Source organism: Amphiprion ocellaris, chromosome 18 (genome assembly GCF_022539595.1).
Source record: "Amphiprion ocellaris isolate individual 3 ecotype Okinawa chromosome 18, ASM2253959v1, whole genome shotgun sequence".
Taxonomy (NCBI): domain Eukaryota; kingdom Metazoa; phylum Chordata; class Actinopteri; family Pomacentridae; genus Amphiprion; species Amphiprion ocellaris.
Window position 1 is genome coordinate 13,488,438 of NC_072783.1, and position 72,089 is coordinate 13,560,526.

The following is a 72,089-nucleotide window of genomic DNA, read 5'->3' on the forward strand; positions in this document are numbered from 1 at the left end:
TTGCAGCGCACATCTCCCGCATGTCTTCTTGGGGTTGTTACAGCTGTCTGTCTTTGTGCTTTTCGGCTGCGTGTGCCTCCTCTTTGAGAAAATGGTGTGTGCTGCCAGCGGTGCTTGGGGACTTGGACGTGGGGCTACCATTGTCTTTAGCTGGTCTTGTGCTATTTCGTAAGAGTGAGCAATGTCAATGGCTTTATCCAATGTAAGATCTGAGCCTTGATTTAACAGCTTCTCTCTCACATGGGGCGAGTTAGTGGCAAATACGATCCTATCACGCACCATCTCATCACTGTTAGCATAGCCGCATTGCTTCACGAGTAGCTTTAGCTCAGTAACGAAATGCTCAAAAGGCTCCCTTTCGCCTTGCAGTCTCTCATTAAACTTGTACCTTGCAAAAATCGTGTTAGTTTTAGGCATGAGGTACTCTTCAAAGCATCCGTAATAAGTGTCTAGCTTCTTAGCTTCATCTGCGGTCAATGTCCAAGTGTTAAAAATATTGCGGCCTCTTTCTCCTACCCACAAAAGCAAGTAGCTGCATTGGGTCACTTCCTCCTTTCCCTTTAGCGATCCAGAAAACATGAGCTTTACGTGTTGCACGAATCTCAGCCATGCATCGGGAAGGTTTGCCGAATCCCAATCCATCTGCGGTGTAGGCACTCCCAATGGATCCATCATTAGCTCTTTTTTAGAAGCGTCCGGTCCGATGAGTCTCTGACACCATGTAATGTTCTGGTTTGCCAGAAATAAGACAACTTGTTGAAGATTTTATCGGAGCTTTATTTGCTGATCTGCCGCTCACATTGACATCCATTATTAACTGATGTAAACAACATATCCCAGCATGCATTGCTGCTCCCACTTGGAATACGGTGAGTGATAAGGGACAAAGTACTAGTTTGCATTGGTAATACAACAACAGAAACCTGGACATGGATACAGGTATAGATTTTTACTAGGGCTGGGACTTCAATGCGTTAATTTCAATTAATTAATTACAGTGAAAATAATGCGTTTAAAAATAATAACGCAATTAATTGCACCCTCCTCAGTTCCTTCATTTCTGGCACACCAGTAACTCTGATGAACACTCCAGCCCAGTAGGTGGCGGTAATGAACCTAAAGTCTGTTTGTAGCCATGAAGAAGCACAGGAAGCACGAGTGAAGTCAGGCACTGGTGAACAGTGAAAGAAGACGAGATTGAGCTTGTTGGGCAGAAAGTTCCTTTTAAAAATCTTCCTGATGGCAGCTTGGATAAAAGCCTGGTTGTGTGCAAATTGTACAACAAAGATTTTTCTGATCACTGCAGCACTTCAAGCAGACGTTATCACCTAAAACATGTTGCTGTTAGCACCAGAGCTAATGTTAGCGACGACAGTCATGCTAACGGCTAATGGTGTAGCCATCCCATAATAGACCACTTTTCTAGACAGTGCTTGAGTTTGCAGAAAGTCTTAAAAGGTTGAATAAAATCGCATTGCACTTAGATTTTGCAGTAATCTGTGAATGTAGCAGACAGATGAAAATGCAGATAAATAGAAATGAAACAAACATTTTTGTGGTTTAAGTTTTTACTCCATCGAGGCTCTGCCTCCTTGGAGGAGGAATAACCTAAACAACAAAAATATCTGTCTTTTAATAACTTAATTATAAACTTTTTGTTTATAAAAAAATTACATAAATAAAAATTGATATTCCTATAAAAAGAACCATCAAAATTACACCATTTATCAGACCCAGAAAAGATGAAAACAGAATGAATCTCTGGATTTTCAACTTTCTGAAGCTCCTTGAACTACTTATGCTGATTTTATGTGCCATACAGTGGAAAAAACAACTAAATCCAGGCTTTAAATCATCAAAATCACTTTTTTCTATATGTCCCATTTTCCCTTTTTTAAAATAAATTTTAAATTATAAACATGTATATATCTATTCATTGATTCAACTGTCAACAACAATTTTATTTGAATTGAAAAACTTCACTTATTGTGTCAGATATTGCTATTTGAGAAAACTGCAATTAATTGCGATTAATTAATTACAGAGCCTGTAATTAATTAGATTAATTCTTTTTGATCACGTCCCACCACTAATTTTTACACAAAAAGCATTTTAAAGTTTAGTAGTTGTTGAAGTTGAGGTGATTGCTTTTTTTGTACTCAAGTATATACATAAGTTCAAAATGGGCAATCAAAAACAGTTTGTGGAACTTTCCTGTTATAATTATCAGTGGAAGATATTGCCTCCACATAAGAAACATAAATATTTGATGAAAAAATCCAGAGTTCTTATTGCTGTGAAGCTCCTTCATTACTCCACACCATGGTGGTATGGCTATACCCAGCACTACTGAGCCTTTAACAGTGCCACAATGTGAAATTAATGATATCAACTACAGAGGCAGGAAAATGGAGCTCATAAAAACTGAAAAATGTTGGGGCAGATCTCATGCTTTATAATTCAGAGTCCCTGTGCTAAATCTTATGAAGCAAATACATCAATGAATGATGCAATATTAAGAGGAGTTTCAGAAGTAGTAATAGCTTGGGGAATGCCATTTCTAATCCACATTACATTTTATAATCTCCTATTCAAAGAGTACAGATGACATGAAGAATTTCCTCATGTCAGGTATCTCTAATCATGTGGTGGTTTTCTGTGTTGAATGTCAAGAGCAGATGCAGTCAGAAACACAGTTCAGTGTCTTATTCATAAACTTAGCAATATCAGTTAAACAGTTGGGAAAATGAAGAATGATTGCAGATAGTTGTGGTTTTGTATATGAGAAAGCTGAATGACAGATTCATGAATGACCCATTTTTCAGTTTAACATCGGTGAGTCAGACTTCCCTGACTGTCTCTCTGCCTCTGGCACAAATGCAGTCTGATTTACCTCACTCCCCCCATTCTCTCATTGTGCATGATGACTGAAAGGATAATGAAGAAGAAGAAACCTATAATCAGGAACAGGAAATGAATTTGTGACGAGATTTATTCCTCTCATCTGTGTTTTGTGTTACTAGAGAATTCAGGGCTCTTACCTCAGATCAACTATTGTCATGTGCTGATGTCACTGATGTTTTTTAAGGATATTTAAATGTATTCTTTTACATTCATTTTACATGGATGGATGGATGGGTCCATCCATCCATCCATCCAACCATCCATCCATGCACAGGGAGAACATGGAAACTCCATGGAGAAAGCCTATCTATATGCATCTGTGGATGGTATTTTATACATATATGAATTTTTATTTCTGACATTGTTATGAGTATATCTGACAGTATAAGTATGGCTTTTTTAAATTTGAGCTTTCGACCATCAGTAAATGACAGATGTATTGCTTTCCAGTTCCATTATGAGCCAATTCCATTCAACGATAAACATTGTTAGATGAAAGCAAACCTCGAGTGAACCTTGAGCTGGGATTATTTTGTAACACATCTTTGGTTTAAAAACTTTCTATAGAAAGCCAACACAAAATCCAAGGGATTGTGTATTAACCTCAGTTCACTGTGCAGGTCAGACACCATAAATATTATTTTAGTATCACATATTTTTCTGAAAATATACAACTATAGATTTAAAATGTTTTTGTTACGATTTCAAGAGGCTCAGGCGCAGTAAATAAGTGGTCAGACAATGCTAATATAAAGAAAGGTTTTTATTTACAAAATTTCAAACAAAGGACTACAAATACTAACCGGAAGACTACAACCGGAAACACTACTAAATGGGAATTCAAATCTAAATAACTCAAGGAGCCTCCTGGACACAATGAGGAGTAATTACATAAACACAAATAGTCTACTCATGGAGGGTAACACCCAGGCAAGAAGAGCTACAAAAATATCAAAATAAGGAATTAACTTGGAGCTCAGGATTACTCTAATCCAAAAACTAATGCTAGTATGAACAAGCCGACTAGGCATACTCTGAAGTCAGAACTACTCAAACATTTAACAGGCTCAAAGCAAACTATTATAATACATCTGTCATGTCACCCTCTCCTTCCTCCTGCCTGTTAAGACAGCCCAGCAGTGCAGAGGAGGCAACAGGTGTTCCTCATCAGCCAGAATCAGCCAGCTCAGCGGGTGCAACTAATCAGCCTTCTCCAGTCCACTATTTAACCGGACACAACCCAGCTCTCAGTGTGGGAGCGTAAAAAGAAGACAGAAGAGGAAACCAAAAAGAAGAAAAGGAGAAAACAAAAGGAAAAAGACTGAACGACATGTTCTTTCTGGACCCACCCATTCCTGCCGTGGTGCCGTCAGCACTGGACCCTGGACCCTCTGAGGAAGGGAACACTCACTAGAGCCGATTCCCTTCATCTGGTATCCTTCCCCACTCACCTGTCGCTGCTCCAAACCCTGGCTGTGAGCCGGTTCTGAGCATCCCTAGTGTACTCATGAGTTTGTTGTTCCATTAAAGTTATTGCTCTCATTAAGAGCCCGCATTTTGGAGAAACACTGTGTGTGTAAAGACTTCGTTTGTAGTTACCTCTCGCTATCCTTGTGAAGATAGCCTTAGGTTTAGTTTAGAGTATTTGTGAGATTTGTCCTTTTCTCGCCAGGGTGTTACCTACCGCGAGTAGAGATACAGTTTTGTTCCGGTTATAGTTCCGCCCGGCCCTTAGGTGCCGCTATAGAATTCAGAGCCTAGTGCACTCTATTTTTAGTACCCTGTATGTCTTGACTTCTGTTGTTGTCCCAGAGGACAGTGTAAATAAACCTGAGTTACACCCTATTCCCGACTGTTCATTTCCTGCACCTGAGCTCTCACCGAACCCCGTGACAGTACGCTCCCACCAGTCATGAGCTCAGCAGGTAAATGGAAAAGTTGGAGCCAGCCTGAATTGAACCCTGCAGGCTCAAAGGCTGGCTCTGCCCCCTCACCGAATCCCTTGGACATTTTTTTCTCTTGTGAGGAGAACCTTTAATATTATACCCACCTATTTGAGTTATGGTGTGAGTGGAAGAAGGCTCGGGATCGGGATCACCGAGATAGGACAGTGTCTCGGGGTCGCAGGGCAGCCTCCCAGATGCCCTGGTTAATGGGCCACCTACCAGCCCACATCCTGAAGTTTTTGAACTCTCCCTTGCGGTTTGTTACCCTTCCTGCCTCAGCCACCCAGACGGCACTCAGCCTGCTAGTTCACCTGCTAGCCCCCAGCCCACTAGTTTCCCCTCCAACTCCGAATCCGCCCCACGTTGCGTTAGGACTGGAGTTCTGAGTCTCCAGTCAAGGAGTAACCATGGACATACCCCATTACCCGATTACCCCGCATATGCTGTTTTCCCTAGCCCCCTGGACGATGTTTGTAGCAAGTCTTCGTTCGATGGGACCCGTCTCGCTTTTAAGCCCAGCCCTGGTCGAAAGCGGGGTCCCCGACAACGGAGTTCCCAGTCACCTCCCATCTCCTCTAGCGACCTGTGCTCTTTCCTGCTCGATAGAGCCCTGGGACTAGACAATTTCCACCCCAGTCAGACCAGTTCCCCACCTGAACCCGGACCCCAGTACCCTGACGAGCCACCCTCCAGAAGGTCTTCCAGAAGGAAGAGAGGTTCCTGGAGACCCCAGACCTCGCCACCGATGAGCGCCGCAGAGGTCCTGCCGCCGCCGCCGAGTGCCGCAGCGGTCCTACCGCTGCCGCCGAGCGCCGCAGAGGTCCTGCCGCCGCCGCCGAGCGCCGCAGAGGTCCTGCCGCCTCCGCCGAGCGCCGCAGAGGTCCTGCCGCCGCCGCCACCGAGCGCCGCAGAGGTCCTGCCGCCGCCGCCGAGCACCGCAGAGGTCCTGCCACCGAGCGCTGCAGAGGTTCCGCTGCCGCCGCCGAGCGCTGCAGAGGCCTCGCCGCTCCCCAGCGCCCAGACCTCGCCACTCCGCAGCAGCCACCGAGGTTCCACTGCCGCGCCCCATCTCCTGACCATCACCGAGGGGGTCGACGACGCCGCCTCACCCGTCTCCGAGGGGGTCGACGACGCCGCCTCACCCGTTCCTGAGGGGGTCGACGACGCCGCCTCACCCGTCTTCGAGGGGGTCGACGACGCCGCCTCACCCATTCCTGAGGGGGTCGACGACGCCGCCTCACCAGTCTCCGAGGGGGTCGACGACGCGGCCTCACCCGTTCCTGAGGGGGTCGACGACGCCGCCTCACCCGTTCCTGAGGGGGTTGTCGACGCCGCCTCACCCGTTTCCGAGGGGGTCGACGACGCTGTCGACTCCGCCTCACCTGTCTCCGAGGGGGTCGACGACGCCCCCTCACCCGTCTCCGAGGGGGTCGACGACACCACCTCACCCATCTCCGAGGGGGTCGACGACGCCGCCTCACCCGTTCCTGAGGGGGTCGACGACGCCGCCTCACCCGTCTTCGAGGGGGTCGACGACGCTGCCTCACCCATTCCTGAGGGGGTCGACGACGCCGCCTCACCAGTCTCCGAGGGGGTCGACGACGCGGCCTCACCCGTTCCTGAGGGGGTCGACGACGCCGCCTCACCCGTTCCTGAGGGGGTTGTCGACGCCGCCTCACCCGTTTCCGAGGGGGTCGACGACGCTGTCGACTCCGCCTCACCCGTCTCCGAGGGGATCGACGCTGTCGACACCGCCTCACCCATCTCCGAGCGGGTCGACGCTGTCGACGCCGCCTCCGCCTCGAACCAGCCTGAGTCAGCTGACCAACCCCCTGGCCGAGAGACTGTAGAGCCTTGGTCAGCTGACCAGCCCCCTGGCCGAGAGACTGTAGAGCCCGGGTCAGCTGACCAACCCCCTGGCCGAGAGACTGTAGAGCCCGGGTCAGCTGACCAGCCCCCTGGCCGAGAGACTGTAGAGCCCGGGTCAGCTGACCAGCCCCCTGGCCGAGAGACTATTGAGCCCGGGTCAGCGGTCAGCCTCTCCGGCCCAGAGACTATTGAGCCCGGGTCAGCGGTCAGCCTCTCCGGCCCAGAGACTGTTGGGCCCATATCAGCTGAAAAAACCCCTGCCCCTGGGTCTCCAGAGGGGTCCCGCCTTCACCTGATCCGGTTCCCAGACCGGCCTCCAGCCCGGCCTCCAGAGGGGTTCAGTCGCCTTCGTCGCCGGCCTCCCGAGGGGTTCCGCCTCCTTTGCCGCCAGCCTCCAGAGGGGTCCCGCCTTCGTCGGTCCCCAGCCCGGCCTCCCGAGGGGTTCCGCCTCCTTCGCCGCCGGCCTCCAGAGGGGTTCCGCCTCCTTCGCCGCCGGCCTCCAGAGGGGTCCCGCCTTCGTCGGTCCCCAGCCCGGCCTCCCGAGGGGTTCCGCCTCCTTCGCCGCCGCCGGCCTCCAGAGGGGTCCCACCTTCGTCAGTCCCCAGCCCGGCCTCCCAAGGGGTTCCGCCTCCTTCGTCGCCGCCGGCCTCCCGAGGGGTCCTGCCTCCTTCACCGCCGCCAGCCTCCAGAGGGGTTCCGCCTCCTTCGCCGCCGCCGGCCTCCAGAGGGGTTCCGCCTCCTTCGCCGCCACCAGCCTCCAGAGGGGTTCCACCTCCTTCGCCACCGGCCTCCAGAGGGGTCCCGCCTTCGTTGGTCCCCAGCCCGGCCTCCCGAGGGGTTCCACCGCCTCCGTCGCCGGCCTCCCAAGGGGTTCCGCCGCCTCCGTCGCCGGCCTCCAGAGGGGTTCCGCCGCCTGAGCTCTCACCGAACCCCGTGACATGAAGGTTATGAATACTTGCTTAGTCAATGGGATATTGTAGTTCTTTATTTTCATTACAGTTTTTCTCTGTCACTTTGGTACATTTCTCAGATCAGAATTGAAATTCTCAAAACTACTTGTTCAATCTTCACATCATTGCATTACTTGTGCACATCAAAAAAATCAGTTTTTCATTTTAATTTAATTAGACTCAATTCAATTTTATTTATATAGCACCAATTACAGGTCAAATTGTCTCAAGATGCTTTATAGAACCCATATGCCTGAACCCCCAGAGCAAGCCCTAAGGTGACAATGACAAGAAAAATACCCTTTTAACAGGGAAAAAAGCCTTGAGAAGAGCCCATCTCTTTATGTCGGTGGGCCCATCTGCCTGCTGGCTGGCGGGTTGAGAGGGACAGAAGAGGTAGAGGGGTAGAGAGGTAGAGGGGTAGAGAGGTAGAGAGGTAGAAGGGTAAATGTAGAGGGGTGGAGAGGGGGAGGGATGGGAGAAGAGGGGGTGGGGAACAAAGAACATATAACACACAATTGGATGATAAGCTAGATGATACGTACAAAGTACAAGTTAACATTGAAATTGATTCATAGTTTGCTGCTATGGTGTACGGCGCTGGCATTAAATATACTACATATATAGCTGGTAGTAAAATTCAAGCAGTATGTATATGAGCATATCAAGTATAGTGAGGGTGATGCAGAGTCATCTGGTGGAAATGGGCAGGTTCATTTCTTTGAACAAGTTGCAAATGCTTTGGTACATCCATGCAAATGATTATGTACAATTCTCTGCTGTTTCCTACTTTATCAACTGCTTATGTCATGTTGATCAAAATGTATTGTAATGGCTCTCTGCTGAATAGTCTCACAGCCCACAACATTTAGGCATTAGTTTATCGCATAAGTCTTTACATGCAAAATGGTTGAACAAGTTGTCATAATATGCCAAGGATATTCTATACATTTCCATGAGACTTTTTCTAAATTTGTCCTGAACTGGTAAATTGCTCCCAGGTGAATCTTGACTTTCTCTAATAAAGGAAAATGTGTGAAGTTTTCTGAAATGGCTCAAAGACGCAAGAGAAGAAATTCATTAGGATGTGGACGAGAATTTGTGGCCCAACAGACAGGGATGTCAGGAGTTGTAGAAAGACTGCACTGTAATTCCTACAGCACTGCATGTACAGTTTTCCCTGAGGAGACTGTCCTATGTTTACATTTCTATTTTTGTTTTTTTCTTTGTGCTATGCAGCACTGTTTTCCTTTCTGTATCGCAATGATGTGGTCTGTCAACAAATTACAATACAAACAGTAAAAGTGTAAATGTGAATCTTGTCCAGTCTCTTTGCAATCAATCTTCCACATACGCTATAGTGTAACGTACAACGTACAATAATTGTCATCAGAACTTTAGCCATAGTCTACATCAGAACATCCCTCCAGAGTACACTGTTATAATGACAACATAACTAAGCAATTTGATTGTCTTATCCATGCACAATGACACAAGGACTTGTCATTCTGTGGCACTGATATGTTCATTGACACAGATATTTACATTTGAGAGATGAACTAAGGATTTTGAGCAAGAAACTGGCTTTTGCAGGTAATCCATGGTGTTTTGCTATTTGTATGAATTGTTTTGAGAATTGAACTTAGTGTTTGGCAAATGTCAAGGATGATTAGAGAAATGTACCAAAGCGACTGAGAAAAACTGTAAAACAAACACCTGTTTTTACTTTGTCATTGCTGAATATTGTGTTTAGACTGATGACAGTGAAAGAAATGATTCCATTTTCTGATTAGTCTCAAACATAAAAAAATGTGTAAAACCTGAAAGGGCCTTGTGGTATTGTTTTCACCTGAGCAAAATGTCTTAGAAGAAAAGTCACTATTACATTCATACAAATCACAAATTGACTAATATATGGATGAAAAGAGGACTTTTACACCAGCTTAACAAATTTGGCTTTTTGGCCCACAGACACCGGACCTCTGAAGGTGTCCTGTGGTGTTGGCACCAAGACATTGACATCAGATTCTTTGGGTCCTGTGGGTTACAGAGTGGAGCCTCTGTGGTCCAGACTTCTGATGGAGTCTGCTGATGCTCAATTGGAGTGGGATCTGGGGAGTATAGTCCTGTTCTTTGAGCTGTTACTTAGGCTGATGGCATGAATGCCCAAGGTTTTCCAGCAGATCTGTACATTGTAACATTGTGTCGTCTCCAGTTCCTTTCTTTTCTATACATTGTCCTGTATCATCCATTATCGGTTGTTAGCTCACATGCATATCTGCGTCCTCACCTGGTTATTTTCATTTTGTCTTACCTTGGTTACCTTTTGGATTTTCCCTTACTTGAACTTGAACTATTTTTCAACTTTTGTCTTTCTTGGAGGGTTACCTGAGTTTCCCAGGACTGCTTTCCCTCAGCTGCTTTTTATTGCCATTTGTTTCTCTGGAGATTTTAGTCATCACCTCCTGGAAGTCACATTAAAGTTCATTTTTTTGAAGCTCACCTGCCTGCACTTTCTGTTTTAGGTAATTTTTTCTGAATTGCTTTTGCTGTCATAACAGTTTATTACATTCTTTGTTGTTTTTGCGATAAGATTTATTGACCAGATTTATTGATCAGGTGGCCTGTACTTATGTTTATATATTTTTTTCTTAAATACTGACCGTAGCCAGACTACTACTTCTACACAGCAATTGTTTTGGGTTTTCTGTTACGGGTTCAGTGAGGCTCAGGTGCAGGGAATGAGGAAGGAGACCCAATGAGTCTTCAAAACAAGCTTTATTCACAAATTCAGGAAGCGCCAAAAACTGCAAACATGTCCGGTGGACCAAACCGGAAGTGATGCCAAAAAGAGCGTGAACAGAACAGCCACAGTGAGGGTTCCCCCTAGTGGGCTGGCGGAGTATAACTAAAACAAAAGAGCTGACCCATGTTAGGTAACACCTAAATAGGAAAGCTAAACAGAACTAAACACGAAAATCAAAAGGACCAGATTCAAGAGTAACAAGAGCCAGGCTATAACTGGCAAACAATAATCTACGCTGGTACTAACAGCGGACGCAACAAAAATTCAAAACTCAATAGGAATCCAAAAGGCTATTAACCGAGCAGGAGTTATAATATACACAGACACGCAAGGACTAACACTAGATAATTCAGATTCACCAGTATGGAATGCTCGTGCTCAGGGACAGCATGAGTGGATGGGGAAAATGAGGGGAGGACTGGTGTTCGGCTGGTAAAGGGAGTAGAACACGGCTGGCAGGTGTACTGGAGGCTGCGGTGACAGGCACGTGGTGGTATGGTGGCTGGAAGTGGCAGAGACTGACCAAGTGAGTTCCAGACAGGAGTGGTTGGAGTGGTTTGCGGCCTGGTTTCTTGATCCGAGTGCTACAGGAACAGGTGACACGAACTGGCGGAATCCAAACTAGGAAAAGCAACAGAAGAATTACCAAGGGATTATCGACTTTAGGAGACAGAATATTCTGAGTGAAGACTAACTGTCGATCCTTTACGGTCCCACACGGAATGATGAGTTGAGTCAGGCTTTATTGTAGAGACAAAGGCTTCTGATTGGCTCTGCTCCACCTGTTCCCGCTCTGCTGCCGCTGATTACATTCACACCTGCCACCGCAGCCCTCATGCCAGCACACCTGTAGAACACAGAGAGGGAGGGGAAAATGGAGAAAACCACATTGATTTCTGTACAACGATGGAGTGTGTGATGGATTCTCTTCCAGATTCAGAATCAGGGGCAATTAGCTGAGTGCTATTTCATGCTGATAAAGTGGAGAATACCTTTGTTACACTTGTTCTTCTTTCATTATCCCTGCAGTCACCCAGAGATCAAGCAATTATACCTCCAGAGGAGCATGTAACACCATTCCACACGCATCACACCTCAGCCTCCCTTTATTCATCAAGTGTCATCTGTTAACCCTGCATTAGACACATGACTCAATCAAATCCAGCATTCTCACATAAGAGATATCATTTTACTTCACATATACCTATTTTCTGTTTTTCACTCTAGCTCTTGTGTTGACTTTACTGTCTACTGTATGTATGTTTACTGAGTCACCACTTCTATTTTGAGGAGTGCCTAAGATGCTCACTTTGCTTCTAATTGTAATTACTACAATTAAAGCAGAGGGGAATGGCTTCAGTAAACTCACAGTGTGTGTGTCACTGATGACACTGCCTTTGATAACTTTCTGAATCAGTGTATAATTACTCATTAAGCTGGCTAATTAGGACATAAACAAGTGCTGGCAATTTTAATGTCAGAAATGAAGGGCAGAGGAAGAAATGATGATTTTGTTTTTATAAGTTCGAAGAAGTGACAGTTGCACATAGTGACGAATCTCAAATTTAACCTCACGGATGTTACAGTTATACATTCCGGTCTCCCAGTCCAGACTCAGGCAGCTGGAACAACACTGCCCCCTTCAGGTCACATCTCTGTCAGTCATGCAGACAGAGAAAGAGCTCCCAAACACAAAGTTCATTCGACTGGATTGGTTTGGCAGCATTCGTGTTTCTTTTTTCTTTGTTTCTGTCACAATGATTTGTTTGTCGTGCATTTTAAATTTGAAACATGAAAAGAGGGAAATCATAAACAGAGGAACAGACTATCAATTCAGTTTCCAAGCAGGTTCTGCAACACAAAATGTGCTGCATTCACTGCATCCACCAGTTTGCTATAGTTTTTTGCACAGGGTACTGATGAGCTGGTGGAGTGGTGAAAATGCAGATGTGTGCAGGACTGTCCTTTTGTTAATTACATTTTTCATTTTCTGTCTAATTTATATAGCATTACCAATATCCAATACCAATAGAATACACTCAAAATATGTTAGATAAAAGGGGAAAATATATTTAATATATAATGTACCTATACAACTTAGCAGCCAACACATTCAAACCTCCAACACATGAAATGAATAATATTGACGACCTTGCTACAATGGCACCTGCAAAGGGGTTATATATGTGAGGCAGCAAGTGAGCAGTCAGTTTCTGAAGATGGTGTGTTGGCAGCAGGAAAAATGGGCAACATAAGGGTTTGAGTGTCTTTGACCAAACTGTGATGGCTAGACAGGTCTTGTGGGATGTTCCCAGTATGCAGTGGTTAGTATCCACCAAAAAAGGCCCAAGATAGGACAATTTGGTGGACCAGAGACAGGTTCAATGGTACCCAAGACTCATTGATGTGTATGGGAAGCAAAGGCTGGCTTGTGTGGCTCCATCATACAGTAGGCCAGCGGTTGTATAAACTGTTGAAAACCTTTATGCTGCTATAACAGACAGATGTCAGAGCACATAGTGCAGGTTGCTACATTTGAGGCTGTGCCACCACAGACTGATTGAAGTATCAGTGGTGACACCTGTCCACCTCTGAAGTTGCCTTCATAAGAAACATGAGCATCAGAACTACACCACAGAGCGATGGAAGAAGGTGGCCTGGTCTGATGAATCATGTTTTGTTTTCAGGCGTAGGTAATAAGATGCTCTTCACATTGTTCTGCTGGCCAACCTTGGGTCCTGCATTCATGTGAATGTTACCACAGGCACCTACCTTAACATTGTTGCAGAGCACGTACACCCCTTCATGGCAGCAGTATTCCCTGAGGGCTTCTTTCAGTAGCATAATTTCCTCTGCCACACTGACAAAATGTTCAGGAATGGTTTGAGAAACATGACAAAGAGTTCAAGGTGTTGACCTCGTCTTCAAATTCCCCAGATATTAGTCTGATTGAAAATCTGTGAGATGTGCATGAAAAACAAATTCAGTGGGTGGACTTACAAGCTCCACATCAGAGCTTCCATGACTTAAAGGATCTACTGATACCGTCTTGGTGTCTGATACCACAGAACACCTTCATAGGGCAGAGCTGTTTTGGGTAACACACAATATCACACAAGTGGTTTTAAAGCTCTGGCTGATTTGTATAATTAAGATATATAAGAATATGAAATAGGACAGAAAAAAAAGCTTTTACCTGTATGTATGCCTGACACACCTGCTAGCTGATAATGTCTGCTAATGTGAAATTAGTGCCTTTTATGTTCCCAGGAAAACATCTGCTGTGGCATTTCTTTATGAAAAAATGAATAAATAAAATCACTTTTATGCAAAAGATCGTTTTATAGTCTATAGCTTTTAGGAACAAGTGCTTCTGTGTTTGGCTCATAGACTCAATGTACAAGATGGCCGTACCATAAACCGGCATTCTTTTTAACTGTCAGTCTAAGGTTGGAGCACATTTTTCTTAATCAAGGACATTGAGAAACATATGTACAACTCAAGACACTGAAAAAAATGTATGTTGTATGGGGAAATCATCTCTCATAATATTATAACTTGATGAATTTTTTGTCTCCATGTCATAAATGAGGCATTGTTTGGAGACTCCATGCTCTGTAAACAGAGGTTGTAGGTGGCACTACAATCTCTGATAAAACTAAGAGAAACTTCATCACATAGAGTTAAAGAGCAGTATGAAGCAAACAAGACTAGTCTGGGTGACCCTTAATTGATGCCATGGGAGAATCCCCTCAGCTGATATGAGGCCTTCACAGCTTTTCTTGAAGTTTTTGTTTAAAATTTTCTACTTGGGCAGTAAGGTGTGAAAAACAACAACATGTAAGGCAAACAGGCAGACCTACCACACTGCTCATAGCTAAATTTGTACAGACAGGAAAGCTGGCTGATGCAGTACAGCAGCAAGAGACTGTCTGGGAGGGTTAAACACTGACATCTGACACCATTACAGGTCTGCACATCGTCTCTGTGAGCACTGCTGTTGGCGTGGGATCTTATCTTCTACCATTATGTAATGGGAAAGAGCTCTTCACTGGATCTGTAGTCCTTTTAGAAAAAGAATGTAGAGCTTAGCCCAACCTTCCAACCCAAATGGCGGTGTTCCTGCAAATAGACACGTCCTTAGTCATGGCTGCAGCTGGGGTCATGTTCTGGAATAAACTGGAGTTAGACAGAGGGGTGGAGAGAAAGAAAAAAGGCAGTTTTCCTGTTTTCAAGTGGGGGACACTTGTGGCCAAATCGGGGCAGGATGGGAGAAACAACACAAACAGATCTGGAACGCAAGGTCTGGACCCAGGCCGAGAACAGGGAGAAAATTGATAGTGTTTATGTTGGTGAATTCACTGCATTGGAATTCTGGAGGGACGCAGGACGTGTGTTGATGTCTATTAGCACTGATCATTAAGCATTTTTCACAGGATGTTGAATACACCTCCAGCCACTGTGTAAGGGAACAAATCAAAGGAGAGGGAAAGGAAGGTGACACTCACAAATATTATATCCTGAGGTGGTCTTACAAGTTTAAAAAAGACATATTTAAATAAACCTGTATCTGCTAAAATAAAGTCAATGACAGGTACATTCAATTTTACTTCCACTCTGCTCAGTTCATGGCTGTAGTACGTTTTGACAAGTATTGCAAAGATGCTTTTCTTTTATGACGACTGCCCTTGGAGGGTGTGGTAAACAGACACTACTTGAGATGTATAACATCAGGAGAGCGTCTGTAGTTTACAACTACATTAAGATTGATCTGGATCAGGTTAATCTGTAATGCTGGGATTTCACAGGGGGAAATGTAAATGCTGCTTTCAACAACAGAACCATTATGGTGAAACACCTCATAAGAAAACAAAATAGAAAGTGAAAGATGTTTAATGGTAATAATGACAAAGCAAAAATGTAAAAAAAACATTCATTTATTGTCATAGTACCCTGTAGCATAGAAACTGTGTCCCTAAACAGCTTAACTGCAATAGCATACGTTTAGAAAGACATTATAATGCAACTAGATTACCTTTTATGGTAACAATGTGGTCATCTGCCTTAACTGGGGGACATGACCATCTTTTACCAACCTTAACCAAACTGCTTTAGTTGCCTGAACAGATAGAAGTCTGGATGCAAACCATCTCTGGTATGAGAGTTGCACAATTTGTAGGCCCGTCATCCACCCCAACCTCCTCTTGCCAACTGCAGTTCATCAGTGCGCTACATGATTCATTCAAAGAAAATGTACCTCAAATTATGATTTGAGGTTCAGTGAGCAATTTCTTTGAGTATTACATAATAAAAACCATTTTAGTTGTTGTAGGAAGATGTTTTTAAGAGGCAGGATGCATTGTACTGTCTGTTCATGACTGTGGGTGAAAATGTTAACTTTTGCTGTAATCAGGAGAGCTACATATTGATAAATATTCTGAAACAGGGGTCAAAAGTTCACTATTGCTTGGTACATTATGTACTAAAGCAGATATGTAAGATTAAAGTCTCCACCCCATTACACTCAAGGTGTATGTCATTTTGTTTCTGGATCTAACGGCACTAAAAAATTGCAGTTTCCAAACTTAACTTCTATTTGTCCTTCCAGAAAAATATCCTTGTTCCTCTGGATGTTCCACAGACCTTTTTTTACTGGAACTACTTTTCATTAAAGAAATAGTCCCTATCAAAACTGTTGACAGCTCAGTACAGTCTTCTGGTTAGAAGACTGTCTCTGACAAGGGAACGCTGTGTTGTCAGGTGTCATTTTCAACACTTTCAGTAGCATTAACAAAATTCCACCAGAGGTGGATATCCCAAAACTGCTACATAAATTCTTTCTGGTGTCTGTCGCAAGTGATGTATTTCTATTTTATGCTTAAGTTGGCTTTTCAATTTATAAATAAAACATCGAAGTAGAACCAGTTGAAATATTGCAAAAATATTCCTAAGGTTTCAGTATCACGTGTTTGTTTTCAGTGCATGAAACCAATATAAATGTAAGCAAGTAAATAAGTAAAATTTATTTATATAGCACCTTTCACAGATATAAAATCACAAGGTGCTTAACAAAAATGAAACAAGGATAAAAACAAAAATACTAAAGGCCTGTTAAAACAGGGGAGCAGCAGCTAAAATAAAGTGCATCAAAACAATAATAAGAAAACTGTTACGGCAGATACAAAAGGCTCAGAAGCAGGAAATGAAGATGGACACCGAGGATAACGTCTAACAATGCTTTTATTTACAACAATACATAAAGAACTACAAATGACAACCGGAACTACACACCGGAACCAGAAGAACTACAAAATCTCAAAAGACAAAACTTATCTATGAAATCTCTAGCAGTACGGAAGACTAACTACAACCTAGATAACTAAATACATGGTTAACCCACGCTTGGTATAACCAAGGCAGGAAAACAAGTCAGAAACATGAATAAACAAAGAACTAAACTACAGTAACCATGAAACCAGAAAACCCCAAGACTAATATTTTTCCTAGTAATGCATAAACTTCTAAGAGTTGTCTACACAGGAAACAGATCTAATTAGTTCAACAAGTAAACTACAGAAAAACAGATTGTCTAGCTGTTACTAGGGTTCAAGAACTTAGCTGACTCTGACTCCAGATCTGCTGATTGCAATGATCCACACCTGCCGCCAGCTGCAATGCCATACACACCTAGGAGAGAGAGAGAGAGAGCAGGGCCGGAGGAGGAGAGAGCACTCCCACAGCCCACAGCCTTAAGCTGTGGGCTGTGACAAAAACAGTTACAGGTCAACAAAAGGCCTGTCGGAATAAAAAGGTTTTCAGCTGCCTATTGCTCCACAGGAGTCGACCGATCTCAGCTGTAGAGGAAGAGCATTCCACAGCTTTGGTGCAAGAGCTTGGAAACGCAGCCACCACAGGTGACTACTTGGAACAAGGGACAGCAACTCATTTTTCTTGGCCTGACCTGAGAGCTCTATTCGGGGCGTATGGCTGAATGAGGTCGGAGATATACCATGGCAATTGGCCACGTACAGCCTTAAAAGTAATCACCAGTATTTTAAAATGTATGCAAAAATTGATGGGGAGCCAGTGAAGAGAGGACAGGACTGGGGTGATATGGGATATAGTTAAAGATGTGTAGAAATGGTTTCCCATCAGCTCTATGTACCTTTTCTATTGTTTCCATAGCCATCTTCTTGTTCAATCCTCTTATTCTGCTATGGTTTACTTGACTAGAGAATTAGTGAAACCAACTGCTGATCACAATGCCCCCATCATTTAGAAAATGGGAAGAAAATGTGACTTTAATATGTTACAGTCTTCCATATCTTTCACAAGAAAAGCACTCAGAAGGCGCAGTTCTCCGCCAAGGCTGCTCAGTCATATAATTTTCAACGGATGAAATCTTTGAAAAATTTGTGGTCCGCAGCAGTCGATTTGTAGTATGCTAAACCATAGCAGGCAGCTGACGTAGTGTTCATTTGTTGTCATAGTTACAGTGGCCTATGCCAAAATCTCACCAGGATACAGAAATCTTCAACAAATCCGTGGCTCCAGACTATAAGCCACATCACTGCCAAGATCTAATCACTTGATCCTTGTGTCATTTCTGACCTTCCCTGAAAATTTCATCCAAATCCGTTTGTCTGTTTTTCAGTAAAGTTGCTAACAGACAGACAGTCGGACAAACCAATGCCGATCAACACATAACTCTGCTGTGTTCTTTGGCGGACCAAATATATTCACTACTTCTAAAAACAAACCCAATGTCATGATTTGTTTTAATACATATCTGTGTTTTGATTTTAATTAAAGCTACACTAATTGATATTTTTATAATAACAGTAGCTAAATAATCATGTGTAACATGAAAAACGCTGCTCATAGTAACGAGCCAAGAAATGATTCCCCGACCGGCCACCTGAAAGAAACCCAGTAGTTTCCAGTGCCTATAATTGATCACTCTGCAGTGAGTCTTTCAGGACCAAGTACCAGCGGCTACTTTCTCTTGCCATTTGGCATTGTCACTGTGAGACATTATCTTTCGGCTTTAATATCTGAGCCTCTGTAAACTGCCAAGGTAATAAAATAAAGCCAAACTCAGTAAACTTGGCTGCCACTTTGTCCTTACAATAGCATCCAAAGCTCGGATGTGTTCCTGTTGACGTTGTGGTTACTCTTCTCTGATCCCTGTGTTTGACACAGTCTCTGGTCTTACTCAGTGCTGAACAGGACACTCCACCATCACTCTCCCCTCTAAAGCCACTGCAGTTGTCACACTCCTCATTCTCCATAGTTCATTGGCCGTTCAGTTGAAGAAGCCTGGAATGGTTATAATAAGTAACGTGCCCATAACGTGATCAGGATGGGATCTTTCTGCATGGAGTTTGCATGTTCTTCCTGTGCGTGCGTGGGTTTTCTCTGGGTCCTCCAGCTTCCTCCCAAAGTCCAAAAGACATGCTGAGGTTACTTGATAATTCTAAATTGTCTGTAGGTGTGAATGTGAGTGGGATTGTTTGTTTCTCTGGGTAGCCCTGTGATAGACTGACGACCTGTCCAGGGTGTCTCCTGTCAGCTGGGATAGACTACAACCCCTCTGCTCCTCCACGCTAAGGATTAAGCGGTGTATAAGCGGTGTATAGACAATGGATGGCTGGATGTGCACAAATAGTTTTGTAGGAAGTTAAATCCTGGAACTGTTTCTCGACCAGATGTGGTGATATCAATTTTTTGAAGTTTCTGCCAACATAAACATTGGAAACATTGAAAATATTAACAAACAGAACAACATTGGGTTTTACAGAGACACAGAATTTTGGAATACAAAAAGTCTGTTTTCCAGTCTTTCCAGTCTGACCTAGCCACCTGCTGACTTTAACTACATATTTAGCTCACAAATATGAGAGTTCGCAACCTTGTCATCGAATTGAACGAACCAGTAATTTCCTTTTTGGCATATAATATGATGCTATGTTGCTTTTGTTTTTAAAATGCATACTCACTACACGCAAATTGCACAAAACATTGGACAAACTAGGTGGTTAAAGGGACTCCACAGCAGCCCTAGGGCTTCTACATAGGTAAAAGTGGCCCTGAGCAGGTTAATAACTGTATTCATAGAGGCTGCACTATGAGACATAATTATTGTTGTAGCTCACATCAGACCAATGTGACCTTGCAGTGAATCCATTACGACTTAATGACTTGTTTGCTCCGTGTGTGTTTGACAGCCTCCTCCTGAAGCAAGGTTGCTCTGCATCCTCACACTTTGCTCTGAGTGTTGTTATCTCATGCCCCGACTTCAAGAACAAACAAAACAGAGCAAGTTTTCTGTGATGTAACAGCGGGCCAAAAATGTCCAAAACTGTCGAGTGTGTGTACTCAGAGCTGCCATGAGGAGCAGATAAACGCTTGAAATATTAATTATTTGATCGTTATCTGCAGGCTGGAGCAAAACAGAACTGACGCTAAAAGCGAGAAAGCACGAGAAGTATGTCTTGTACTTCAGGGAAACAGCAAATACCCAAAGCAACACGCAGATAAAAGTCACACAAATGATTTACAATACTATCCTGATATCACATCAGTATCAAATGAATATTTGAATTCATTTTCCACAAATCTCATTCGAACATGCCTTTTTCATACCCAAACTAAACTTTCACCAGCTTGAACATATCCTAGTTATCTTTTGTCTATATGAACATGTCAGCAGCTTTTCATGACCCCTCTCCTAAATATAAACTACCCAGAAGAATAAACACATTTGATTACAATCACTGCCACTGCTCATAAATTATCATTAATGGTTTTTAGCTTCTGAAAGCCTCTCTTTACTTGCTCATTTAAACATGGTCCCTGCTTTATTCATAAGTTTGTGTGCGACAATATACTGATTAAAAAGTAAACGAATAGTGGAAAAGTTCTATTGTAAATGTGACCATGTGAGGTTATTAGGAGTCTTTGGCCAGTGTTTAGACTGTGATGCTGAGTGCGTGTTTGGGAGAATGTAAATGGTTGATAAATCTTGGAGTGCTGGGATGACAATCCCACCCCCTCTGTTTTCCTACACAGAGGTAATCTCTCCCTCCATCATCAAAGAGGGCCTCCCATAAAAACACACGGTACTAATATGAGTCTGTAGTGTGTGTAAGTATAACATATTTGCAAGTAAATATAATACAGAAAATCCACTTAGCAGGGAGGGAGTGAGTGCGTGTGTGTGTGTCTGTCTGTGTGTTTCGTGGGGGCAGATTGACAATGTGGTGGATAAAAAGCATCTTTCATTTTGCATCCTGCCAGCCTGAGGATATATAGAGCTGCTGAAAGGGAATTAGAGAGTTGAGCCTTGTGTCAGTGCCCTGTTAACGGCCTCAATGACCAATCTTATGTCCCACCACAGGATCCTGGCTACAATTGAAAAGCGCCTTCAGCTACTTAGAAAAAAAAGAAACGCTTCATAAGCTGGAGAGTAAAGCAGCATTGCTAGAAAAACAACTACCATCTGATACTGAGACCTGACAGCAGTTTACATCAGAGTAGGAAAAGTACCAAGAGATCTGAGGTGTATATTTAGATCTTCCTTGTTCCTCCTACAGTATATCTCAACATGCTTTATATTTACTGTGTTGCTAATGAGTCAGGCAAGGAAATGTGGTGTCATGACTACCCATGTCAAGGACTTCTCTGTTAGCTCAGCTATTCATCTTCATCAGCTCATTCCAGTTAAAGTCACCAGCTGTATTTGTGTGCTGCATGCTTCTATATTAAGCCCAAAACACAAGCACGTGAAGGCAAATGTACAGTCATACAAAGAGAATCTTTGCGGTTCTGTACTGTTCTTGCTGTGGCAGTAGCCGATGTGATGCTTCAACAGGCTGTTCGTTGCATTAAAGCAACACTACACTTTCTTCTAGAAGAAATAACGGACTTTAAACTTTCATCCTCTTAAGGATGAAAGTTTAAAGTCCTTAGCCCTTGTTCACTTTGATACATGCAGGGGTTTTGTAGCCACACTCTTACTTAGTCTGCTAAACCCAGCCGCTATATATTGTAATAAATGTTAATGCTTGGTTTTGCCTTTAGTCATGCAGTCATTACATTTAATTTGTGTTTTTCTCCCACAGTATATATAATGTAATTATCAAAATGTATTATTAACATCTGCAACCCAATATTTTCTGGCCTATTGTCACTTGTTCATGTCATTTCCAGGCAGGTGAAAGCTACCGGTCAAATAAAAATTACTGTAGTGGCAAAATAGGAACAATAAATCACTCTCTCACAAGCCTGCACCTTAACTGCTGAAATTTAGCAGGGCTACTGCTGCAGCTGTGAGGACAGATTTGTGTAATCACCAGGACTGAAGGATTTTTTTCTTCACAAACAAATCTTCTCAGTATGTTTCAGATAGATACACTCAGTGTGGTGAATCCTAGATTAGTTAGGTAGTTATCTGTGAGACCTCTAAGGACTTGGCACATCAAGTTAAATTAGCTAAATAGGTGGCTGAAAGCTTGGTCCATTACAGAGCTATGGTAACAGAGTAGCTTCCTTGAATGGTAATTTGCATGTCTTCATGGTGTCCACAAATAACAAAACCAGCACTAATGCACTACACAAACAGGCCTTCATCTGTCAGATATAAGATAAAAGGAGAACCACAGGTATTACTGATATTAACAATAGTTTTGATTTATTCAAATGCCCCATTGGTCATGTCAGAGTGGCAGTGATTTAGTAGGAATCAGAATTTACAAACCATTCACTTTATTATTTACTGTTCAAAACACATTTGTTGTTGACTCATAGTAGCAAATCCTTTCTTGACAAAACCTGAAGACTTGCACGAAAAACACCAGCGACTCAGCTAAAGGTTCATTATAGATCATGTCACACTGATGTGTCCTTGGAATCAGTATCAAATATCAATTTCTTTTTTTGCACAGCCTAGGCCCTGTAGTCGCCTCCACCTCCACATGGTTCTGATACTGTTATTTGGAGACAGAGCGATGTGGCGCCTGGAGCTGTGTGCGGTGTTGACCCAGGCAGCCTGCTGGACAGGATGTTCCTCAGCATCCCTGGGCACCGAGGGACTCTGTCTGTCTCTGTGGCCCTCAGCCTGTTTGTTTTTCCGGCTGAGAGCTACCATTCACCCTCTCCACCCCGCTGTGCCTCAGCTATCACTCTGCCTCAGCAAGAATGTAAACACATGTTCTGTATATACATATATACATGTGCAAACAAATTTAAACTGTATGGTATGCACAACATGAGTGCAGATGCCAAATAATTACATGTTTTAAAAACAATTGTGACTATCGCCCTGCACCTGCATGAACATGTGGACACAAATGCTGCAGGACGCCATATTGCAGAAAGGACGTTCTCCTCCCCTATGAGCCTGTTACTGAGCACCCAAACCTGGTTACTCTGTCCCGTATACACACATGTGTGATCTGTCTTCTTTTTGCCCTTGGCTATAAAATAATAGGGCCTTCTAATGTCTTAACAGCATCTTCACACCAGGCCTGCCTCCTTCCCAAGAAATGTTTGCACTCTTCACTTGAAAAATGACCAAAGATCCCAAACACAGCAGAGCAGGCCTCCAAGCATCACAGACCCAAACAGTTTATGCACCAGCAACACAACCTGTTTAACCTTCCGCATAGCACCTGTCCTATCTGCTAAACACTTTCCAACCCATTTCCAGGAGCTCGTAAACATTTCCAGGACTGTGTTTGCTTAATATGTGTAAGAATGCCACCGCCCTACCTTAACTAATTGTCGGCCTGTCCTGAAGTGATGGGGCAGTGAGGAGATGCACATTAATGTGCCTGACCTCTTTCAACTTTAGCTTGAAATTTATTCTCTGAATTTATGGCTATTTGTGTGTGACGTGGTGAAATTTATGTAACCGGCTCACAACAGAAGGTCAGTGTGATTATTGTGAAAACAGAATGTTACATAATTATATTTCCACTTTATGAACCTTTCCACCCGTTTTTTCAAAGATCAGAATAACCATTAACGGGAAAAATCTGAGAAATATGCAGGTAGAAGAAGCACTGGTACCAATTACTTCACCAACAGTAAACCCTGAGAGACAAGAATACAATATAGCCAGAAGATAAGTGGTATTTCTCAGGAGCTGGGAAAATAGTTGGATAACTATCTTTATTTATGAGCTCATTTTTTCATGTACATATGAGCTCATACACATACTTGTGACCCTGCTGTCAAGCCTGTCTACTTAGGAAACTGTAGTTAATCAAGACAGAAGAATTAATGATGACAGTGATCACTGGAATACAAACTGATAATATATACACTAGTAAGTGGAATTTCTTTTACCATATTCAGCACCAGTCATATCTAAAAACTATTTTAAAGCTCCAACAGTTAAAATTACATTTACTGTGTTCAGATTTTCCAGTTTTACTATTTATCGTTTGCCACATAAGGTCAGACAGCTGTTGGTCACTATTTCAGACTCTATGTAATACAATTATGCACTGGATATTCATAATCATCTCTGTCACATAAACAAATGCCTGAACATCTGCACCACATTTAAGGCCATGGACATCACAGTGGTGTAATTTTAGTATGTAAGTATGTGTTGTAACAGAAATATCTCTCAACAACATTGAAATAAAACACAAATTAGTCCACATGTAACTTCATTTACATCACACATTGACTGTACTGTATCCACCTACACAAACATGATGGTGCCAATGTTATTAGAGATTGATCTTCAATATATTAATTGTGAATTAACATAACCCCTGCAAAACTGCCGAATACAGTAAAATACCTGTTTTTTGTGTTGTTTTTTTAAAGCAGCAACATCCCCACTATTGTTATAGGTGCAGTTCAGTTCCAATAGATGCTTTTAGAATAATTGCTGCTGCTCAGACAGATGAGAAGATGAACCACTGCATGGTTGACATCTGAGAAGTGTTGTGCTCACTGAGCATTGTCAATGGAAAAGAAAATCCCATTAGCTAGCAGCTAAAGTTATTTCTTCATCAGCTGAGGAGGAAGATGGAGACCACAAAACATAATGGTCTAAGGCAGCTTTCTTTGTCGACATTATATAAACTTTTTTTCAGTTTGTGTTTTGTTTGTATTTGATTATAGTAACCACAACAGAGCAGCAACTTTGTGAGGTCACACTGTGTCATGGCCCTTTCAGATAGGACATGGTGTTTTCCAAACTTTCAGCAGGATGACATCACTTTTTTTTTTTTTTTTTTTAAATGAGAAGCTCCCAGTTTGTTGCAAGAACCTCAACATTAGGAATGCCCTGTTTCTATTGGCCAGGCAAGCATACGTTGTAGCACGCTGCAAGTTTGCTGACTGGCATGCTGCACTGTGTGTGGCACTCTGCTTAGCACAGCAGCAATTGAAATGAATAGGTTTGAGAGCATGGTGGTGGCATTGTCATGTCCTGTGTTAATTGACCGTCAGTATGGTGTTTTAACCTTAATTACTAGATTAACCTTAATTACTTCTGCCTTGGTTTTTTTTGAAAATTTTATTCGAACATTTCGACAAAAAAGAAAACAACCAACAAAAGACAATAAATAACTTGTTCAAAAAGGAGTGTGAAGAAGTCAAAACTTATCTAATCAATCTCCTAGATGAAATATTAACTGAAAAATCAATTGATTCTATGAAGGACATAAAAGGAAAGCTGACTTCATTCCAGAGCTTTCGTTTTCTTCTGTTGCCTGGCTTGTGTGTTTACCCCTTGTGACAGTCATATGTATACATCTTAAATCCAGATACCATGGGAAACCACTTGAAAATTAAATACTGTTTGCTATGAAACAAATGAAGTGTGCTTGTATTTCTTGCTGTGGTTTCTCTAGTTGCCAAAATCTGAACCTTATGAAACTCAAATGCACAACTGTGCACATTTATACTGTTTAAGGTAAATCTAAGCCTTACTGTGTAAGAGTGGATTTATGTGGCTGAGAGGTATCAGAACGTACAGTTAAAGCTAAATATAACTCAGACATGTGCTGCAATAAATATTAACAGTATATTTTGAATGTGGTGACACAGGTTATGCAGGTTATCACCATGTTAATGTATGAAAACATGCAGACATTTTCCACAGAGCATGTGACTGGTACCATGTCCAGAAACTTCAGCTTGGCTGGAAGTCAACTCTGTAGCAGCGGGTTAAGTAATTTACCTACATTCTTCTGTAATGACATAACACTTTGTCCAAGGCATTTTGCAAAGCAGATTACTATTGTCCCTGAGGTCCCTGTGTGACCCAACATACTCAAGCCATCATTGTTACAAAGACTGAGCTGTCTTTTTAAAACAAGTCATCTATGAATATCCTGTAAAAAAAAAAAAAAAAAAACTGGGCAAAGCCTGTAATTATTAAAAAACCTTGTTAAAAATTTGCTGATAGTATTGTATGGACCCTAGAACATGAAACTGACAGCTCAAACATGCTATCTGGGTCAACATGTTCAACACCAATTCTTGGATTTGTCTTTAGAGCCCCAGTGTGCTATGATGTGTTTAAACAATCAGTATGCTATACAGGATCTGCCAGCAGCTGGCAAATGTTGTGTGTATGTGATAACTTGCTGACATGCCAACTAATGATAAACACTGTTTGTGCCACTAACTATGAAGACCAAAAGTAAAACCATAGACTGTGAAGTGGTCCCTCATCATATCGCGGTTCACTGGTCGCAGTCTCACTGTATCACGGATTTTTCACTGTATTGTGGTATTATGTGTTATATACATATTTCATCAAACACACTATACTTCACACTCATGGCCCTGACAACATAACACTTAACCAAACTAACTAGGCTGACTAAACCACAAAAACACAATAGAACACAAACACCAATAACACTGACTTAAACCACAGTAATGACATTTAAACCCCCAACACCCCGAACTCCCACGGTGCATTGCAGCTTTGCGACGGCTACATTATTTTAATTATTTTTGCGGTGAAATAAGCATTTTCTAGCCTAAAAAAATAAAAACTATATAAAATATATATAAAAAAATAGTAATTAAAACATATTAAAATAATATTTTATGGAAAGAAAATGCGTAACGTACAGTGCTGTGCATTGATTGGCTCAGTGACAATAGCATCAGTCTCCTGTCTCCCGTATGTAGCAGCATTCAGCATCTCGCCTTGTCCATTTCACATAGAGGTCTGATCGCTATGCAGTGTTGCTCTGCAGTGTTGTGCAATCATAAGAATTTGTGGAGTTTAAGACGGGGTAGATAATAGAGTGAATGCCCTGTTACTTAAAGCTGCCATTATCTATATTTTTTACATTGAATTTTATATTAATTATCACCAAACTATGCAGCTCCATGGAGCTTTTAAAGGGTCTTTACATTTTTTTGGCCGGCTAATTTTCCTAATCCTTTGTTCATCTGGTAAGCTATCTTTGTCCACTGGATTCAGCATAAACAAAAATGAAATAAAATAAACAAGAAACCCACTCAGAGAGCGCAGTACTCCACCAAGGCTGTTCATTCACCCATATGGCATTATCAGAAATGCAGCATTTTTTTTTTTTTTTTTAGAAATGCAGCATTAGTTTCTTTATTGATCGGAATTCAGTGCAACATAGAATGTGGCTATTGAATATAGATGTACCCACAAACAAAATTACCTTATTTTATTATTATTTAGCACAGGCTGTGTTAAGCATGTGCACGTTGTGTACAGATACCTAATTGCATGACCTAAATATGTAGCGGGCGGCTAGAATTGATGAAACACTCCCACAGTTTAATCAATTGTTCCTTGTGTCATTTCCGCCAGATACACTAAGTCCCAATAAATCTGCAGTGGTCAAATTTGTAGTAGGATAGCAATCATGTGATCGTCAGCAGGCAGCTGACGCAGTGTTCATTTGTTGTCATAGTTACAGTGCTGCTCTCTGACAATAATACAAAAATCTTTAACAAATCCATGGATCCAGACTATAAGCCACATCACTGCCAAAATCTAATGATGTGGTCCTTGATTCATTTCTGACTTTCCATGAAAATTTCATCCAAATCTGTTATTTGAGCAATGTTGCTAACAGACAGAATAACAGACAGACAGACAACGACAAACATACCCCGATTGCCACATAACTCCGGCCCGTTTCTTGGCAGAGTAAAAATTTGTTTTTTGTGCAATATCAACCTGGGCATGTGTAATCGGTACTGTGATGTGTGGTAATCTCAGTTTCTGACTAACTAGCCTTTTCAGCAAGCCAGTATGTTTTAATTAGCTATTTTTAAAACATCCAATGAAATAATACATAATAGATATAAATGATTTAAACACTGAAAAATTAAAACATAAACAAACAATTTATAAATGAATGAATAAACAAATGAATCAATCAGTCAATCAATCAATCAATCAATTAATCAATCAATAAATGTGTTGACTAGGAGCTACCAGTCAAAAAAAGAAATAAAGAAATACAGGTTTGATAGTAAATGAAAGAACTTTTGATATTATTTATTTGTCAATGTTATATGAACTTTTTGCCAAATTATGTTTTTTGTCTTGTAGTACTAGATTGATTGAAATAACTATAACAAAAAAGGGACACTTCCATCCTGTGCTAACTTTCCTAAATAAAATATGTTTTTACAGGTTTCATGCCAGGTACAAGGGTTCTAGAGGCAACTCTGCCTCTTTGCTTGTTCTTTTTCTGTGTCCTGTGTTTGGGTTCAGTGCTGTTAGTTTACACTAGATCCCCCATTAGTGTCAGAAATGCTGGGTGATGACCAGTTACTGTGTGAGATAGTTAAACACAAGAGTGGGGCTGTACAGGTGCTATTTGTTGGTGTGTGTTTCTATTATGATTTTTAATGTGATAACAGTGACTGTTTGTACATTACAGTGTGCTCATTTGCTCCCATGTGATCAGTTTTCCTGAACAACAAAGTTAGTCCGGTTATGCAGCCGGCTCCTCCGGGGCCTTATCTTGATTGGTCAGGGGAGGACAGGGTGGGAGCGGCGTTCTGTCGATGAGGATCCACAGGCGTTTTCAGTTGCACTGAGTCTGTAGGGAGTACAGACAGATCCACCTCCTTCACAGCCTGAGGACTCTCCACACGAAATCTGCCATAAAGAGGTCAAATAATAATCCACTGAAGGATCCTTACAGTGTTTGGAAAATTTTAAAAGCTTGTTTGATCAAGGCATTTTTAAGGAATTATAGGGAAGCATTACAATTTTTGTAAATAATCCTTCAGTCCTCCCAAGAAATTCTTTAAGGAGCTACCTGAGAGGAGGTCAAGTTCAAATCAACCACACCTGACGTGGAAAGGAAAAGCAGCACGGCTGAATGGAAGAATAGAAATAAAGTGAGGATGAGCGAGAGGCCTTGTGCATCCGAGAGAGAAGTATGAAGAGGCAGACCGTCCGACAGATCAGGAACCAGCTTATTTCAATGTGAATGCACAGCACCATGCCAACCCTGCTGCCACCCTGGCACAAGAGGACCAAACTCCTGCTTTCACTTGTCTTTATCATCCTCAACCAACAGGTAAATCATGCACACACACATTAGGCTTTAACTTACATTCAGACTTATTTAGTATCAGGCATCAAGGCTGCTGCTCTTACACTGAGTTACCAAAGCCTTTCCCATTTAATTTTTAATTAAACAAAACCTAACTTCACAAAAGAATCCTCCGTAGGCTTTTCTGTATGAGGCAACATCATATGCCATATTTCTCATGAAACACTATGCTTCGAACTGCAGATAAATAAATAATACAGCACAGTGCAGATTCGTTTTTTTATGTGAAATTAGTCTTTTTTCACACTGAGTTTGGGCCACAGGAAGCCCCACCACTCATATGCATTATCTGCAGTATCTAGTTCTCTGAAAGTACAAGTTTACTGACATGCTCAAATAACAACTTGCTATCTGCTCTGGAAATCCTAAATGAGAGGAGTGCTTTTCCACGGGTGATCGAAGAAAAAAGCACAGAAAGCAAAAGACAGAAAAGATCAGAGTGCCTAATAGTTTTAGATAAGTTCACATTCATCTCCAACATGGTAAATATGGCTGTGTATGAATCAGATTCAGCCCCACGGGACACAACAAACCAGATAGGGAGACAGCAGCTCTTGGCTTTCCTTCTCCGGTGATATCGCTCTGGATGGGCTCTTGACAACACGATCCTCAGTGAATTGAAACGCTCTCTATCAGCTGGCTCACATGAGGAATTCTCTGTGGCACAGGTAGCAGATGTGGCAGCAGGCAGAGGTTGCAGACTTCAGCTGCAGCTCTCACTGGGCGGTGAAGACTGAGAGTGTTCAGCCAAGACACGAGAGCCTCTGTCCTCAACCCTGACACTGAACTATAGAGGACAGGGTAGTAACAGGGGTCAGCAACTCCCCTCTGAAATAAAGAAAACACTAATACTTAACACTAATGACATGGCTGAGCCCAGGACACACCCACCCATGCTGTTATATCATTCAGACAAGAATAAATACAGAGGTGTGGTTGCATTGCTGATGCTGATGCTGATGCTGATGCAGTGAGCCAGGTTGATAAATTGCCCGTATCAACTGCAGATTACACTCAGGTGAAAAGGTTCCCCCAGTAACAGAAGATGCCCCTGATTACATACTCCCACCAAGTGGGTAAATATGAACACTGCAGTATCCACTACACACTGCAGCTACTAGGCAATGGTTTGGTGAGCAAAGCAACTTATTGCATGTCATCATTGAATTAATTTTCAAGATTGCCATCTGATCATCATCTTGTTATCAAAATAATATAAAAAATGAAAACATATATCATGTTTCATCAGCATCCATAGAATGCAATATATACTAGAGTCTGTGAGTCACTTCTGCCATAACTTATATACAGAACCAGGCAGCAAGTCTCAATTCTAAACGACATTTTTGAAGTTCAATTAATTTCATTCAGTGAATTTTACCTGGGGGCTGCACAGTGGCTTAGTCTTTAGCACTTTTGCCTTGCAGCTAAGAAGGTCCCCGGTTCGTGTCCTGGCCTTCCCGGGATCTTTCTGCATGGAGTTTGCATGTTCTCCCTGTGCATTTCTCCAGGTACTCTGGCTTCTTCCCACAGACCAAAAACATGCTGAGATTAACTGGTAATTCTAAATTGTTTGTAGGTGTGAATGTGAGTGGCAGATGGATCCCCCTATATAAAAGAGCTGGGTTCTGCTCAAGGTTTCTTCCCGTTAAAAGGGAGTTATTTCTTGTCACTGTCGCCTTAGGGCTTGGTCTGGGGGTTCAGGCGTATGGGTTCTGTAAAGTGACTTGAGACAATCTGAACTGTAATTGGCACTATATAAATAAAACTGAATTGAATTGAATTGATTGTTTGTCTCTATGTGTGGCCTTGTGATAGACTGGTGACCTGTCCAGTTTGTCCCTTGCCTTCATCAAGTCAGCTGGGATAGACTCCACCCTCCCTGCGACCCTAATGAGGATTAAGCGGTGTATAGATAATTGATGGATGGAATTATAGTTATTCAGACAATACGTTGTCTCTCACTTCTCTTGGAATCCTTTGGAAGGTGACAGGCTCATTGCTGGAAAGTCTGATAGCCAAACGGACTGAGTACTGGGAGAACTGCAACAGAACTCTGACAACAGATGCACTCGCAAAAACTGGTGAGCTTCCTGGCAGATGTTAATTGTCTTGATTTTTATTACCAGTATAAAATGCTCAGACACTATCTTTTATTGCAGGAAACTTCTGCAAAGGAACATTTGACACGTTCGCCTGTTGGCCCCATTCGTCTCCTGGGAACGTGTCGGTCCCCTGTCCTCCTTACTTACCTTGGGTCAGCGAGGGTAATGCTGCGTTTTATCACTTTATAACTAATGGATGAGGTCACCCATTAACAATAGCCTTATTACATGAACAACCCTTTGTGCTTCTCAGACTTTCTTTTTCATTTTATTCATTTAAACCGAATCAGTCAGTGTATCACAAGACAGACTGTCAGCTGGTCATGAGTGATTAACTGTGTAGTTAAATGTCTTAATACTAATTCACACTTAAAAAGTGAAGCAATCATCTGCTGTTGGGAAAGAATTTTGTTGTTGGGAAAGAACTACTTTTGTCAAAATAGCTTTCCTCTGGTACTGTGGTCCTCTGAATTAAAATATCATTAGATTAGTTGTCCTTTGATCTTGATTTACCAAATAGTGGATGGATTTCCATACAATTTTCTACAGACATTCATGGTCTCCTTAGGATGAATCCTGTTGACTTTGGTGATCCCATCAGATGTTTTGAGTGAAGTTATTAAATGATCAAACTTGGTAAACATTCATGTCCACCCTATGCTTAATTGCACTCACTTGGGTGATCACAGCTTTCATCTAGCACCATCATCATAATTAAACTGTATAAGTTTTTTGGCCAACTGCCTACTATCAATATTCCCACCAGCTTCAGCTGTATGTCATGCTTAGTACTAGTGGTCGTTCTTTTTTCATATAAGCTGGGTAACATCAGCATCAAGTCGGCTCAAAGTAAATTTTTTGCCAGATCTTGCTAATATTAACATGCTTGTAGTATGCTAATACTAATAGTAACAGAAGCATATCTATAAAAAATTGTCCCCATGTCTGAAAGAGAAGCCAATCAAGTTCCTTAAATCTGCATTTTTTCCAAAGGTCAGCAGGGGCGGACTCCTCAGGTTACTAAAAGAATTTCAATGGATCAGAGGATTATGAGAAAATTACAGTACTTCTCACTTGATGTGTTACCTCAGTAAACATTACACTAAGGACTAATTTATGGTTTTAGTCAACAGATTCAGTGCTTTTTCAACACAGCGTGAGGTTCATATGGTAAAGTATGGCCTCGTTTAGAGGAAAATAGACTATGAAGCAAGGTACGTTTTAGGGCAGGGCTACATTGTGATTGACAGGTTGGTATTGCGTGAGCGTACCTTGGTAAGATCCACCCCTCACTTGTCATGTCCAGTTTCAAAAAAACAAGATGGCAGTGGCCAAAATGCTTGGAACTTTAAAACAGTACTTTAAAATCAGTGGGTATACTCTATCAACTAATGCAACAAAGCTTCCCTGTTTTTGTAGATCTCTTGAATTTTTATTTCATTCATTGCAGTTTTAACACAGAAGATTTAACTCTGTGATTCAGAGGACATTGCTGCCCTCTTATTATGAGCCCAAAGCAGTAAAACTAATTGTAAAGTAGTAGCCTAAAGTATAAATTTATACTTTTATGGTATAAAAAAGAAAAAAGAAGCGACTCATCTATGTCTGGGACAAAGGGGACCTTATTCTCTTCTCCTTGGCATACAGATTCAGGGTCCTTAGCATGTTTTAATCTTGTCATTGTGAGCGTCTTACCATACTGATTTAAGCATTTAAATCCTTAACTTTGTCAGGACTCAGAGCACTACTGAGCCTACAAATGGCTGATTTTCAAACTATTTGATATGGCTGAATATTAAGTATTCAAAGATCCTGTTGTACTGATGGTTAGGCCTAAATTATCTAACTCCAATGAGACCATCTTTCAGAAAATTATACTCTCCTCTGATGGCTCTGACTCAGGAAACCATGCATATCAATGTTTCTTTCAAATACCTGCAGACAACACCAGGAGGGTACACAGAGAGTGCTTGGAAAATGGGAGATGGCGACGGATGGAGAACTCCTCCGAACCCTGGAGGGATGATTCTGAATGTCAGGAGGACCATTACTTTAAAGATAAGGTGAGCAGAATAAAGTTTCAGGTCCCCTTTCATGTTGGAGCTGACAATCAGGCCTTTACTTGGTGATTTGTAGTTCAAACCCTTCCTTTATCTGAGGATAAAAGACTTATGAAAACCATCAGAGATTGTTTTCTTGACAGTCCTGTTTTAGAAATACTGTGCGCGTGTGTGTGTGTGTGTGTGCGCGCGCGCGCGCGTGTGTGTGTGTGTGTGTGTGTCCAGGAGGACGAAATGTTTCGCCAGACAGCCCTGAGGCTCATCTCTGTCATTGGCTACTCCCTGTCCCTGTTCTCCCTCACACTGGCTACTCTGCTGATGGGCATGCTGAGGTCAGTTACCAGGAGGAAAGAGCTTCCTGATGCTCATGTGGACAAAGCTTACATTTCCATTTACATGTCTGGTTTAGGACAACTTAGTTTCATTCCTCTGGTCATCATTTGAATCGGTTATGACAACACTGTACACTTCAAAGGTAATTGCTGAGATCTGAGACATGGTAGCAAAATAGCACTGCTAATGCCACATTATCTGTAGTATCTAATTGATAACTACAGATAGTGTGCCTGCTGAGCCCTCTAGATAAGATAAGATAAGATAAACTTTTTTGATTCCACAGTGGGGAAAGTTCACCGTTACAGCAGCTCCAAAAGAAAAAGTATAAAGGCAGTGCAAGAACAAATAAGAAAAAAAACACAGTGCAAAAATTGCAGAGAACAGTTTTTTTTTAAAATACTATGTAGAAGACTGTGTTCAAGAGGATGAGGTATCAGTTATTGCACATAAGTAGGTGGTGGTGGTGGTGGGGGCGGCAGCCGTAAAAAGTACACAGTGAAGGGAAGTATGTTACCATGTATGGTTGATTTACGGTGTGTGCTTATGGAAATGAGACAACAGAAAGACTCTGATCCATACTCTGCTACATGTACTGATGGTACCATTTGTCTTTTCCAGCATCATGTTGTATAAGAAACTTTTCATAACTGCATATTTTGTACATCATATACACTGATACTGATATATCTGTAATGTACTAATATCAGGCAACTGATGTATCAGTCGTGCTTTTATGCATATTAGTGTATCAAAGCCAAATAACTCTACTGAATGGATTTACCTTCCTCATAGAATATTTAAAGGGGAAAAATGTTGGTGTAGCTTGCATCCATTTTCACTTTTCATGATGCAGATAAAAACAATCATTTAAATTAACAATGAATAAGGCATGGGACACATTTACTAGCTTTAACTGCACTGATATTGTGCAGGGTTAGGAGATGGAGATGGCCCACTATAAAGAAATATTTACAAGACCGTGCAGATGATCAATCATTATTAATGACATTAGAAACCACCAGCAAGCATTTCCTTGTAGCTGCATGTGTCTTGATCATTTTTCATTTCCTCCAATGTTATGACATGAACCCTCAGTAATGCTTTTACAGTGGTGCTGGAAGAACAGATCAATGCCTTCTTCAGATTGCTTCTGTATCTGTTTACCAGGAAGCTTCACTGTACCAGGAACTACATCCACATGAATCTATTTGTGTCATTCATCCTGAGAGCTGTGGCCGTCATTTCTAAGGAAATCATTTTGTACATCATGTATTCCAACTTACCCAAGGACGATACTGGGTGGAACTCCTATTCGAGCTCTGTGGTACATAAACCACTCCCTCATTAGTCATGTATTGCAGATTAGTAACGATTTCTCCTATATGGAGGGGAATTTCTAAGTTAATCTGTCTGAAACTCATTATTCAACAGATAGCACTGATGTGCAAATTCTCAAAAGTGTGCATGGAATACTTTGTGGCCTGTAACTACTTCTGGCTCTTGGTGGAGGCCATCTTCCTTCACACGCTGCTCTTCACTGCTGTGCTGACCAAGAGGCGCCTGTTAAAGAAATACATGCTGCTAGGATGGGGTGAGTCAAGGAGGAACTGTTTGTGTGTATGGAAAGAAGTTACCTGGTTCCAGAACTGTGAGCCCATGTCCCAGATTATTTCAAATAAGTCTAAGACAAAGCTGGATATACATGTTAGGGGTCCCTGAGTACAAATTTCCAATTGGACCATAGCAATTGATGAAATGCAAATTAATTTAGGAATATGCACCATTTAAGCACAAGGGCCTTTTTAAAGAGCACCAAGCTATTAAATAGGCACATTTGTTAGATACATATGAAAAAACAGGTAACTCCTACCAAAAGTGACCGCAGCATTTGTGTCAACCAAAAGTATTTCAGCAGGATGGATACTATACTTACCATTAACTTTTTGGAGAAATCCAACTCTGTCTGCCAAAAATCACATTCCTATACAACTAAACTGCATTCTCATTTATGTTTTGAGAGAAACATGCTTTCTGCCAGATTACATTTGTTGTAACGTATCACAAATATGCTTCAAATCAACATATCAATATTTCTTTTATTGCTCGACTGTCACTTCTTTTAAGCAAACCTGTCACATATTCGGTGTGGTGAAACTCATCATGGGGCTGCACAGTGGTCGGTGGTTAGCACTGTCACCTCACAGCTGGAAGATCCTCGGTTAATGTCCCAGCCTGGGCCTGGGATCTTTCTGCATGGAGTTTGCATGTCCTTTCGGTTTTCTCTGATTACTTCGGCTTCCTTCCACAGTCCAAAGACATGCTGAGGTTAACTGGTGATTCGAAATTGTCCGTTGGTATGAATGTGAGTGTGATTGTTTGTCTGTATATGTAGCCCTGTGACAGATGGGTGAAATGTTCAGGGTGTCCCCTGCCTTCACTCTAAGTCAGCTGGGATAGACTCCAGCCCCCCCTGTGACCTTAATGAGGATTAAGTAGTGTATAGATACTGGATGGATGGATGGATAGATGAAACGTGTCACCCTAAAAACCCAGAAAACATAGACGAAGCTTCAAAGAAGTTATGAATTGGCCATATTTAACCCAAACCATCATATTTCCTGATGGAATTTTCATGCGTAAACCTAACAAAGCTTCAAACATGAAGTTGTCATTGTGAAAGCATCAACCAAATCGTGATATTTACTGAAAGGTTTATCTGTATAGGAACATAATTTTTTGGGGAGACAGGGTTGGGACATAAACAAAGAAACTGGCTCAATGAAAACAATGTGGCACTGAAGGAAATTGACTAAATAAGGAACATGTAGACAAATATTCAGCTTTTCAGTCAGCATGTAAATATAACAGGATGATTATTCTTTAATATTTCTTATGGAAACAAATCCCAAAAAGGATCAGAATGAAAAATGTGATGATCCTATTATCAAGTACTCTTAATGTATCCAAAACTTGTTGTACCTTATTCTTTTTAGTCCAGCAGATATGTTAAAAAAAAATGTGCCTTTGGTGATACAAGCATGAAATTTGGCACACTGCTAGGGCAGTATCTTACAAAGATTTTTGGATATAGGGACATTCCAGATTCTTTCCAGGGCCAAAATGGCAGCCATTTTACAAAATAGCCGATTTTGTGTTGTACGCGACTTAGGATTCATGTGAATACAACCATATTTACTTATTGAAGAAGCATACCAGTGGTTTTATTCAACTAAATATTTATTGTAGCAAATAAGAGACAGCAAATAACCTAACATCAACTTACATAGTCAAAATTATACAGTGGAACCTCTAGATCCATGTAACAAAATTTAATATATGCATAGATGCATGTGTACATGTTAACATACATGTAATTAGCATCTGTGATCTCTCTTGTCCCAACACATGGTTCTACTCTCTCGTACACTCCCCACCACAGTGACATAGAGCTGTGCACTGGAGTGCAGCCTTGGCACACTTGCATTGTCCTCTGCATCCCTTTTTGCAGCCACACCTTAGAAGTTGCCGACATGCCTCAGTTGCCTCTGGGAGGGTTGTCCAGTATATGTCCCAGCCATTATCGGTGTGAACCCACCCCCAGTCACTGGGCGATGGGAGCTCTGGTGTGGACACCATCATCTGGCCCCAACAGTAGCCGGCTTGGTAAGCAGCTCTCTTGATGTGCTGTTTCAGGGCTTCTCGAGTTGGTGGGAGAGCATCTATTGATCTGCCAGTCTGGGTGAACAGGTGCTTGCGACACTCATTGACATGTTCCTGACTACTGGTGTGATCATAGAGCAAAACAACAAAATGCTCCAGTGCATCCATGTGGTCATCTATGGCTGAAGGAGTTGGCGAGGCAGCCAAGGCACAGAATGCTGCAGTGACATCAGTGGCCTCATCACAGGCTTTCCAGGTTTCCCATGCTTTTTTCTTCCCCCTGCCTCCGAAGCTTGAAACGGTGTCACATCCAGTGAGGGCATGGAAGAATGGCAACCCTCGACACCCAGTGCCACAGCCATCTCGTGAGCGGCCAAGAACCTGAAGTTCTTTCCTGTGCCAAAGGCAACCCAGAGCTCATCAATGTCCAGACGTCCAGCTGCTGTCACTGCAAGAACCACGACATCAGTGTCTACTGTGCAGATGACACTTTGCTGTATCCCTGACTCACAGTGTCTTCAACATGGAGTAGCATTCTTGTATCAGTCTCTTCGTGGCTACAAGGGGCAAGGCCAGCAACATCTCGGGCCTGTGTACAAACCACATCTTTGTGGTGGGTGCTGATGACTTGTTTGTCTGTGTCTGTTGTTGCTATCCTGGTGGCTAGGAAGTCAAACAGCTCCATCTTGTTCTCATCTGTGTGAAGAAAGGTCTGCCAGTTTCCAGGAATGGAACTAGATGGCTCGACTCGTCTCCTGATGCCTTTGCCTCGCTTCTTCCTAGTGCCTGCCTTCAAACTGTCTGTGAGGTATTCATCCCAGACAATATCCACCCTGCTGCTACTTGGCCCTCCCTGCCCCCCGGCAGGGAGGGCAACTATTAGACTATTAGACCCCCGTCTAATAGTTTGAAATTCTTGGCCATTGTCTCGAAGAACTCTCTGGGAAGAACCACCACCAAGTAGGGGATTAGTGTATGGCTACACTACAGTGGAGTTATCACCTGAAAACAGAGAAGAAGAGTTAAAATATTGAACCCCAGCCCAGAGGAGATGCATAATTATATACACAATAGAGATTTGGGTGACTGGCACTCGATGTCCCCAATAGGCCACCATACATTATTTCTTTGCGCTGTTCAGGACCATATTAAAACCAAATCAATAGGAACACACCATTGTAGTTTCAACATTTCTATTATGCAATTATAAAAATGATACAGTGAGTACATCAATATCGATTTCGCAAATTTGTGCATTTAATCACGACATTGCTAGCTACTGGTATGTAATTATTAATGGAGATATTCATGGGGTCTAAGTTCCTTTCACCAAGTTTGATTTTTTTTTATCCATTTATATTTCCAGGAACAATATTCAGGTGTCATTCAGATGCATGATTATGTTTCAGAGCTCTTATTCCAGCCATGCATTATTGCGATGGTAAACTGTTATCTATGCCCCTCATAGGCCACCATAGATGCACATTTTTAGTCAAATATGAAATAGATAATAAAGCATGTGCATACTAGTTGATAATAATCATATTATACTCAATACATTGTGTTTTGCACCAAGCACATATGACTTTGCTGATCTTGTAGGCAGAGTTTAGTTATTCGTGGCAGCCATTTTGTAAAATGGCCACCATTTTGACCCTAGGGGTAATCTGGAATGTCCCTATATCCAAAATGTTTCCTAAGGGTATGCTATAACTGTGTACCAAATTTCATGCTTGTATCATCAAAGGCACAAAACTACCAGAATATTTCACAGATCTGCTGGACTATTTGTGCTATAGAGCTCAGTTTTGGTCCAAAAATTGAAAGCACATCAGTGAGTCACACTGTTGCTCTGGTGTTTTGCACCTACAGATGATGTAATGTTTGATGTGTGAATGGAGTAGCTGGATTTAATTCCTTTACATCTCAGAATGCTGTCTTAATCTAAAATGGTATTTTGCAGCTCTCAACTCATGTTACTGCTACTTTTCAGGAACTCCCGTCATGTTTGTAACCCCATGGACAGTGGTCAAAATTTTATATGAAAACACAGAGTAAGTGTCTGTATGCATGCTTGACAGTAAATTAAACTAATGAAGATGTTTGTCATTGCTTGACTTCATTAAATTTCATTTAAAACTTAATTTCTTCCTAAGATGCTGGTCAATTGTGAACAGATGGTTCTGGTGGATAATAAGAGGCCCAATTACTGTATCAGTGCTTGTGAGTGAAGTTTCTGATTCAATCCTTGAATGAGTTTTGAAGAACAAGTTACATGAGCTCCATTATGTTCCTCTTGTGATAGGAGACATTAAGTAAATTTTACTCTGATTTCATACAGCGTTTAATGGTTCCTCTCTTGTGCATTCATGTGATTACGAAACTGTATGACTGATAGGAACTCTTTCCACACTGACAGAAGCATTTTCAGATCCACTTTTTCTTGCAAATTTAATCTTTAGTCTTGCAAATGTTCCTTTAAATATCTCTTGAATGTGCTTTGCAGGTAATTTTCTTCATATTCATCAAGATTCTGATGCTGCTGCTGTCCAAGCTGAAAGCAGATCAAGTTAAATTTACCGACTACAGATACAGGTATTTCCTATTGTTTCTACTTCCACCTCCAAATGTCAGGAAATATGTTTGACCTTGAGCTGTATTTCTTAAGTCTTGTCTTAAAACAGAACAGTCGGTTCCTGGTTTAACATTTAAATGTTAATCACTCACCATGAACAGCACAGATTCAAATGTCACCCCCATATGCTCTGTCCATAAATGTCACCGTAGAGGGAAGCTCATGCATACATTTATAAAACTTTCCTTTCTCCCCCACTTTGTCCTTTGCTCTTTGAATCTTATCCCAGTATGAGTATTTTCAGTCTTGCTCATTAAGAATAGCAACCAGACAATAATTAAGCAACGCTGTGTGTTTTTGTTTATGCCCTTCAGCTTGGCCAGAGCAACGCTGGTGCTGATTCCTCTGCTGGGAATCCATGAAGTGGTCTTCACTGTGCTGATAGATGAGTGTGTGGAGGGCAACAGTCGCTATGCCAGGAACTTTGTCAACCTCACCCTCAGCTCTTTCCAGGTAACACCAAATGTGTAATTAAACACCTAATAAAAACTAGTTATTGAAACCACATCACAACCCTAATTTATTATGTCTTGTCATTTTCAGGGCTTTTTGGTAGCAGTGTTGTACTGTTTTGCTAATGGAGAGGTAGGATTTCTTTTTGCATGTTGGTTAACTTTAAATGTAATATAATATATAATATATCATGCATAGTGCATACATTTGAGTATGATTTACTTGGGCACAAGGTAAAGATGACATTTCTGGTTTTGGTGTCAAACTTCCTTCCATCCATCCATCCATCATCTATACACCACTTAATCCTCATTAAGGTTGCAAGAAGGTTGGAGCCTAATCCAGCTGATTTAGGGTGAAGGCAGGGGACACTCATAGTCTCTACACATAGAGACAAACAAGCACACTCACATTCACACCTACGGACAATTTAGAATTATCAATTAACCTCAGCATGTTTTTGGACTGTGGGAGGATGCAAACTCAATGCAGAAAGATCCTGGGAAGGCAGGGACGAGAACCAAGGATCTTCTAGCTGGAAGGTGAAAGTGCTAACCACCAAGCCACTGTTTTGGTGTTAAACTTGAAACTTAAAAACATTTTTATTTTGCAAAAATTATAACAGATTAAATGCAGATAAATGCATGATTATAACCTGTTGCTGCAATAGACTCCAATTTAAAGACAGTTTAAATGCTTTCATTATTTGGTTTGGCATAATAGCCCACAACTTTACTTTTTAATACACTACCTGTCCAACACAAGATGACAGACATTAAAAAAAAAGTGTCTAAACCTGTTTGAGCACAGACTGGCATAGAAATTTAGAGTGTATACCTTCAGTATATCAAATTCTTTAAATGTGAAGAATAATGGGGGACTCCCATCTTTATTTAGGTCCAAGCTGAACTGAAAAAGCGCTGGCAGCTTTTCTTGTTCGCCAACCACTTCAAGGTCCGGACCTGTATTCGGGGAGCACCACTCAAACATCTGTGGAAGTGCACCAGAGGACACCGGCCACAGTGCTCTCGGCAGAGTGACTCCTACGACGAAGGCGGCACTCTGACAACACACCCCCACATGCTACAGGTGGCTGTGCACGGAGGAGGTGGCGCTCTAGGACTAGGAGAGGTGAAAAGTCACGGCCTGAAGTGCTGTGAAGCCACAGGGCTCGACTTTCTCACCAGGAAGAGTCTCTCCAGTAGCGATGGTGAGATGACACTTGGGGAGACCATGGAGGAGATTCTAGAGGAGAGCGAATTCTGATCCCACTGAAGTTTCTACTTTACCACCTAACATGGACACACCGGTATATATACTGAATGCATGATTTCGAGACTTACATCTGGGCTGAAAAAGTCATTCAAAGATAATTCTTCCAAGGTTGAACTACCAACCACGCAAAGTGTACCATGTTTTCAGTGCAATGCCACAAGGCAACTGTCCCCGAGATGTCTAGTGTTCCAAAGGCCTGTAGTTGGGAACTATATTTCCAGCCCCAGGAAATGAAATTGAGGCCCAGTTCAACTTTACAATAGTGTCTCTTTGTCTTTTCATGAGTGCAGAGCCGGTCAGGACAGTATAGGATAGTAAGTAGCTATAAAATCTGCTACAGAAAAGACACGTAGCCATAAACCAGAGGTTTTCCTATCTCGACTGGGAACCACTGAAAAGTTGGATCTCCGACGGGGTCATTAACATCGATAAACTAACTTTAGTGCTTCATTTGGGCGGCAGTTTGTGTGGAGATGTTCGTGATACTGTTCTGCGGGGAAAAGCCAACGCCAATCATTTCCTCTGTGCATGTTTTGATTCAGCAGGTTCACAGAGAGGAGGATCTGTTCCCAGATAGGTCCATTGTGTTGCTAGCACTCTTTCTCTCTCATTCTGACATGCTCCCAGGTTCCGAAGCTTGGCAACAATTAATTTAACATTAATCGGTACTCAGTTGTACCAACATGAATTGTAACCTGTAATTTGCACCCTTAAAGGCACATAGTTTTGAGGAAACCCGACTTGAACAGGACAGCCAGAAAGGTGTTGAAAATGGTGTAAAAAAAAAAAAAAGTGCAGTCACTTTATTAATTTGATCTCTTAGGCTTGCTGACTGGGTTTACCACTGTGTATGCATGTTTAAAGTTCCCACTGTTTTGGATCTTGAATGGAAACTTGGAGACATCAATTGACTGTATTTAAAAGATGGAGGTAGCCTCTGTGTCTGAAAATTAAAGCCAGTGAAATGGAAGTGACGTGGATTCTATGAAGAAGTCCAATTGTGTAGTCTATGAGAAAATGACCCTACTTCTCAGTTGATGTTAATTCAGTAAACATTTTGCTAATGAGTTTGTAAGCTATGCTTCAGTGTAAAGTAGACAATAGAGCAGGGTTTGCTTTAGGGCATGACTACCTTGTGATTAACAAGTTACCTTGTATGTAGTGTCCTCATTTTCTCACTCACATTCACCTCTAGCTCGTCATATTGGGTTTCATATTGGGACCAAGAGGCCGACAGTCAATTGCCAAACCTGAATCTTCAAAACGGTGGTTGACAAACCAATGGGTGGTATCACGGTGGCTGGATACATTTAATATACAGTCCAAGGAGCCAACAGGGTAGATAAACACTGCACAATGGACTAAAGTTTGAGTGTATGAAGATGAGGTCAACAGGAGGCCCTCACTGGTGATGGAGTTTCTAAAACATTGTGTAAGATACATTCTGAACTGGCAATGCTTGGAATACTTTTCTGGGAATATAACGGAATTTCAGAGAATTAAGCAGCTTACTAGAATACAGCTACAACTTTTTGTAGATATGAAAAAGACGAAATAAAATATTTACTGTGGTAAAGACTTAAAATGATGATTGAGGCATTTTCCACTGTTAATGGTTTAAACATTTCCTTCACACACACTCCAGGCCAATCAGATATAAAAGCTTTATTTAAAGGTTATAAACAGTTCAATCGACAGAGTGTTATGCTGTTACAGTTAGCATATAGTGAGCTACACACAGATGTGAGCATATAATGTTCACCTCTGGTGTTTGTACATACACAGTGAATGTCATCATAAACAGATGCAACAGCAACGTATACCATTTTTCATAGGTTAATGTCTTATTTACCATGTGAAATATAACATCTTACCATTTCAGGCCAGTTATACAAAATCCATGACGCAACATCTGGATTGAAATGTGCATATAAATACAATGTATTTGTTTTTTTTAAATGTGAATAATACTGAATGGTATGTGCAGCAAGTTTTACAGGCTTGTCATGTTTTCTATTTTTGTGAAGTTTAAAATGTATCAACGGTGTTGTTGTTTAGGTAAAACTATCACTTCATTTGCACATGTAGTCTCATAACAATGTATGTGCACAAATAAAACAACAATTAAACTGTCATGAATTGTCTTCTTCCTTATGCATATGCAGCCTCACCACATATTTGTATAAACTACACTTTATGATTAAAGTTACACTCATTTATCAGTGGCACCACTTAGGTATTTAATCTAGGCCACCTAAGAGACTTTAATCACGAATATTTCAGGTTCAATAATCATTACTTAATCAAATCGACTCGTATCGATCAGTCTCATAATCAAACGTCATAAACTCTGATTTCACTGACCTCCAGTTCCCCAAATAAAGAAATACATGGTAGAGCCGACGATAATTTTACACAAACATACTAACATACTAACACAACAAACAAACAATAAACAACAACAGACATTGAATAAATGAATGACTAAATGCAGATAAACAAATTAATTAACTGTGATCATCACTGAAAGCAGCTGGTGGATTGGTCATGAATTTAAAGTCACTCTTAGAATAGGAAAACCAATTGTGGATGTGTTCCTCCCAAGGGGTGGTGTTGAGGTTCACTGTCCAGGAGAGGTCAGAGGCCAAATACCTTAGAACTTCAATTTTTGGTGATTTCTTAAACATACATATCCAATTAGTAACTATCTCTGATGACCAAAGATCTAAAATCTCACTGAATATGTAATTAGAATGACACCAAATATGTTTATCTATCTGTACTATCTGTACTAAACAGTACAGTACAGTACTGATAATAATAAAAGGTGTAAACAGGAATGAACTTACAAATTATAGATTTTAGGCTACATGGAAGTGAATTTATAACTTAGCTAAAATACAAGCATATACATTCAATAATAAGACAAATAAGACCTAGGTAGTATATATGCTTAGGATAAAAAGTCTCTCTCTGCCTTCATGTCTATGGTCCATAACAAAGACAAGGTGGGTGTTTGTGTCTCGTGCTTCTCCACAAACACTTCAGATTCGATGTGTTCTTCCTCTTCTTCCATACTGGTCCTGATCAACCTGGTATCAAAGACTGAGTCTAGTTCGTCACTCTGGTGATGCTGTATTTCCTTAATGATCTGATTTAAACTGTTCAGTTCATTCCAGTGTAGAAATTTCTGTGTTAGGTAGAGTGATCAGAACGTCAACACGAAGAATCCTCTGCTGCAAAGGTGCGGTCATTCTTACAGTTGTCACTTTTTCACTCTTATCTGATTCTGGTGGAGGTAGGAGGCATCCTGTTGTCTCCAATAGAGCTGTGAGTGGTCCTTCAGTAGTAAATGATCTGCAGATGTTCCATTTGGATGTGAGTTCTGGTTTAGCTGTTTTCTGAAATGGTTTCTTACCAAATTTACAGCTTTGAGAAAGGGTCCACTACAGTGTCTTGGTGGCCTCCCTCACTAGTCTGTTTTTTGCACAGTCACTCGGTTTTTGAGGACAACCTACTGTAGACTGATTTATATATATGCCATATTCTTACATTCCTGAATGATAACTGTACTCCAAGAGATATTTAGTTAATTGGACGTTTTCTTGTAACCATCCCCTGAGTTATGCTTTTCATCCCTGCTGGGATCTATTGTATTTCTTTCCCCAATTGTTAACATTCCATCTCATTTGATTCTTTTACATTGACAGTGCAAAAAAAGGGCATTTATTTAAATTACTGTTTTTATTTTCACTTTGTATTGTAACTTCCACTTATTAATTTGAACCACCAGGCCTTTAGGGGGCATGGTTGTCTTAGTTATCGCTTCAGTTAATGGTCACGTGATGCTGCCTCAGCCAATGATCGGCTTGACAGGAAGTTAGTCCAGCTTCATTAGCGCGAGAATGCTAATCTCTTTTCATCGTCTGCCGGTTCGTTCCTAACCCTTTGAGTGGCAAAATAAGTAAGTAAAGATGTCGATAATATTGTTAGAATGTGTATTTGTCGTTGCTGTGATGTATTTGCAGTGTTGTGGGCGTCAGTCTGTTAGTTGATTTATAATAATAAAAGCGTTTTTTAGGCTTTAGGGTTATTTTCAGGATAGTTTAGCTTTAGCTTTAATTCAATTTACTTACCGTATTACTTACCTGTATACACCAGTCACCTACGGCAATTTTTTATGTAATACTGATGTGTTTTAAGTCACAAGCAATTTGTATTGTTGTTGATCAGCGCATTTCTGTATGTCTATTTCAGTTTCACACTTCTCTGTATTAAATCCGTTCAACCACAACGCTGGTCTATTCCTTGGAGGATGCGGTACAGGGGAGAGTTTAGCTGGCTGTGAATCCCAGTATAGGACAGGAGTCACACTGGGTGTAACAGTACACACTTAAAAGAGACTTTTTAGCAAATTCTTCAAAAAAGCCAAACAATGCTGACCATAATTCAGTTTTGAAAAGTAATAAAATGAGAACGCTTCTAAGGAGGTTGAATACTTTTTAGAATCATTGTAAATGTCTAAATCGAAATAAAGCTACAGATTCATGCCTCTAGCCACCAATAAATGCTCTTAATATGTCTGCAAATTCAAGGTAATTGGTATTTTTTAGCAGATCTAGTTTTTAATTATATTCCTCTCAGCACAAAATCCAATTTATACTAAATTTCACACGGTGCTGCTCCAGCAGTTACACAGCTGCTGGTACCCAGCATCAGTTCTGTCGTCATCCACGTCCCAGTGACTTCAGATTGCACCTTGCAGCTATATTTTCCCCAATCATGATGACTGATTGCTCTCTATGATCTCCATCTTTTTCACTATAAGCCCAACATACCTTTAGCTTGCCTGCAGCATCACTCTCTAGAGCGCATGGTTTTTCCAAGAAATATGATCATCAAAGTTTAGCACTCCATAAACAAGCACCACAAACATCTCTGCTGAAAGAACCTTCTCAATCAAACAAGCATTTATGCAAGCTGAGAACATTTAGAGCATCAACAAAAAACTCCCACAAGAGCAGATCTGGGTGCAACAGTGACACCACTGTCACAGACTACAATGTCTTTCTTAGCCGTCTTTCTGTAAGTACAAAAAAGTGTAATTACACTGCTGTTGATTCATATATTGTAAGGAATACTTGGAAAAGCTTCCAGTAGGCCTATTGAGCATGAACCTTTAAAAAATTCCTGGTCTGCAGCGGTCAATTTGTAGTAGGATTGCAATGAGATTGTCAGCAGGCAGCTGACGTAGTGTTCACTTGTTGTCATAGTTACAATGACGCTGTGTCGCTATCTCACACTGATACAGAAATCTGTAAGAAATCTGTGGATCCAGACTATAAGCATCACTGCCAAAATCTAATCAGTTGGTCCTTGTGTCATTTCTGACCTTCCCTGAAAATTTCATCCAAATCTGTTAGTCTGTGTTTGAGTAGTGTTATGCACAGACAGAATAACAGATGAATAGACAAATATACGCCAGTTGTCACATAACTCAGTTGTTTCATTTATTTCATCCAAACCTGTGAGTCCGTTTTTGAGTACTGTTGCTAACAGACAAACAGACAAACCAACGGCAATTGTTAAATAAGTCTGCTGCATTCCTTGGCAGAATAATAAGGCTAACTTGCTGATGCTTAGCAGCAAAATAGACCTGTGTAAAACACTGCCACCGCCATGCTTGACAGTAGAGTTGGTGTTCTTGGGGTTAAAGCCCTCACCTTCTCTCTTCCAAACATATTTCTGGTCATTTCTGGCCAGTGGATCTAGTGCTTTACACAAAGTAAATGGAATAGTGAAAACCCGTCAATAAAAAAATCTTCAATCAGAAGGTTGGGTCTTGTATTCAGCTGGGTGTTTCAACAAGACAACACAACACATTAACATGGTAAAGTAATGGCAAAATTAGGCTAGAATTCTCGGTTTTACACTGTCCTCCCCAAAGTCCTGATGACTTAGACTCCATCAAGAACCTGTGGACTGAGACTAAGAAAGAAGCCTGTGCCAGAAACCAACAAATTTAGTTGAACAGTACCAATTCTGTCAAGATGAGTTTTCAAAGTTTCAAGCAGAATCTTGTAGATGGCTACCAAAAGCGCCTAACTGAGGTGAAAATGACCAAAGGACATTTAGCCAAATATTAACACTTCTGTATGTATATTTTTGACCCAGCAGAATTTGTCATACTTCCAGATGATCTTTAATGAATCTATAAAGGAACTAAAGTGCATCTAACTTTTTGTAGTTATGACAGCACAATAACTCATCTTCAGGGCCGTGCAGAGATCTTTGGATGGGCAGGTGCTCAAAGTTAAAAGGGGGCACATGGAGCACGAATTTGAAACACCATACAGAAACATACCTTACAATATAACTGGCTGAATTGTAGCAACCCATATTCATTGTGAATGTAACATGGAAACAGAGGTGCAATGGTTAAGTCTCTGGACTGCTGGTTGGAAGGTCAGTGGCTCAAACCCTGATGTGGCCACCATTGTTTTTAAATTTCATACCTTTTCAAGACATATACTGTATACCCACGGATTTGCTCCATGGTGCTGTTTCATAATCTCCCCTTTATTATTTGTAGTGCTAATAATAAAGTAAACAAAAAAACCAAAAACTAAATGATACAGAAATCATGTATTTAAATGTATTTGTGATTTTATTCAGTTTCACTATCCACTTTGCGCAAGACAGCAAAGGTATAAAAGTTATATATTTTATATTTATGCATATTATATTTAATTTGTCTATATATACAAATGTTATAAACAAGTACTGACATCATTTATTCAGAGGTTGAGAAAATCACAATTCAAATTTTTCTAATTACTATTGTCATTGTATTTATACTGCAATAGTCCAAAATTATGTGAATATGCATGTAGACTACATAGTTTTAGTGAAATAACATAACCTATGCCTCATTGCCTCTAGAAACACAGGAAACACATTGCAACTCACTGACAGTAAAATAATACATCTCTCTGATACACTGTTCCAAAAGAAACATACAGAAACAAAAAGAAGCCTGGCATACTTTATCCCCTCAGCACGCTGTGCGGTTAACTAGTGGCTATAACTGATGAGACGTGTGTGCGACGACGATGCTCACTTCACTTCATCAGTCATCTTGCAGAAATACACCGTGCACAAACGACTACCACTGCAAAACGTCCTCACCGGACGATCAGTTGTTGGAAGTCCTCCCTCGGGTCTCCGGTTTCTAGACTAGCGGCGTTAGCGCTGAGTTACAGGGCGTCTGGGCACGTCAGGGCCATGAGGGACGTCTACGTAGATCATGTGACCGACCGAGGGTAGATCTGAATAAGCCAATTCAGAATCTCGCCGCGCGCAAGGTATGCTGGTCCGGGTGAAAGGTCGGGATACCCCAGATCATAAACATGGCCGAGTGCGACGCAGATATTGATTACTTTGAGCATTGTAAAGTTGATGCTTTAAAGGAATTTTGTAAGAAACGAGGATACAGTGTTATCGGGAAGCGAAAGAAAGAACTCGTGTCCCTTGCTTGGGCATTGTCATTTCAAAAGGCCCCAATAGTTTTAACAAAACAGCAGGAAAGGGAGGCTGTCAACCTTGATTATAAATCCCTGCTCGAGATCGTTGTTGACGGGTGCCACCTGAGAATTCCAGATCCTTTAGAGCTCAGAGAAGGTTGGGAGAATGAGTCGACAGCAGCAAATAAATGGCCACCCTGCATGTACATAGATATCAATAATTATCTGACTAGCAAGGACGAGCAAAACTTGCTAATGAGACTTGCTAATGACTACAAAGTCGGCACGACGTTCTGGATCTTTTCTTTCAGTAGGAAATGTGACGAGTTCATAAGGCGGGTCACATATACAGCGCGAGGTTCCTTTATTGCACTTGTGAATAGGGCAAAACTCTTCCATCCACTTCTTTAGCCCACGGATACCGTTGTGGTAGTCCCGCACTGAACAATGGGACCTGGCATATTGCCTTAAAAAGACTTTAAGCAGTGTAAACACTTAATAGTCGCTACAAATAGCAGGTCATTCCACTGCGATAGTATGGCTTTGTTGATAACGTAGTGTGGGATGAACTCTGACCCGGAAGCTATTGAGGGATAAACACGCATGCGTACTGATAATTCCGATTTGGCTTATTATTATTATTATTATTATTTTTTTTTTTACATTTATTTATTACTTTGGGCTTCAAATACTTTTACACACACACACACACACACACACACACACACACACACACACACACACACACACACACACACACACACACTTACAAATAAAAAAAAAACAAAATTAAATTAAAATTAAAAAAACAACTTTGACAAAAGGGCACTTTGGGCATCAGGGCTGTGCAGAGACCTTTGGATGGGCAGGTGCTCAAAGTTAAAAGGGGGCACATGGAACACGAATTTGAAACATGCCTTACAATATAACTGGCTGAATTATAAGATCCCATATTCAGTGAGGACATGACATGGAAACAATGGTGCAATGGTTAAGTCTCTGGACTGCTGATTAGAAGGTTAGAAGTTCAAATCCTGATGTGGCCAGTATAGTTTTTAAATTTCATACCTTTTCAAGACATATACTGTATAGCCACGGATTTGCTCCATGGCGCTGATTCATAATCTGCCCTTTATTATTTGTAGTGGTAATAATAAAGCAAAAAAAAAAAACAAAAAAAAAAACTAAATGATACAGAAATCATGTATTTAAATGTATTTTTGCTTTTATTCAGTTTGACTATCCACTTTGCGCAAGACAGCAAAGGTACAAAAGTTATATATTTTATATTTATGCACATTATATTTAATTTGTCTATATATACAAACAAGCACTGATATCTTTAAATGAGAGGTTGAGAAAATCACAATTCACAATTCAACAAAAAGAAGCCTGGCATACTTTATTCTCTAGCAGCTATAACTGATGAGAGGTGCGTGCAGAGTCAGACACACACACAGGATGCTCACTTCACTTCGTCAGTCATCTTGCAAAAATACACCGTGCACAAACGACTACCGCTGCAAAACGTCCTCACCTGACCATCAGTTGTTGATGTCCTCCCTCGGGTCTCCGGTTTCTAGACTAGCAGCGCTAGCGCTGAGCTACAGGGTGTCTGGACACGTCAGGGCAGTGAGGGGCGTCTCGTTGGATCATGTGACCGACCGAGGGTGGATCTGAATTATTATTATTATTTTTGAAATTATTTATTTATTATTTTGATCTTCAAATACCTCTACACACACACACACACACACACTTACAAATAAAAAAAATTAAATAAAATTAAAAAAAACAACTTTGACAAAAGGGCACTTTGGGCATCAAGGGACAAAGGGGCAGGTGCTTCAGCCCTCCCCTCCCCGCACGTGCCTGCAGTTAATTAAATAGTCCATGAGCCAGATAGGTTGGTCGGTACCACTTGGGGGCAAATTGACAGCTATACCATTTTATTGTGCGGCCCATGCATATATCAATTTGATAGTATTATACATTTGATGTATTATGATAGACCTCTCAAAGTGGCAGCTTAATGTATTTTATGCAAGTTGCAAGTTTTCGCAGACTGTGTCCCAGTAGAGCAAAAGAGCTAGCCATTTACCAGCCTATCCCTTGCTTTAGTTTGGGAAGAATGTCTTGAACATTTCCAGAAATGTTCCAGAGTACATTTTGGAATGGCCCTTTGTGTTCAAAACAGAGCTTGATGTAATCTAAATGAATAAATTTACATAAGTGATAATATTTTTATTGTTTTCATATGCCTGTAATAAGCTGTTTTCCCTAACGCATGAACTGGCTGAGTATATACTGTTGCTATGACTGTGGGCAGCTGTGAGCTGTCCTAGGTGTTAAAATTACAAATAGTCCATAGGCCAGACATATACTGGAACCATCTCAGGCGACCAAACCTAAGTGGTACTAAAATGTACATTGGGTTAATATAAAAGTATATCAGGATGTGAGAGCTTTTCCACACTGGCAGCTTTATCACTTATTTGTGAAACAGTCACATTTGCCATAACCATGGTTTAGCACAATCCTTTTAACCCTCTGAGGCCCACAGCTGCAAAATTGCAACATTTTTTTAAGGCTGTCTAGCTGTACCTATTTCTGACTGAATGTAGATAAACACTACATATCCCAGCACCTGACACTCTGAACTACAAAACTGCAACATTTTTGACAGGAAAATATTAATACAGTGAAACATACCACATTCCAAGTTCAAACGACATGTCTTCCACTGACCCCCCAGCTCTCTCTTTAGGAACAATTTCCACAATTTTCCTAGTAAGTATTTGACCTGTAGTATTTTTTTCTTCATCCTAAACATGTTTAGCGACAGACAACTCAAATTATTTTTTTTTAGAAGTATAATACATGTGATTTTTAGGGATTTCTTTCAATGGTTCAAAAATGCAACACTGGGCCTTAATGGGTGCTACTTGTTTACACAGAAGGCCCCATCACAGGTCATGAGTAAATTCATCTATTGTTCCATCTATGGCAATATACAGTGTCTATACTGTATATATACAATCATGGAAAAAATTATTAGACCACCCTTGTTTTCTTCAATTTCTTTTTCATTTTAATGCCTGGTACCACTAAAGGTTTGTTACCTGGTGAATACGACAAAAAATGCAGCTGATTCCGTAATACTTTATGTCCTATTTGACATGCTTAAGCTTAATTGTATTCCTGGGGTATATAAGAGGACATTTCATGTCATCAGCAGCACTGCACATGCAACGGCTTAGAGTGGTTTCCTGCTGACATTCAAGCTGTAGCACAACTCAGAAGCTGTCTTTTCTCACATAACGCCTAAAACTAAAGAATTATGTGAAGCCACAAAGGTAGCCATCTTCGCACTGCTGGAAATTGACATGAGTGAGAGACAGGTAGTGAAAAAAGTGAAGATCTCCAAGACAGCCATTCATTACATCAAGAAAAAACAAGCCCAACATGGTTCTACCAAACTGCTAGCTGGTCAGGAAGCGTCTTTCTACCCACCAGATGACCGTCACTCATTTGTTCCTGTGTCAAAAATCGTCCTCAGACCTCCAGGGACCTTAAAAATGAGTGAACACTGTGGAGAAATGGGACTTGTTCAGCAAGGATAGTGGGAAACTGACTTGTTGAAGCTGATCTGAAGTCACACAGGGCAGGAAGAAGCCCTTTATCAAGGAAAGGCAGAGGAAAGCCTGGTTACACTTTGCTGGGATCACAAGGATTGGACTGTTGATGATTGGGCTAAAGTTCTCTTCAGGGATGAATCCAGCTTTCACTTGATGCCCACTCCAGCCAACTTGCTGGTTAGGAGGAAGCCTGGAGAAGCTACAAACCAGACTGTCTGCCCCTACAGTAATGCAATTGTGTGACAGGCCAATGAACCAGGGTATGTACAGGACTACTCTGGAAAACAGTCTTCTTCCATCAGCTGGAAAACTCTTTCCTGCTTCCAATGACTGGATTTTCCAACAAGACAATGCCCCTTGCCACACGGCAAGGTCAGTTAAAGCCTAGATGGAGAACCAGAACACTGGAACCATACCTTGGCTGCCCAATCACCAGATCTAAATCCAACTGAAAACCTGTGGAAAATCATCAAACGCTAAATGGAGAACCACAAGCCAAAAAACGAAGCAGATTAGTTAGAATTAGTGCAACAGAAATGGGCTGCTGTGACAGCAGAACATTGTCAGAAGCTGGTGGAGAGCATGCCAAGACGCATGGCTGCAGTCATCAGAAACAATGGTTATGAATCAGTACTAACTCCTGTGTGGCTCATGGGACTAAAACAGACAGAAAAGAAAACATGGAATCCTAAAAGCTGTTTTTGGCAGAACAGTGTCATAGCTACTGATGGAAGAACTGAAATCATTTTGGTTATTATCAAGAAAATCATGGAAAATGTCTAGATATCCGCTCTGAAATTAAACTCTTATCAGCTATTTTGTTATCATTATATTTGTCGAAACAAATGTAACTTTAGTGGTTCCAGGCATTAAAATGTACAAGAAATTGAAGAAAACAAGGGTGGTCTAATCATTTTTTCATGACTGTAGTTTCAGTCTGGGTGGAACAGGGCAAATGCAATTGTGTGACGGGCCAATGAACCAGGGTATGTACAAGACTACTCTGGAAAACAGCCTTTTTCCATCAGCTGGAAAACTCTTTCCTGCTTCCAATGACTGGATTTTCCAACAAGACAATGCCAACAAGACAATGGTTATGGGGTTATGGTTAAAGGTTAACCCTGGTACAAGGGCGGTCAGAGAAATTGATACTGCTTTGTGTTTGCAAAAACGGACTGAACACTTCAGCTAAAAGTGTTCCATTGCCACCTAACATCCGGCTTCATGTTCCGACAACAGTGACATGGGACAACATTGATCACAAAATGAAGACACACTATCTGGGGCAAGAACATCACACAGGGTAAATTGTATAATTGTGCAACCAAAGGTGTATGGCTCAATACCTGAGCTCAAACCCACAAATGTCATTCAAAAAGACAAGCAGATGACTATTAAACCAAGAGAGGTGTTTATTCTAGTTTATAATGCAGGAGAACGCACTGGCCCTGCCCCAAGGCCACATGTTGCCTTAGAATGTGAGCAAATACTGAGAGATGCTTGAGCAAAGAACCTGCTCTGGTTGTTAGCTCACATGCATTGTTCCTCCAGACAAACTGTCAGTGTATGGACTAGCTTCAATATTCAGACAAGAGATGAGGAAGAAGTTATCCAAGACACTCTGGGATATCTTCCAACAATTCCAATTGACTTATCAGCAGTTCTCACACAAACTCTGAAGATTAAGAACATGCTGCAACAGCCACATGTAGTGGTAGTTTTTGACCAAGCCTTCTACGCAAAAGCCACTGACATTTTGTGAAAACACAAAGAGAGGTTTCCGAACATCATTCAGAAGATGGGAGCCTTCCACACCAAATGTACGCTGCTAGGAGTAATTGGCAAAAGATTCCAAGATGCAGGTTTGTAAGACTTGTGTATTGAAGCAGGCGTGATTGCAGAGGGATCGGTAGCTGGTGCTATAGAAGGACGCAACTACAACAGGGCCATCCGACTACACAAACTACTGTATGAAGCTTTGTTCCGCCTTATATGGAAAGACTTTCTTTCTTGGATTCAGCAACAAGAAGTCCATGTAGACAACATTTCATTCTCTATGGAAGAGCTGTGTGAGAATGCGAGACAACAAACACTCCAAGAAACATTGAACAATCCATCATATCCACATTTAGTTGACCCTTTTGAAGAGTACACTGCAAAAAGCAGGCCTTCAAAAACAAGAAAAAATATACAAAAATTAGGGATATATTACTTAAACTAAGCAAAATTATCTGCCAACAGAACAAGAAAATTTGGCTTGTCAAGATTTTCCAAAAAAAGTAAAAATATCTAACCTCAATGAACCCCAAAATACCTTAAAATTAGTATATTCTCACTAATAACAAGTGCATTTTTCTTGGAATAAATAAAAAATATGAGACCCCTTTTCTCAATATGTTGAAAAATATTCTGAAATTAAGTAAATGCTAGTGCCATTGTCTTGACATAATGATATGCACTAGGTATTACATTTCTTGAAACCAGCAACGTTATACTAAAATCTAATTTACTTTTCTTGATGGAAAGGCAACAGTTAAGAACATTTTTCTCATTATGTAGAATAATTTTCTTAAAATTATTAAAATGAGCCAAATGCTGTGGAATTCATAAATCATATTCATGCTTATAATCAGTGAACCTGACTACAAGAACAGTAAATGTCATTTGCTTAAATGAAGATACGAATCCAATTTCTTTTCACCTCTTTAATATATTTAAGGTGCAAGTAAAACATTACACTTACTGGTCATCGAAAGGCTGAATAAACAGTGTGAAAACAGATATGTAAACTGTATCAAAAACATTCTACACAAGAAAGTGCTGTGAAAGAGTAATAGGAGACCTGGACAAACGCAGAGACCGCTGAGACCTGAACAAACCGGCTCATCCAACACTTACTGGAACTGGAGATCAATGTACAAGCCTACTCAATGAACTTCCTCCACTCAGCCATAGCTTTTTTATATGAAGAAGTCATGTCTTGGTCATGGATGGCATCCATGAGGACTTCTGTCTGCAGCACAGAAAGGAGTGTGGCTAAGCACTTGGGGTATGTGAGGTGAAAGGTGTAGTAGCATGCCATGATGTACATCACACTGTCAGAGATGTCCTCCTTTGGGAAGATCAGCACAGGCATGGTTCCGATAGCCAGAATGCAGTTGCTCTCACAGACGATCACCACAGGGCTGGAGAGTGGTCTTGCATTCAGAAAGGTGTTGGGGTCTTCCACAGACTGAAACACAAATAGAAATATGAGACTAATTAAGTGTGAATTGAAGCTTATTAATGTGTGCATGTGTGTGTTTATGAGAGTATACTAAATGGATATGTAGCAGGTTAGCAAAGCTTGTCTTTGTCTATAAGTGAAATAAAAATGAATATGTGGAAGTGACAGAAGGCAAGAAAGATGACAAGTGTAAAAGAAACAAAGTAGTTGTGAGCCAGTGTTTATTACTTTTTATGGATGTGTGCCAGGGAGCCTACTACGCAGCCTGCAACTATTGCTGTGATTCTGTTTTGCCTGATTATTTAGGTCATCCAAATATGTTCTTTGTAAAGTTAGACATTTTTTCTTTGTTCACTGCCAGGCTCTAGTAATGCAACAGCATTCTTCATAAACAGCTTCATCGGGTTAAGGCAATCTGATGTCAAAATACTGGAAACATTTATTATTTGTTTTGTGGCATCAAATGCCCATACGAGTTCAGCTATTGTTTAATTTTTGAAATGTCTTTTCTCATTCCTGTTGTTTGCTTCGTTTTAGTACTTAAGAAGTGCCGTGATGTCGATAAGAGATGTCAGAACTGACCAAATTATATGCCACATGACATATGATGTGTTGTAGAATACATCTCTTTCAAATATGTTTACTTCTGTGGCTGTATCACAGCTTATGTTGCAAAGAAAATGAAACTGAGTGCTTCACCCAGTTTCTTAAAGTAGGCCTATTCGTTTTTCAGTGTGGCAATATGAATGTTTTCAAAATGCAGTGGTAATGTATCAAAAGTAAATATTTACAATAAAAAAAAATCAGAATGTCTAAAAATGTGGCCCCTTAACAACAAGGTTTAATAGCCCTGCTGTAAAGTACATGAAAAACTGTCATACATTATTTTTTTACCTCAAGGATGTGAAGCATGGCCTCACTTGCATGCCCCAACTTCTTGGGTGGAGCAGTGGGTGATGGGAAGATGTCTGGCAAAGCCTTCATCATCGCAACCGCTTGCTTTACTGTGAAAAACAAAACCGTCTAATTTTATTTACTGCAGTCAGTTATTCAAAAAACAACATAAAAACAGAGAGAAAGACAGAGCAACGAGACAAGAAACATAAGTGAGTGCAGTTGGGAGAGACTGCGAGAAGCAGTAAGCTGCAGGTGGGAAAATGAAAAAAGCACATGGTAGGAGTGGTTAGGATGGTTGATAAGTTACGTAAATGGCAAATACTTGGTGGATGTCTGAAACTGAGCAGCACCAGCAGCACTGACTACTGTGGCCAGCCTATGGATTCTCAAGTCATCAAGTGATAAGTGAGTAATTACCTTTATCTGCCAGTGGAGGTCTCATGACTTTTTTGAAAACTCCACAAAACTGGATCTTCTCACAAAAGGTCCTCCAGCGGTTCTTCAGTTCAGATATGAAATGGGGGTTTCCTTGATTGAGGATCCGCTGCAGTTCATCCATTATCTACCACAGAAGGACAGATAGCAAATACCTTTTAAATCTACATTCCAATCAAAATCTAGTGAAAACAAAAAATGTCTGGACCTACTATGTAAGTAGAAATTGCAGAGTAACCTGCTTTGTGAATTATGAAACAATTTGTGCAAAAAAGAACCTGGCCAATATCTGTCCTTAATTTTAAAAAATGGAAAAATGGCTAACAATGTATAATTTGTAAACTGACATACATATAATCATATTAAACATAAATCAACTTAAATGATTTGATTTGCTTACATGATCCACTTCTCTGAAGCAGGGATATGCTTGAAGAATCTTGGTAGGTCTGTCGTGCTCCTTCATAACATCAGAGTCAATGTAAGCCCGTCTCGCTTGGTATTCAAGGTCCAGCAGCTGGGCAACATCCTTCTTGTTGGGCCTGGGCCTGGATTTGTATAGCTCTTGCAGAACTTTGTAGTGTCTGGCCTGGTTCTGTGGGCTGTCAGTAGTTTCAGGACCTATTGTTGAAATGAAATTACAATTACTGTTTTGGTTTCTACCATTGCAGTTTGAAGAAACATACAAATATTCAAAGTTACTTACTTTTAGATTAATGGTTATATTAGCAATCCTTTCAATGTTTGTATCTAAAAGTAAATCATGTATAAATATAAATGACTTCTAAAAAGAAATGTGACAGTACATCTGCAATAACCCAACACACTTTCTCACAACTCAACTCCACATGGAGTAGATGTTTATTAATAACAAAATACAATATTTCTTTAGCTTATTCCAGTAAAGTAACAGTTACGAGTCTGAAGTCTTAGGTCGGCAGGAGCGCTCTCTCTCTCTCTCTCTGCTCTTTCCAGTTGAACCACCAGAACCAGACTGAGCTACAGCTGTTACCATGAAAAGATAATCTTGATGATTAATGATTAATACAATAAAAGGCACTCCCTCTTTTCAACATTTGTAGTAGTTTTAATACAAAAACACAATCTCAGTATGTGCTCTTACCATCCACCTGTTCAGCCTCCGGGGAAGTGCATCCAGACGATGATCTTTCCAAGATCGAAGTTGAAGAATTGGACCCGCTGTCATCAGTGGGTGACCCATGGCTGCTGCTCTCAAAGCTAATGGCCAGTCGCCTCTTTCTTGAAGGAGTTGCTCCCTGCTTCTTTTTGGGGGTTGTCACATTTTGGACCCTTTTCAAAAGCTGCTTCTTCACAGATTCCTGACAAAAATGTGGAACGTAAAAATCACATGGATCAAAATTAAATTAAGCCATGAAAGCTCTGATCCTGAATAAAGTATATCCTCCTACCCACTCAGCTCCACTGGCTGCAGATCTGTCCCGCAGCATTGGGTAGCAATGAGACGCTGAGCCATCACAGTTAGCTCACGGCTGCACGGATATCGGAAGTCATCCCCTGCAGCTCTCTTGATGGCAATCATGCTTGTTACTGTGTTCCTTATTATGCGACAGCGAAGCTCTTTGGAGAGTGTAAAGTCTCCTTCTTCTCCAGCACGCTGTTTTTCAAAAAAGGTGGTTCTTGACTGCTCCAGCTCTGTGTCTGTGTATACAACATATTGTGGACTTTGAAGCTGTACAGTTCTGCTGACACTGTCTCCTGGCTTTGAAGGGGGGACAGATGCAGGGGAGGAAGAAGGGGTTGACAAAGCGGTTGGGGTAGTTGGAATTGTGGCAACATCATAAGTTCCAGAGGAGGTGCCTGGGTGAGGCTGGTCCAATTCTTCACACTGAAAAACGCAAGAATTTATCTCATTAATTGAAAGCTGATTGTATGTAGTGCACTAGAAGGAACAATACCAAAAAGGAAATGTTTCCATCAGGTTTTGCAGGATTGGACCTAAATGCAGTTACAACCAAACAGGTAGCAAGGAACAAATAGGAGACTAGAGAAAGTCAGGAAGATTAGACACTGCACTACAAAATAAAACAGGAAAACAAACAGGGAACAAAAGACACAGAACATGACAGTTTCACTGAAATTGTAAATTACAGCATGGTTTAATGTCCACACAACGTTAAAATCTGATATCACCTCATTTTCACCATGAGTGGTCCTCCAAATTGCTCTCCTTCGGAAAAAGTGCTCAGGTCCGGGAAAGAGGTCACGCAAGTCCTCCTTAGAGAGACTGGGAAGCAATTCTGTGCTAATATTAACAGCTGAAAAACACATACAATCACACTGTAAATACACAGTATAAGGTCATAACTTGGTTAAGTCAGTGGTGGCAGCACAGAACCACAGCTTAAGCCGGAACAGGTATCTACATTTAGCTAAAGTCGAACCATGAGGTTGAACCCAGCCTCATGACTCCCTGCGCGCGCACCCCTCCCCCACCAACCCTCCTCAACCATGCTAACATGCAACGCAAAACATGCTAAAGTTAAAGTAAGTTAACAGCTGCCTACAAGTTGTTCCCTCAAACTGTTTCTGACAATAAAACAACATCAAGAATTTTTACGGCAAGGCTCTTCGTGTAGCTGTTAACTGTTTCTAGCCCACATTTGGCTAGAAGGTCAGTTTGTTCAAATTAGCATGCGAGGACTTAGCTAACTTCACAATTAGCTGACCACGCAAAGACATGTAAAAGCAAATTAACATTACCTTTCAATACTGCAACTGTTGTAGGATCCATGCCCGAAAAAGCGCTTCCAGTTTCATCCATGGCGTAGTCAGTTTGTAAGATTTCCAACGGCTCAAACTTCAGACAGCAGAACCGTAGACAGGTAGCCCGCTGTAACTGACCCGCCGCGGACTCTTTCTGGCGCGTTGCCGTTTGGAATGTACCATGTCATAAAATGGGGGTGACGTACATGTTGTATGAGGGGAGAATGTTTGAACTAATGGAGTCATAATTTGAAATTCATACAGTATATTGAAAAATTTTGTACTGCAAGCAGTTACTTCCGTAAATTACATTATAAGTACGAATAAAAAAACATTAAAAAAAGCTTAATTCATAGAACTCACCTATGCTGCTAGGTAATGTGGTCAACAGCCCGTCGTTTCACGTAACTTTCCCATCTCTTTCAGAGACTGCAGAAGAGATTTTACCTTTCTGTAGGATTTGGATTTCATTTTTGAAAACTTCAAAATGGTGTGGCGTTGCGTCGTCTGCCTTATTTTCGTCACTTTTTCATTGAAACTCTTACTAAGCCACGTCAATCGAATGCACAGCCGCAGCCCTGACTTCAGGTTACTTTGTGGCATTGACGGGTGTACAGAGGAATATCGGGTGTATAACTCATTCTATCACCATGTAAAGAGAAGACACTCCCAGCATCTTGTTGAAAGCACCAGACCAGCAGGTGAACGGCTGCACGAGGAAAGTCAAGGACCGCTGCAGCAGCAAGTGAGTTACTTTGCTACTTAGCCCCCCAAATATTTTCATACATGACATCCTGTTAGCTTTCGGACCCGTTGACTGAAAGATGACTTATTGATTCTGCCAGATTGTGAAAATGATGTAGACAAGGTGATGATTTACGATCGGAAGTTTATCCGTTGAGTTTTATTTGGGCCGTTTCTCAATTCTCAGAACGCAAGTCCGTACTCGCATACTTGGCGAGAACGGACTTGCGAGTCGTTCTTGCAAGTCTGGACTTGCGAGACCACCGGAACGCAGCGAGGCTGAAGTGCAATTAGAACACCAGCGTACTTGATGACGTCACCGCCTCGGTTCATCTGCTCCGGTTATTTTCACCGTGAAAAACAACGAAATGTAACAGAAATAATAACACAGCCCTGCGTGTTCACGTTTTAATATTAAAATCGTTACTGTGTATATATATTCAGGTTTGTAAGATCGTTTTTCATCTTTTTTTAATGGTTTAGAGCTGCTGATTTATTTACAGCTGTAGTTTGTGATGAACTGAACCATCTCATTCTCAGTTCTATCAGTGGATCCACAAAAACTTTTCAGAAACTGATTGCTGAAAAAATATTAAACCTTCACGAGGACACCTAATGAACAGGATGGATGATTTGCAGTTTTATTATTAACATGACTAAAATACATTAGACTACGTTCTACATACATACCTGATGTTTGCCCTCCAACATCTAGAGGTTTATAGTCTGACAGATACACAAACATCACTACATTTTAAAGTGGTCAACAGGACTTCTGTATGCTGAACATCACTGATTAAAGATAGAATAATTCATGTCAACTACTGTACTCAGAACCTGAATACAGGTTAGCTCCTACAGGTGAGCTCTTCTTCTGCCTGTCAGGTAATAAAACAAACCTTCAGCAGCATCTGATCAAACAGATCTTATGTTAGAGCAACATTTACTTCTGGCTTCAACAATTCAATTTATTTTTTGAACACAATTGAAAAATATTTAATGCAAAATGCTTCAATACATTTCAGCATTTTCTATCCTTCAGTTTCCATGAACAGCATCATGCTGGTCCAGATGCTGAAGATGGAGCAGCTGATGTTCTGTCTGTGGAGTCTCCCAGCAGTCAGGGAGGATCTGGGTTTCTTCAGATGCCCCTGGAATAAAATATTTCTTAAATGTTATTTTTACTGCACAGTAACAGTCATAAGAATAGAACAAAGTTGTACTACAGGTAATGAAGACAAGACAATAATTCAGATGCACACAGTCAGCGAGCGAGTAAAACATTAACAATATTATGTTATTAATATTAACTTTAACTTCTTTCAAGCCCATTTTTCTCTGAACAATAAAAAATACACCATGAGGCCAAAGTGTGACCTTTAGATAAACGTAAAACTACTTATCTCCACGTTTAACTGCTATAGAACCGTCAGAGCCCGCGGCAGTTTTCTAAAAGTCTTGCCAACATAAGGCTGCTTTCGGTGGCTACAGTGAGGCTGACCGTCCGGTTGTAGCCATCTAACCTGGACGCTCACATCTCCGAAACCGTTTGAGCAAATTTTTAATCAGGCTTTATCTTGATAAATTGACCACTTATTTGACGTTTACACAACTACTTTCTCGCCTGAAATAATCTGAAAACTACGTTTTGTATCATAATAACAGTAGTATTCCCAAAAAAAACTTCTGTTACCTCTGAAAGTTCCCTCCTTGGCCTTTGACCGCTGGTCGGCGCGAAATGCATTATGGGTTATTTGGCTGACCCAGGACCGCACAAGTCTGGTCTGATGAACAGATTTCTAACCGGTGCGTTGTGCGACATTGATCTATGTGGATTGGGATTCGAAAAACTCCCGATCATAATACTATCAGTTTTCAACATTACAGTAGTTTCACATGCTGGCACAAGCAACAAGTCATCTGTCCATTAGAGGGTCCTAAAGCAAACAGGACGTCATGTATGAAGAAACGTTGATTATAAATCAGCTTGACTTGTATGCAAATTCACTGCTTGGTTTGTGTGAAAATACAACCAGGAATGAAATGCATCATCAAAATTAAGTAAAATGTGAAGTAATTTGTTTCTTTTATGTGTGACACAGCACAACATTCAACCTGATCAACATCCTCAGGATTCCAGCATCACCAGTCAACAGTTCTGTACAGCTGACACAGATGAAGAGCAAATAAACAGTAACCAAGACAGAGCTGCCACAGTACAACCGGTAAGTAACTGCTGGTTACAATCTACTGAAATTGATGTATTGGTACTAGTATATTATAGCTGTTAAATACCAACTACAGTACAGTAATGTGTGATTTGACACCTCACCTCATGAATGATAAGACTAAATGTTATATTAGAGCTGAAACATACCAGATATAGTGAGCAAAGATGATTTAACATGCAAAGGACTATTTATAAGGACATTTTTTCTGTGATCAACATTGTACCTGACATGTAACTATGAATGTCAGATCACAATATGTCAGGATACTTAATATAATTTCCACTGTTTTAGGATCTGACAACACAGGCCACTGCCTTTGTGATAAATGCACGGGCCAAACATCACCTATCACAGGTAAGATGTTTGTGTTTTTTTTTTCTTTTTTTGTTGTTTTTTCAAAACAGACCAGAGTTTTTATTTGCTTGTTTACAGTTATGCAGGGGTCCAGTTATGGTTAATGTCTTGTTATCCAGTTCACTCCAGTCACTCTCCCATGCTAATGTTTAGATCGTACACAAAACTGTTTGTTACAAATATCATGTTGTGTTCTTTTTGTCATTTTCAGAAAGGCATGAATGATATTGTTGCTGGTGTGCAGCAGTACCAATCTTCACTGGTGAGCAACCTCAGGAGCCAGATAGAGCAGGTGTTAAAGAAGCATTCAGGAACCACATCAGGACTCCTTCAAAATGAAGTAATGGATGTCTTCAACAGTTTTGTTGACCCATTCACGAGTGTTGCAACAACATTTCGACAGAACAGTGTTATGAAAAAGCAGTTAAGCATTTTGGATGCAGAGGAAACTCTAATTTCTCCAACTATATGCAAGAGGAAACATGGAGCCTCAAAAGACTTTTTAATTAAAGACAAAGTCTTTCATTACATTCCATTGGTCAAAAGTCTAGAGCAATTTTTATCACACCCGAAAATATTCTCTATGATTGAAAAGGGTCCACAGAGGTGCAGGGAGGGTTTTTTTCAGGACATTGCTGATGGCTCCCTTTTAAAATTGCATCCCTTATTTTCAGAGATACCAAATGCATTGCAGATTGTTCTGTACACAGATGAAATAGAGGTCTGTAATCCACTAGGATCATTTGCATCAAAAAATAAGCTGTTGATGGTGTATTACACCCTAGCGAACATAAATCCAAAATACAGGTCTAAACTTTCTGCTATTAGGTTACTTGCCATGGCTAGATCTGTAGACCTCCGTCATTGTGGTGTTGATGTAATATTGAATAGAATCAAAGAAGATATGGATGCATTGTACAGTGGTGTTAAAATGCAAACTAGTAATGGACAGAAAACTATTTATGGTGCCATCGTCTCTGTCTGTGGAGACACTCTGGCACAGCATGAACTGGCAGGGTTCAAGGAGGGTGTTGGCTTTGCCTACAGTAAATGCAGACACTGTGAGTGTTCTTTTGAGGACATGCAGTCATACTTCAATGAAGATGCATTTACTAAAAGGACTTTAAAGAGGCATATCAGACAGACTAATGAAATCGAAAAGGCAGATACAGACATGCTTCGCAACAGCCTGAGAACAACATATGGGATCAATCGAAGGAGCAAATTAGTTGAATTCCCTGCTTTTGACATACAGCAAACTCCACAAGACATTATGCATGTAATTCTGGAGGGTACAGCTCCTTTGGAAATCAAGGGTGTGCTACATCATCTTGTTCAGTCAGGACTGATAGATCTGGACTCTGAATTCTGCTATTCTGGGTTTCCCTTATTCCCCTCTGGATGTTAGAGATCGGCCATCTCCAATTTCACTGAGTACACTGATGTCAAGTGATGGTAAATTAAAACAATCATCTGGGCAAATTCTTGTCCTGTTAAGGATATTACCATTTGTTTTGGAGAGTGTAGAAGACAATGCATATGTGCCTCTGATACATGAGCTTATAGAGATTGTGCACATAGTGTTTGCACCTGTTCTGACCATTGCAACTGTTTCTAGATTGAAGTCATTAATTGAAAATCATGTGAAGCATTGGAGGGAACTTTTCCCAGAACACAATATTACACCTAAACAGCATTATCTGATACATTTGCCATCACAGATAAGATCACTGGGCCCAATGGTGTATGCGGTTGTGTATGCGGTTTGAATCTAAACATTGCCTCTTTAAGCAATGGGCTTCAAAGCTCAATTTTAAAAATATTTGCAAGTCTTTGGTCAATCAGAACCAATTATATGAAAGTTGCCAAAATGTTGACCCTTCAATACATCCAATCTTTTCGAATGAAAGGGAGATGGGACCTGTGTCTGAGGTTAAAGATCTACAGGAAGGAAAACTGAGAGACTTCTTAGGATATGATAAAGTAAACCATGCTGTATCAGTCAAATGGCTTGTGATAAATGGCAATAAATACATAATTCAGAAGTCAATGATCCTTGCAAACATAGTGAATGGTAATATGCCAGAATTTGGATTAGTCAGAAACATATATCTTGTTGATTCTCTGCTTTATTGTTTGGAATACCAACCATTTCAAACGATACACTTTGATAGAAAAGTCATGGCATATCAAGTTGAGGTCCCACACCTTGCAAAGGCTACTGAGTTAGTGGATGCTGAAAAGCTGGTGGATTCTACCTCTTATTACTCAATCAGCAGCAAGAGTCAAACCTTTGTACAGGTAAAATACCATCTTGGGAATGTAATAGAATTATACAACAGTGAAAAATAACTCACAGTGCTTCCCAGATATCACATGCTTTTAAAGCTGCCCTGTAATTTGGAAAAACTTATCTGAATGTACATGAACTATTTCTGTTTGAAATTGTTTGAATGTTACATGTTAAATGTTTAAATATGAACTATCAGTTTACAGTACTGTTCCAACTGTACTCATATTTAAGTGCATATTTTCTATTGTTTCATAGATAATAAAACAGTGGATTCCATTTGGCTGTCATCTGTTTTAATTATGTGAAGAGACACAATTGTGTCAAAGTCATGATTTCTTATTTCATGCTTGAAATAAGAAATCATGACTTGGAAAAAGCAGTTTTGTACTTGTGGGTGTTGATGAAACAGCTTTGTAACAGTTAATATTCTAGTTTCAAGCATGTCGTACTCAATATAGGCCATAAAATCTCAATAACAAGCTCTAATATCTTACTGAGAAAATTTAGGACCAAAACACTTAAAACAAGTAAAACACTCTTACATAAAATCTGCTAAGTGAGAAAAATTATCTTATCAGACAAAAAATAAGCAAAAATCACCCTTATCTGATATATTTATTCTTACTTAGATTTCAGTTTTTGCAGTGTATCTTGATCACCTGCGGAACCACAATGGAAAGTTGTCATCTTATTGGCTGTCTTACATGGATAACCCTTATGGTGACCCCTAATACTTCCATGTAATGGTCAAAGCCCAACCACAGAGGTGGCAAGGATGTAAAAGGTTATAAGGACACATTTTCTCCTGCTATAAGTCACACTAAAGATGTATTACATAAGTGATGGATGTGTTACAATCTACCGGAAGGATGACAAAAATTAGTGTTAAACGCTCTGCTTTAATTTCAATTTCTAAGCTAAAATATGTGGATAAAAACATTCTTTTAAGTTCTTTGTATCACATATCAGTAATAAACTCATTATAGTTTCCAATGCTTTTGAATGTCTTTTATAAGTGTAGTTATCAATATATATGCTTGCATTTACCGTATCAGAGGCTAGAAAATTGTATTGACGTACCTATTAAAAACCCATGGATATCTCACATAAAGCTGCCACCTGTGCATGTCTATCATACAGGAATAGTTACTAGGGATATTGTCCTTAACAAAAATGCATATGAGAATTTGCCCCCCAAAGTGGTACCGATGACCCCAATTTTACCTACTTGGCTCATGGACTAAAAGGCATTTCTAGCCTACATATGTAACTGGTGGCTTCTCTTCTCTGCGTTGTGTTAATTCAGCCAACATATAGATTTTTTTGGAGGCGATCTTCGTTTATTACAGCCCTTTACAGTTGATAAAAAAGACACGCAAAATCTTCTGTAACACAAGACTTGTACTCCTCTGTCTTAGCACACATAGGCAAAAGGGCACCGCGTAAATTGCGAAACATTCAATGCATGTACAGTAGATGTACAATACAACACAGAACACATACCTTTACAGTCGATAAAAGACCCACAAAATCTTCCATCACACAAAGCTTGTATTCCTACAGAAAATAAATAATGCATAGCTATATTAGAATTGCAAAGTGAATTTATAAGTAGAATTATATTACATAAAAACACGCAAATTACAACAGCACAACCTGGCTTACCTCTCTCTTGAAACACATAAACAAAAGGAGAGAGGTATGGTGGGAAAAACCCAATTATAGCATGCCGTGGAGTAGGGAAAAGTATGCTTGGGGGTACAAGCGGGGGTACAATCTTTTGTAAAAAGATAATTCATTAAATGTGATAATTTTCAGAACGTTGACGTTGTTTCTTTATAGGTTATTATGCTCTGATTTTTTTGGTGCGGCCCACTGGAGATCAAATTGTGGCCCCTGGACTAAAAAGAGCTTGACACCCCTAGGTTCAGTGGTGAAGTAATTTTAATCCACAGTAATTGAGATAGTGTGTTGGTTTTGCTGTTACTAAACCACATTATCCGGAGGGCTTTCCATGCGCATCTCCGACATGTGACTTGTATTTACCCCTTGGTTTGAACCAATGAGCGGGCAGCATGAGTCACGGGGGGCGGAGCTTTGTCAGCAGCCGACTTCTGTGTGTCCGGCTCTCGCTGCAGATTATTCTGGATCTGTCTCCGTCTCAGCTTCTGATCATGGCCGGATCCTCTGAGAGACACGGTTCGGTGGAGCGCATCGGATACATCACGAGAGTCCAGAGCTTCAGCGCCTGTCATCGGCTCCACAGGTACCTCCCCCTCCTCCCCCACAGACCGCTGTGTGTGATAGGAGGCAGGCTGGTACAGATTCACAACACAGATGTGTTCATTTCTGACGCCGAATGAAAGTAATAGTCCTCTGAAAGTGGAGGTTTGCATTTGACACTGATCTGCAACTGTTTTCAGAATAAGCGAGAGAGAAACAGTAAAATCTGCTGTTTATAGCACAGATGTTGGCGCTGCATAAGGAGCGATAATCTCAGCTGTCGAAGAGGAGATTTGTCCCTGCTGAGTTAGTGTTTTAGTTGAATGAAACCTGTGGCGTCAGCAGCAAACTTGTGGGATTTGTAGTTTTTTGGAACCATTGAAAGACGCTGTTGCTGCCTTCATGTTCAGGTGGCGCTGTCGTAAAAAAGAACTATCTTACTCAGTTCAAACCTCCAAATAAATCAAACATAAAACACGAATTACATTATTTTGTTAACAATGTCGCTTTGTAGCATTTTACTTGGCTTATTATATTCTTGGATATAGCACTAGTTCATGCTATGTTAATAAACACCCTTCATCATACACCATTCAGCTTGTTCATTTGTTGGTAGGTTCAAATGAACAATCTGTAGGTACATTACAAGTGGCATACTTTGTAATAGTAGTGTAAATATGAAATAACAGAAAGAAATCAGGGCTGAGCAGTACAGCTGAAAAGTTTGTCATGATAACATATTTCATTTCAGTTGATAATTGATAGTTGATAGTTGATAATTATTTGTGGGTTTTTTTTTTATTTACCTAGTTTTGACAAAGACCAGGAGGAGAAAGGTTTCATTTAAATATAAACACTCAAATTGGATTTAATCACTTATATTTATCAAGGTACAAATGTAAACTTTAAAGCTTTTAATCACATCTCAGTTTTGCATGAAAGACACTTCTGATCACAATAATACTAGACTGTACTCCCAGTTTATACATTTAGAAGTTTCTGTGTATGTGAGATGTCCCTAAAGGCAGCAGGCATCAATAAACCCTTGGCCCCTTTTTCTTTGTTTGACTGGAAAATCACTGGTTTAAAGTGCAAGTGAGGACAAAAAAACACCACCGGCGCAACGGAATATACTTACTGTTCCCTTGTATCTTTCTTAGTGTTCACTTGACCGACACGGAGAATAAAGAAGTGTACGGAAAGTGCAACAATCCTAACGGCCATGGACACAACTACAAAGGTTTGTTGTGCTCTGTTATGGAATCCTGTTATGTAACATATGATAAGTATAAATAATTTCTGTGGCCACAGAAACAGCTGCTGTTTCTGTGGCCACTTGTTCATTCAATGTTTTCATTTCTCTCCACAGTGGAGGTAACTGTAAGTGGAAAGGTGAGTATTTAAGAGGTATTTCTATGAGGACCCCAGATCATACTAAAGATACTGAATCTAGATAAACATAGTCATATGAGGTGTGACAAAAAAGAAAGAGGAAATTGGTCTCTTATCACACAAATCAGAAGCAACATGGTGATGAAGTGCATCATAGTGTTGCCCAGCGGGGAGCAAACAATGTCCTGTAGACATGTCTGGGAGTGGCACTAGAGGTTCAGAACGGGGTGAGATCACCCAAAACCAGGACATCCCTAAACAACAAGAAGTGATGCCAATCATTCAAACTGGTGCAGAGTCATTGCAGACGGATGATCAGAATGATGGCTGACCAACTGGGATTGAATAGAGTCAGTCAGAACCATCTTACTGGATGATTCGGGTCATGACCAACTCTCTATCCATTCCAAGGTAATCCCCTGGTTTTAGGTCATCCGCCGTTTCATCCTGTCCCATTCTGAACCTCTTGACACATTTACGGGACATGGTTTGCTCCTTGTACACATCCTTCAGCATGGCAAAGGTTTCTGCAGGAGTTTTTCACAAGTTAGTCAAGAACTTGATGACCTGCTTCTGATCAGCAAACCAATGTCCCATTTCTTTTTTTGTCATACCTCGTAGATATATTGACTTGTTGTGGTTACACATATAACCCTGTATTCTGGATGTACATTGACAGATCGATCCTGTAACCGGCATGGTCATGAACCTGACAGACCTGAAGAAATGTATTGAGGTAACATTTTTTAACATCACTGGCTTTTTCTAAATGGGAAATTTGGCTAAATATTTTACATAAATAGAACAGCAAAGATGCACTAATATGTCTGTGCAGAGAAAAGACTGGTGAATGTGACAAAGCACAATGTTTAATGTCAAATGCAAACTGATTTCAACAATTTATTTTGCATTGACATTGGTTTGATGAAGGCTCTTTCTGGTGCTGAGTTGCTATATCTGAAGTATGAGTTAGTCCTAAAAACGAGTATGCTGTGGTTGGTATTTAGCACATTTGTTATGTCAGAGAAAAGCTGATACTTGCTCATATTTTATGTTCATTCTTCCAGTGAAGAGGCATGTTTGGTGGCTTCACTAAACCTCAGCTGTGTGTACAGATTGGGGGAACTACATAATTGGTTTTGTTAATATGAGGGAGCTATTTCACTACATGTTGCTATTAAAGCCAGTAATTAATATGAAACATTAACAAGTGCAGCTACAAAGAGATGTGACTTGATTTATTTATTAACCTTGGAACTTTATAAATGTTCCAGGTTATAAAACAGATGGAAACTAAAGCATTATGTGGACACCTAAAGTGTCATGTAGTATTGTAGCACTTTGAGATTTTATATGTAAAGTGCATTATAAATTAAAGGCATTATTATTATTATTATTATTCATGTGTGAAAAGAGCATTTCTCTACCCATGAAACACTTTTTACTACAAACACCTGCTGTACTTCCTGTGAAGTACATTAGGTATTGACTAATTCATGAACTGATGAATTGATCTCCCTGCAGGAAGTCATTATGATTCCACTGGACCATAAAAACCTGGATAAAGACGTCCCTTTCTTTGCCAGTGTTGTCAGGTATGTGTCCTTCCAATTGCTTTCACAGTACTTCCTACAGACTAAATACACATTTGTTTTCACTGAAACTTCTTCCTTCTCTTCTGTTAGTACAACAGAGAATGTGGCTGTTTACATCTGGGACAACATGGCAAAGGTGCTTCCGCCCAACCTGCTTTATGAGATCAAGATATATGAGACGGATAAAAACATCGTCATATATCGAGGAGAGTAGACATCTGAGTGCTCATATTGTGGTTGGTGTAGTCGCCTTAAAGTGCTATTAATTTCTCTCTGTTTAACTGCACTGTCCGCTTACAGATGACTGAAGACTCAGTGGATGTTTTTACTTTTCTATACCAAAGATTGCGTCGCAAATCCAAATGTTTAATATTCTTGTACAAATTTTATTCTTGTAAAGGTGGATGACCTTTAGACCAGTGATCTTTTTGGTTTATGACTGCTTAAAACAAAACAAGGTGGTCATGGGAACAATGTGAAAAATGGTGAATATGCAGATCATTGCTGTGGACTAATCACGTTACTTAAAACTTGGTTCTGAACGGTGGTTTTAGCCTCTGTGTCCTCTGCTCTCTGTGTCGAAACTGTTTACATGAGTGAAGTTTTATTTTCATCAACCAAACACCAGCAGCAATGGAGACAGGACACAGCTGTTGAACAAGCACAGACTTGCACAGCTGTAGACTCCACAGTATGCTAATTTTAACCAAACATTAACTCACTATAAATGTACATATTTGACTTTACTGTATGTGTCAGTTGTGGTGGGGGCAATAACCGACATCACTTTGTACCTAGTTGCTTTGTTTTATTTAGTTAGAGGACAAAGGTGTATAAAGGGGTTCCAACTGATTTACACCCTCACAGTTTTCCAGAAGTCTCTACTGAAACAAAGTCATTACTTCATACATGGTGGGAGCTTATCCCAACGTTACACCTTCATATATCTGATGGTTGATGCCTTGGTTCCCTATCATGTATCCATCAGATCCATAGAAATACTGACATCTAGTGGTTGTGCAGCTCTCAACTTGCTGCTTTAGACTTGACTGTGTAGCTGTTCTGACACTGAATTTATTTCTGACAATAAATGCAAAGTGTTTTTTGAAAGTGTGAATGAAGGATTTATTTTGCTAGGAATTTGACTCAACAATCTCACCTCCTTTATTTAGTGGCTGATCTGGATCTTCAGCTG

General features: G+C 40.6%; 3 protein-coding genes across 3 annotated transcripts; all 3 read left to right on the forward strand.

Moving 5' to 3' along the window:
- The first annotated feature begins 4,000 nt into the window (after nt 1-4,000).
- Nucleotides 4,001-9,831, forward strand: LOC129347450 (basic salivary proline-rich protein 2-like). Its single transcript, XM_055004822.1, has 5 exons — nt 4,001-4,164; nt 5,130-5,629; nt 6,434-6,696; nt 6,847-7,132; nt 9,641-9,831. Exons 1-5 carry the CDS (start codon nt 4,001-4,003, stop codon nt 9,829-9,831), a joined length of 1,404 nt encoding a protein of 467 aa, XP_054860797.1.
- An 18,705-nt stretch (nt 9,832-28,536) lies between these two features.
- Nucleotides 28,537-43,731, forward strand: LOC111564622 (glucagon-like peptide 2 receptor). Its single transcript, XM_023264312.3, has 13 exons — nt 28,537-29,038; nt 31,062-31,158; nt 31,237-31,341; nt 33,121-33,242; nt 33,465-33,571; nt 34,743-34,899; nt 35,007-35,166; nt 39,229-39,289; nt 39,392-39,458; nt 39,742-39,830; nt 40,185-40,323; nt 40,414-40,455; nt 41,221-43,731. Exons 1-13 carry the CDS (start codon nt 28,949-28,951, stop codon nt 41,587-41,589), a joined length of 1,605 nt encoding a protein of 534 aa, XP_023120080.1. The 5' UTR covers nt 28,537-28,948; the 3' UTR covers nt 41,590-43,731.
- A 24,023-nt stretch (nt 43,732-67,754) lies between these two features.
- pts (6-pyruvoyltetrahydropterin synthase) lies at nt 67,755-72,007 on the forward strand. Its single transcript, XM_023264349.3, has 6 exons — nt 67,755-67,950; nt 69,068-69,147; nt 69,277-69,299; nt 69,979-70,035; nt 70,824-70,894; nt 70,985-72,007. Exons 1-6 carry the CDS (start codon nt 67,760-67,762, stop codon nt 71,106-71,108), a joined length of 546 nt encoding a protein of 181 aa, XP_023120117.2. The 5' UTR covers nt 67,755-67,759; the 3' UTR covers nt 71,109-72,007.
- The last annotated feature ends 82 nt before the right edge of the window (nt 72,008-72,089 follow it).

Bases quoted from the DNA above. Each gene is read 5' to 3' on its own strand.
- LOC129347450 (XM_055004822.1), top strand. From the start codon at position 4,001: ATGTCACCCTCTCCTTCCTCCTGCCTGTTAAGACAGCCCAGCAGTGCA. The intron at 6,697-6,846 runs GTAGAGCCTTGG...TCAGCTGACCAG, and splicing joins AACCCCCTGGCCGAGAGACT to CCCCCTGGCCGAGAGACTAT. The intron at 7,133-9,640 runs GTCGGTCCCCAG...TTTGGCCCACAG, and splicing joins TCCAGAGGGGTCCCGCCTTC to ACACCGGACCTCTGAAGGTG.
- LOC111564622 (XM_023264312.3), top strand. From the start codon at position 28,949: ATGCACAGCACCATGCCAACCCTGCTGCCACCCTGGCACAAGAGGACC. The intron at 39,459-39,741 runs GTGAGTGAAGTT...TGTGCTTTGCAG, and splicing joins CAATTACTGTATCAGTGCTT to GTAATTTTCTTCATATTCAT. The intron at 40,324-40,413 runs GTAACACCAAAT...TGTCATTTTCAG, and splicing joins TCACCCTCAGCTCTTTCCAG to GGCTTTTTGGTAGCAGTGTT.
- pts (XM_023264349.3), top strand. From the start codon at position 67,760: ATGAGTCACGGGGGGCGGAGCTTTGTCAGCAGCCGACTTCTGTGTGTC. The intron at 67,951-69,067 runs GTACCTCCCCCT...TATCTTTCTTAG, and splicing joins GCCTGTCATCGGCTCCACAG to TGTTCACTTGACCGACACGG. The intron at 69,148-69,276 runs GTTTGTTGTGCT...TTCTCTCCACAG, and splicing joins CCATGGACACAACTACAAAG to TGGAGGTAACTGTAAGTGGA.